At 35.4% G+C, this 71237-nt stretch overlaps 6 protein-coding genes across 10 annotated transcripts in view; 4 read left to right on the top strand and 2 right to left on the bottom strand.

Annotated features, from left to right (window-relative positions):
* Nucleotides 1-1119: 1119 nt before the first annotated feature.
* On the bottom strand, nucleotides 1120-2725 carry LOC127798946 (uncharacterized protein At5g64816-like). 2 transcript variants are annotated; one of them, XM_052332604.1, is made up of 3 exons: nucleotides 2485-2725; nucleotides 2317-2377; nucleotides 1120-1906 (listed from the first exon to the last, which is right to left on the bottom strand). In XM_052332604.1, the coding sequence occupies exon 3, from the start codon at nucleotides 1871-1873 to the stop codon at nucleotides 1490-1492; it is 384 nt and encodes a 127-aa protein (XP_052188564.1). In that variant the 5' UTR covers nucleotides 1874-1906; nucleotides 2317-2377; nucleotides 2485-2725; the 3' UTR covers nucleotides 1120-1489. The 2 variants fall into 2 exon arrangements, with proteins under 2 accessions (XP_052188564.1, XP_052188563.1); XM_052332603.1 differs by having other exon boundaries at nucleotides 1121-1910; nucleotides 2485-2721.
* A 1180-nt stretch (nucleotides 2726-3905) lies between these two features.
* Nucleotides 3906-16068, top strand: LOC127800760 (uncharacterized). 4 transcript variants are annotated; one of them, XM_052335557.1, is made up of 11 exons: nucleotides 3912-4094; nucleotides 9172-9343; nucleotides 9482-9573; nucleotides 12178-12220; nucleotides 12314-12370; nucleotides 12467-12521; nucleotides 13610-13674; nucleotides 13752-13910; nucleotides 14003-14179; nucleotides 15037-15210; nucleotides 15544-16068. In XM_052335557.1, the coding sequence occupies exons 2-11, from the start codon at nucleotides 9197-9199 to the stop codon at nucleotides 15643-15645; spliced, it is 1071 nt and encodes a 356-aa protein (XP_052191517.1). In that variant the 5' UTR covers nucleotides 3912-4094; nucleotides 9172-9196; the 3' UTR covers nucleotides 15646-16068. The 4 variants fall into 4 exon arrangements, with proteins under 4 accessions (XP_052191519.1, XP_052191518.1, XP_052191517.1 ...); XM_052335556.1 differs by having other exon boundaries at nucleotides 3913-4094; nucleotides 9167-9343; XM_052335559.1 differs by lacking the exons at nucleotides 15037-15210; nucleotides 15544-16068 and adding an exon at nucleotides 14573-15030 and having other exon boundaries at nucleotides 3906-4094; nucleotides 9167-9343.
* A 1845-nt stretch (nucleotides 16069-17913) lies between these two features.
* On the top strand, nucleotides 17914-18714 carry LOC127799681 (transcription factor bHLH106-like). Its single transcript, XM_052333903.1, has 2 exons — nucleotides 17914-18156; nucleotides 18253-18714. Exons 1-2 carry the CDS (start codon nucleotides 17914-17916, stop codon nucleotides 18712-18714), a joined length of 705 nt encoding a protein of 234 aa, XP_052189863.1.
* A 3974-nt stretch (nucleotides 18715-22688) lies between these two features.
* LOC127799995 (AP-4 complex subunit mu) lies at nucleotides 22689-36299 on the top strand. The gene is made up of 13 exons (XM_052334342.1): nucleotides 22689-22856; nucleotides 23590-23684; nucleotides 24146-24349; nucleotides 24872-24988; nucleotides 25100-25228; nucleotides 25793-25919; nucleotides 26309-26412; nucleotides 26510-26614; nucleotides 26700-26794; nucleotides 33781-33868; nucleotides 34011-34071; nucleotides 34178-34251; nucleotides 35960-36299. The coding sequence occupies exons 1-13, from the start codon at nucleotides 22799-22801 to the stop codon at nucleotides 36056-36058; spliced, it is 1356 nt and encodes a 451-aa protein (XP_052190302.1). The 5' UTR covers nucleotides 22689-22798; the 3' UTR covers nucleotides 36059-36299.
* Nucleotides 36300-49428: 13129 nt separating this feature from the next.
* Nucleotides 49429-53929, top strand: LOC127800752 (AT-hook motif nuclear-localized protein 17). Its single transcript, XM_052335543.1, has 2 exons — nucleotides 49429-50752; nucleotides 53614-53929. The coding sequence occupies exon 1, from the start codon at nucleotides 49858-49860 to the stop codon at nucleotides 50710-50712; it is 855 nt and encodes a 284-aa protein (XP_052191503.1). The 5' UTR covers nucleotides 49429-49857; the 3' UTR covers nucleotides 50713-50752; nucleotides 53614-53929.
* Nucleotides 53930-57649: 3720 nt separating this feature from the next.
* LOC127799375 (ubiquitin carboxyl-terminal hydrolase 16) overlaps nucleotides 57650-71237 on the bottom strand; it is a 19564-nt gene continuing 5976 nt past the window's right edge. The window contains exons 2-11 of the mRNA XM_052333362.1: nucleotides 69376-70783; nucleotides 69196-69284; nucleotides 68163-68248; nucleotides 67886-68048; nucleotides 67686-67803; nucleotides 67373-67530; nucleotides 60495-60579; nucleotides 60203-60415; nucleotides 58754-58815; nucleotides 57650-58670 (exon numbers count right to left, since the gene is read on the bottom strand). Of these exons, the coding sequence (XP_052189322.1) occupies nucleotides 57929-58670; nucleotides 58754-58815; nucleotides 60203-60415; nucleotides 60495-60579; nucleotides 67373-67530; nucleotides 67686-67803; nucleotides 67886-68048; nucleotides 68163-68248; nucleotides 69196-69284; nucleotides 69376-70783 (3124 nt within the window). The 3' untranslated portion in view covers nucleotides 57650-57928. The remainder of the gene's footprint in view (nucleotides 58671-58753; nucleotides 58816-60202; nucleotides 60416-60494; nucleotides 60580-67372; nucleotides 67531-67685; nucleotides 67804-67885; nucleotides 68049-68162; nucleotides 68249-69195; nucleotides 69285-69375; nucleotides 70784-71237) is intronic.

Below are 71237 nucleotides of genomic sequence, written 5' to 3' on the forward strand. Positions count from 1 at the left end.
TGGTGATTTGTAAAGATGCTTAGAAATGGAAGTAAGGTGATTGGGTGGTGATGGAAATACCTTGGTGGTGTTGAAATAGTAACCAAGAAAGCTCTGCCTAATACAGACGAGGGTGTTTATACCAATTGACGTAGCGACTTGCTAGATTTTGCTCTAACTTGCTTTCTCATAAAGGGAAAAGAGACACAATTCTTAAAGAGAAATACTAAGAATACTAATGTATTTTAATTCAAGATTGGATGCTTTACAAGTGCAACCAAATGAATTATTTATAGTTTACAATATGTATTAGAGACCACACATTTAAAAAACTACGAAATTAAGTACAACAACACAATTAGCAATAAACCCAATCAATACTTAACTAATGAAACATACACATAAGACAAACCTAACTTAATAATGTAAAAGTGAAAAAAAAAAAAAAAAAAAAACTACTTCAACAAGTTGAGCTTCATTTGGCCTTCTTTGGTTGATACTAATTTAGACTTGGCCTTTTTTAGTGTTTTTTAAAATATTTGGGCTGCATGCAAAAGTGAAAAAAAAAAAAAAGAACTTTCACAAATTAGGCTTCATTTGGTCTTCTTTGGTTAATACTAATTTGGACTTGGTCTTCTTTTTTCTTCGGTTTTTTAAAATATTTGGGCTGCACCAATGTGCCACAAAAGAGGTTACGCTACATACTTAAGACAATCTCATCTTTGTAACCAGACAAAAATAAAAAAAACAGATCAATTCTAGAGAGAAAATGGTGATAACCATTAAGACAAGCTCCTATCCTCATCAACTTCAACAAAAACTACGTACTTATAGCTACATATTCATACACATAAAAGATACAGATCAGAATGATGAGATTATCACCAACTGAATGGAACATTCTTGCTTGCAACACACCACCATCAAAATCAAATTTGAAGAGAAACACATTTTGGTTTCCCACCTGCAAAATGTGTGGTGGTTCAATTTCAATCCCACAAAGGTTTTGTACCAGATTTCAATATGGAACAAAATTCATGTTGATGAATGATGCAGTCGCATTCTTCCCAAAGCCAAAGAAAAAAGAAGATCCATCCAAAGTAGGAAAGCTACGAACCTGCCCCTCCTAATGTGAAGAGAAAATATTGAAACACAATTTGCTATTCGTTCAACCACTCTCATGGCTTTATCATGAACAACCACAGTACTGTTTACAATAAAGTTGTTACCAAAAAAAAGGCTCTCCTCAAAATCTTTGAGTGAATGAAATTTGTTTAGATACTTCATTGTCAGAAGTTGCCTAAAACCTCAGGAAAAGACATGATGATATTCTTCCCCAAACCAGAGAGAGATTCATTCAAGTAAAAAGCTTGGAACCCACAGCTCTGAGCTCTCTAATTGCAAATACAGAATAATGAAAGACAATGTGTAAGTCACTCAACCACTCTCACAGACATACCCATGGCACTGAATTATAGTAAAGGTGCCATAAAATGTAACTTTATATCTATCAAGACATGGCTGAAGAATTTGAGAGCCGAAGGCACTCATTCTGGCACCTTCTAAGACAAATATCATTCCAATTGGGCACTTGGTGTTGATTAACACAAACGGTTCGAGCACATGCATCAGCACAAGCATCAAGCTCAGAAACACCACATGCAGTAACACAGGTATCGGGAGTTGGTTCTTTAGAAAATGCACCAACCTTCTTGAGCATCCTCTTTGAAGTGCAAACCCGTTCACAAACAAAGATATCATCTGAGGCCTTCTCCCGCCCCCTTGCACTCTTCAGTCTCTGCTCCTCCACTCGCCTTTTCTTCATTCTCAGAGCCTGCCCTGCAATAACAGCCGGGACGGTTGCCCCCAACAAAGACCACCACCATTCCACCATCACCGTAATTGCTCAAGCTTCTGTTTCCCAATCCTTTCTAATATTCCCCAATTAGAAAAAAAAAAAACAAAAAACAAAATTACTGTAATAGCTACAAACAGGGCCGTGTGTCTGAGATTTTGGAGCCTTGAATCGAAATGTAAAAATGGACCCCTACATATAAATTTTATTTTATTTATAATAAAACATCAAAAAATAAATAAATATTCATATCATATCAAAAAATAAAATAAAAAATTTAACAATTTTAGCATGGACAGTTCAAATATTCAATCACAATTATCGCATCTCAGCCACAGTAATTCCTAACTAAATGAAGTAGTCAAATAACAATTAGCAAAAATCCTAAAGTCATAATTCCTAAACTCGTTATAGGTGTTAAATTAGCCAAAATAAAATAGAAATACACATTAAATAGAACATAATCAAATAAATTAACTTACCTCTAGTCTCTTGGTCTCCAGAGTATGAAGGGATGCCCACTGGCCAGTGGCCACTGCCTGCCTGCCAAGAACAAGAACACAACACCAAAGATTGAACCAAAAGATTTTTTTGTCACTGGTATTGAATTTGAACCCGAACAGAACACAACACCAAAGATTGAACCAAACCTCAAAAAATTGAACCAAAGTGTCCCAATGGCAATGCAGAGAGGCGAGCGATCCAGTAGCCACAGATGCGACCTCCCCAGCTACCGACCGAGAGGCGAGGGCGAGCCGCGAGCGAGAGGCGAGCGAGCGAGGCAAAGAGCGAGAGCGAGGGCGAGCCGCGAGTGAGAGCGAGAGGGCGAGCAAGCGAGAGGCGAGTGCGAGTGCGAGGGAGAGGGCGAGCCGCGAGTGCGAGGGAGAGAGAGAGCGAGCAAACGAGAGTCGAGGGCGAGGGAGAAGGGTTTGCAGAAGGCACTGATTGGGATTGGGGGTGGGCTTGGAAAAAATTTATGGGCCTGAGACAACTGCCTCTTGGGCCTCACTATAGGTCCGGCCCTGATACTACAAAAGCAGTAGATATATACAAATCCAATGACACATGTATGTATGTAGAAAAGCACGCAAATTCGTTGCAGGTTTGATATCATATAGATTCTCATGGACACGCCATTCAATAAATAGAAGTTTTAGGTGAATCATCTAAAATCCTGAACCATTGAAGAACATGCAGCTACTTTATCTGATGAACAACTAACCCAACCCCGTCTAAATGAGAAAAAACCTAGAATTTCAACTTTACATTAAAATTCCAGAATTTGCAGGAACAAGCTTCAAATTGATGGTGTACCAAGATTACAGAGTAGTGTAAATTCCATTGAAGTGCAAGAAAACTCATTCCATATGCGCATACATAATGTATTTATTTGAGATAAAAGATTCTAGGTTATAGAATGTAGACATTTAATCAAAAGAACACTCAATAATAATAATTCTCATCTAAAACATGACAGAAAGTGAGAGAGAATGGTTAGGGGATTTCACTTTGAAGAGATTAAATTTAGGATTTTTTTACTTAAAGAGAAAGTGAGTGAGCAAACTGACTACTCTAGCGTACATTAACACACTTTACTCTGCACAAGCAGTTTATGTTAATAAGTTTGTCGATATACTAGGATTCAAAGATCCAATGGTGATAATAATTTTCGGATCAATCTTTTTCATTTTGTGTGGCATTGAGATTTTAAAATATTTATTCTTTATTTTTATTTTCATTTAACACAATAAATTTAATGGTGACGATTTTAAGTTATTGAATGGTTAAAATTCGATCGAATCTTTTATTTTTTATTTTAGTTAAATTTCATAGCATGCAAATGCTAATTAATCAAAAATTATGTTATTTTAAAATTGACAAAAAAATAAAAATAAAAGTACAAAAAAATAAAAAAATCAGTTTTAATGTATAAAAATTGCTCTCGTAAATGGATCATAGGAATTTAGCGAAAGGGAAAAAAGGAAAAAGAAAAAAGGTGAAAGGAAAAGGACACGATCGATAGCTATTCTTATTCCCAAGTACACAAAGATCGCAACGTTGCGGGCATCGATGCAACGAGAGCCCAGAGCTAAAAAAGCTGTAACAAAAGCAGCTCCACTTTCAAACCCACAAAGCCTCCCTCTCACCGTAGCTTCTAGAAAGAGAAGGGGGGAGAGAGGGAGAGAGAGAGTGGGGGCGGGCGGGCTCTCCTCAAGCCGAAGCAACCCGTCCTTCTTTTTTCTTCCTGCTCCCTCTGCGTGTAAGTATTATGAATCTCAGTTTCAGTAGTTGGGTAGGAAGTCGATGCTAAATGTAAATGCTATTGCACCACTGAGTTTTTGTTTTGGTACTATTGTGATTTTGAATGAACTCGTTTTTTTGTGCTTTTTTTTTACTATTATTTCGGTCTGTCTCTTCGTTTGCTTCAATACTGTGTCTGACCAAGACATTTGAGAACACCAAATGTTTCCTAAGGTTTCTCTCTGGCTGTTTCGGACTTGTGAATTTATTTCGCAACAAGACCCATGTTTTTATTCGGTTCCTCTCTTTTAATAATCAAAGTATTGGAGCTTGTGATCCCGAGATAAGTTGGGAAAAAGTCTAGCTTGGGAAATAGTTTTGGAAGTAACTCGAAAGCGTTGGTCTGGTGGGAAGAGACTATACTGGCCTATTCCGTGACTGGGAGTCAAAATGTTTGACAGAATGTGGATATAAACTTTGATAGTCAGGAAAGGTAGGGTAAGGAGTAGAATGAGCATTATCATGGATAAGGCCTTAAAAGGATGGGGTAGTTAAAGGATAGGATTACTGCATCTAAAGTTTTTCTAGGGGAAAAGAGTATGAATGACATTGGCATGTAAGCATCATACGATTGGTTAGAGGTAAAGAAGAATTTTTTGGAATATTTAGAGGGATTGGTACAATAAGGACTTAGAGGAGAGAGGATATTTATAAGAGGTTACATAAATAGTCATGTGGGTAGAGAAGGAAATGAGTATAGAGATGTGCTGGAGGTTATGGTTATGGATTTGGAGAAAGAAATACTGAAGGTAAAGCCATTTTAGATTTTTCCATGGCGTATGAGTTTATCATAACCAACACTAGGTTTAAGAAACAGGCTGAATGATTGATTACATATGAACAATTACTTATTAACTCACCAAAGAGATTTCTTTCTTTTAAGACAAGAGAACTGCTTATGTTGTAAAGATTGTAAAGTTATACTGGGAGAATGTCTAACCTTAACATAGACTCATGGTTGTTAACGTCCATGTCAAAAGGCATAGGAGAAATAATGATAAAATGAGACCCAAGGATTAGATGGTGGGATTCAAAAAGTGGAAAACACTTTATTTTCAAGGAAGACGTTGTGTGGCCAAAGAGATCAGATTGTAGAAGGAGAGACTAACCAAATATGGATTGGAATGGCTACTGCTCTTTGAAATATTACAAAAGTGGTTTTAGGATAATCAAAGGGAAAAAAAGCCTCAAGTCAAAGAGAGTTTTGGTGGTGGAATTCCGAGGTACAAGAAGAAAATCAGAACTAAGAAAGCTTCCTACAAAATTTTACATAAATGCTGTAATGAAGAAAACCTAAAGAGGTATATTTTGGCCAAAAAGAAGCAAAGAAGGTAGTTAGGGAAGCAAAGTCCAAAGTTTATTAAAATTTATACCAATGACATGATACAAAAGATGAGAAAAGATATATATACATGTGTGTGTGTGTGTGTATAAACTAGTTACTAAAAGATAAGAGAAACAAAGGATTTGAGGCAAGTGATAGCATAAAAGAGGAAAACCAAAATGTACTTGTAAATGATAGGGCAATCAAGAGATGGAAGGAGTACATTTTGAAGTTATTTAACAAAGGTGGAGAAACAAGTGTTATGTTGGCACATCTTAGTAGCTCTGAAGAAGATAGGAATACATTTTCTATAAACATATGTGTGTTCAAATGAAATAAAACTAGCATTGAAAAACAGGAAGAATAGTAAAATAGTTGGACCAAATAATATTCTGATAGAACCATGGAAATGCATGGGAGAAGAGGTCATTTTTTTATTAATGAGATTTTTTTTAATACGATCTTTTAATTTTAAAAGGATTTTAGACAAGTGGAAGAAGAGCACTTTACTGCCTACTTATAATAAGAATAAAGGAGATGTTCAAAGTAATGGAAGTTATAAAGGAGCCAAATTAATGAGTCACACTATGCAAGGTAGTCACAAGTGAAAGGCACCCTTGAGGCTCTATGACATTATATTGCCTGAGGCACTTGGTGTCCAAAAAAGTGCTTGCTTGAATGAATCAATGTGCTAAATTGGGAAAAAAAAATAATAACCACGTTTAACATGAAAAAAGATAATCAAATAATGTTATAAGACTTAAAAAAGTACTCCCAAATACAAGTTTTTTCAATAATGTTGTGAGAAATAACTTTGGGATCTTGCAAAAAAGTGAATAATGTTCAAACATGCATTTCTGGGATTGTGCTGAAAAAATATCAGTCAGGCTGGATCTTTTTTCCTCATCTACTGAAGGGAACAAATTCAGAAGCAACTTGTTGTAAGATGTGTGGAACCCAATTAAGGTGGCTTGGTCATATGAGAAGATGATTAATAGAGGTTCCCATGAGGAGAGTGGATTGAATGGAACAAATCTGTTGCAAAAGAGGTAAAGAAAGACCAAGACAAATTTGGTGGGGACTCTTAGGTATGCTATGAGTTATAAGGGTCTTACAGAAGATAAAGTTATAAATAGAAATACTTGATGAACTAAAATTCATGTAGCTGACTCCACATAATGGATTAAGGCGTGATATGTTGTTATTTAGTTCGTGTGTGTGGTTTGTGTGGTATTGTACTTGTTTGTGAATTTATCCAGCTTACACCTGAAAGGTAGTGGCTAAAGGTTCTCATTGATACCAAAACAAAAAGAAGTTTATGAAATAACATTTTTTGATTTTTCTTTTTGTGTTAGATAGGACAATGTTATCTTGAACTCTGAAACCCTTGTTTTTGAGGGCTTAAGGCCACTATTAGTACGCCTCTTGAGATAGTATATAAAAAAGAAAGCGGTACTTTTAATAATTGAGTTTGATGTCTAGAGAAAGCATTGTCTGATTTTGGAGTACTGAGCTCATTTAGTGAGCAGCATTGTAGGCTTTAGGAAAGGCATTGTGTATTAGTTCACTCTTGTGCTCGATCGTTATATTTACTTGCAGTTAACTTCTTTTGATTTTCTATTACGCATATGATACTCCAATTATTATTAGTGAAAATTTGGCCTGCACTATGGTATTTACTTGCGTGGGAGTCAGCTGGCAAAATGGTTAGTGCTGCTGCCAGGCCTTGCTCCAGCAATTTCAAGGAACTGAAGTTTTTTGGGCATTTGTATGAAGAACTATACCTGGGTGTGTGGAAATACAAAAAGTTTCCAAGTTTTCCTGGTTGATAGGGGCGTGCATGGTCCGGTTTGGTTGGTTTTTAACATTTTTAGTACACCAAATCACTTGTGCGGTTTTTCTGTCAAACCAGACCGCATGGTCTGGTTTGGTGCGTGGAAACCGCCACGGTTTGCTCAAAACATCCAAAATATTAATTCACCCATTTTCATGATGCAGTTTTCACGGTTTCATAAATTGTTTCATCAACCATTTGGCCTATAAACCAAAATAAATAAAAGATTGTATATAACCAATCTTTTATTTATACAATCTATTTATACATAAACAGATTGTATATAAACAATCTGTATATACATTAATGCCAAAACAGATTGTTTATGATGTAACCAATCTGTCTATTTTGGTTATATACAAAGTAGACACTGTTTGTATACAATCTGGTTGTATATAATATGTCTATTTTGGTTCATGATGTAACCAATCTGTTTATGTATAAACAGATTGGTTATACAATCTGTTTTGGTTCATGTATATAAACATCATGAACAAAAATAAATTATTTCATAATTTTTTTATTATTACATTATACTTAGGCGGTTTGGTTTTGAACCGAACCGAGAAATCCTCAAACCGTGCGGTTTGCAGTTTGAGGATTTCTCAAACCGTGCCAGAGCGCCCCCCTCAAAAAACCGCGCGGTGCGGTGCAGTTTGGTTCGGTCGGTTTCCATGGTTTGCTGGTTTTTTTGAACACCCCTAGTGGTTGACCTTGTCTCTCTGCCTATACTCTGAAGTATATCTCCTTTTCTTGCTGCATGTGTTTGGGGCTCACTGTCATTCATTGTAGATGCTCACTGTCATTCATTGTAGATGGAACACTGTATTCACATTTAATTTATCACTACTCCAGAAATTATTTGAATAATAGTCACTTTTTTATTGGAAACTAAACCTAACTTCCAAGAGCAGATCAGTTAAAAGGTTCAGTGAGGGCAGTTGCCTCAACTTTTATTTTTCCTCTATAAGCATCAGTTTTGTTACTTGTTTATCCCATTTAGTTTCTATGATGGTGTAGTTGCTGATATGATTGATGAACATGGTGGATCTTTTTATGCAGAGGAGAGAGAATCTTTTTGATAAGCAAATATGTGAGAGTTTTATATTTACTGAAGTGTCAAAGTTAATCATCTTAAGTGTCATTTGGGAAGGAAGCAGGGCCCATGTATTGAGGAGCGTCCCTTGTATTTTAATTGAATTCATGGTAGAGTTGTGCATATAAACATCTAAGGAGAATTGGAAAGGCATTTGGACTTTATTGGAAGTGATTGTGCCAAGTTTATGATTTCTTGCTGCCACCTTTACAGTTAATGTGCTGCATCTTCAGTTTTTGTGATTGTAAATTATGTAATTCATAGAATGAGTTCATGCTTGCATCACTACCTGTTGTTTTGCAGATTGGTTGTACTTAGTTACTCATAATTCACTTATAATCATCTGTCCAATAGTCCAACCTTATGATGTCACATCTCTTTGATGCTAAAACAATAAAGACCATAAAACCTTCTCTCCTACCTACTGGATTCATTTTCTTTGTCACACCAGGATTCAATAGTTTTGTGGTAGATAGCAGCAATTCATCGGTTTGTAAATGTGAGTTTACACGTGAACTGTGAGAGAGAAAATGCGCATTGCTTAAGTTTAATTTTTTTATGCTTTGCCTTCATGCTCAGTTTTTTCTTTCTCCAAAACTTACCAGTGCCGATTGTCAATATTCACTCAACTATGGACTAAAACAACTCATTTTATTCTTCATTTTTTTTTATAAATAACATTAGCACATGTGAACATAAAATACAAATTTATGGTTTATTAAGAGGGCTGGACTAATGCATGCATGATTGGTCTAATTATATGTACCTCCTTGCCAGATTAGATCATTTGAAGTGGAAAGGTGAGCTATGAAAAGTACACACCTTTCTAGTAACGGAAGTAGTGCTGACAAAGGAGATGGGAGAGAAGCTGCAGTTAACCAATTAAGTGAGGAGGTTGTCTTGGGGGATCTAATATGGGTTAGGATCCATGGCTCCTCATGGTGGCCTGCACAGGTATAAGAAAAGATGCAACTATGGCTACATTTTTATGGTTTTCTTGATTTGGCAGTTGACACTCTATCCTTATTTTATGTTGTGAGGTTTTTTTTTTTCCCCCTTTCTAATTGTTGTCCTATTATATTTGTTTGATAGGTTGCTGATGATAATACTGTGAGTCAAAAGATTAAGCCCAGAGACAGATCAGCTGGTGATGTCCTTGTTCGACTATATGGAAGCTATAAATAGTCAGTGTTGTTCTTTCTCTGCATGCTTTTTGTCTCTGCCTGACTGTAATTTAGGGTTGAGAATGCTTTCAATTTTCATATTTTTGTTTTTAGTTTTTATTTTCAGGTTTTTGTGTAACATAAAACAAAAACTGAACATGCCATTTAATACCACCATCTGTTTTCAAAATTTTGAACACAAAAATTGAATATATGGTGATTAAACTTATTTCTCCACCTAGCGGGAGTAAGGCTTGTTGTCTTCTTGTTATTGTTTATTGGTGATTAAATATATGTCATAATTATCTTCATAGAATTATCAAAATTAATTTCCAATATAATAAAATAACTTTGAAATTTGGGTATGAAGTATATTATTAGTTAGGGAAAATTTCACAAGGCACCCCTGAGGGTTGTTTAAAAGGCACCAAGCACTCCTGTATTTTTGGAAATGGCATACACCTCCCTTGCTATTAATAGACAATATGAAATGACTATTTTGCCCTAGTATTTAAGATATTTTCTTCCTTTCTCTCTTTTCTCTGCCCTATCTTTCTCTCTCCTATCCCTCCCCTCCCCTCCTCCAATCTCTTTCTCCACTCTCTCTCACATTGTCGCTGGGCCATAGGCGATGTAATTTCTTCCCATCATGATGTCGTTGATGAGAGCAACATCTGCAAAATCGAACCTAGTGTTCGGTTTGCTAAGAAATAGAACATAGGGGGGGTTTTATTTCTCAGAAAATCAAATCCCATTGTTGAGAAATCGGACCCTTGTGTTTGATTGTTCTTCGATTTGCAGGGTTCTCTACAAATTGAGAGAGAAAGAGAGAGAGAGAGCCGGGGGGGGGGATTGCAAAGGTGAAGACCCATTGGTACTCATTGGTTGCAAAGTCTACTCTAGTGATAGGTTTGCTTCTCTCTCAACTCCAAGAACGACGGGCCTGCCTCTTGTAGTTGTGTCCTTCTATTTTTTATTTAATTATATTGGAGAGAGAGAGGAGTGGTATTTTGGGGATTTCTAAAAGATTAATAGTTGTCGCTCAACGGTAAGAGGGAAAATGTTGAACGGTAAATATGGTCAAGGGAGGTAGGTGACATTTATGAAAACACAGGTAGTGCCTTTTTTGTTAGCCTTAAGGGTTGGGTTGGCAATGGTTCGGTTTGGTTTCAGTTTTTGTCAAAACCATAACCAAACCAAACTTAAACTACTAAAATCAAAACCAAACCATTATCCATTGGTTTTAAAAATTAAAAACCATAACCAAATCAAACTTAAACTACTAAAACCAAAACCAAACCATTATCCATTGGTTTTAAAAATTAAAAACCATAACCAAACCATTCGGTTTCGGTTTTAACCATGGTTTTTTTAGTTTGATCCATACCAACAAGCAAAGACAAACTCTTGCAAATAGCATTCTTAAAAAAATTTGATAACTCCACAACAAACAAAGACAAACTTTAATGAAGTTATCTTCTTCTTGCATAAAGTTACAAATTAACTTCAAACTTCTTGGATAAAAAATCACATCTCCAAACCTACACATTCGGTTTTAAATAAATAAATATATATTATATATATGTATACTCGGTTCGGTTTTGGTTTGGATTTAGTGAAAACCATAACCAAACCATACCCATTGAAATTGGTTTTTCTCCAAACCAAACTATTACCCAGTCAAACGGTTTTTAACCGCATTGAGCGGTTCGGTTTCGGTTCGGTTCCCCACGATTTCGGTTGCAATTGCCATCAGAGGTGTTGTATGAAATTTATCCTATTAGTTATAATTTCAAAAGAACAAAATAATTAGTTATAACTAAAATAGAAAATTTTATAGTGAAAATTTTTAATTAAATACATATAACATTTAACAACAATGATAATAATCACTAGCCTTAATCTAAGTGGGATTGGCTGAATTTGAGTTCTTCAATCATATCTATCCATTGTAATTTATTCTATAGTGTCATTGTATTCCATGTTTTGTCATGTGTAACATTTACTTGATATTTTTCTCAAAACTAATTTTAAATATAATAAAATAATTTTAAAATTGGATATAAAATACATTATTAGTTATAATTTTTAACAATAATTAAGTACAATGCAAAAGATGGAGAAAGAGAAGCAACAGCAGAAAAAAAGAGAATAAAATATCTTCAAACATAATCAAAGAATTCTAGAATTGTGAAGAAAAAAGAGAGAGAACAGAGAAAGAAACAAAATAATAAAAATAATATCCAGTCTCAATCCCTCTTGGTGGGGTCAACTGCGTGGATTCTAGTTTTCTCATCAAGATGGGGCTAATCAAGACTCAAATTTATGAACAAGTTGCTCCCTCTTGGTGGGGTCAACTACATGGATTCTAGTTTTCTCGTCAAGATGGGGCTAATCAAGACTCAAATTTATGACCAGAAGTAGTGGAGCAAACCATGGTTTTTAGAACATATGAGCACAGCAAATTGGTGTCTTCATTTTCACTGCAAGTATTTTCAGAAACAAAAATATCCAACCAAATAGCATTTTTTATTTTTGTTTCAAAAATTTGAAAATGGAAGGATTTCAAACAGTCCTTAATTGTTCATTTTCTTTATTACCTTGACCAACTCTTCATTCCTGCAGCATGTATGTGGATTCAAGGACATATCAGTTAGAGTTTGAGAAGGTAAAATCTCTCTTCTTCGTAGAAATAACCAATGGACTTTCTTCACTCTTCCATTTTTTGTCCTTCATAACTTATCCTATAGTATGTAATCAGATACTCCAAAAACACAATGGCGAACAGATTGAAATACTTAAAAAAACACTAGGGCAGGTGATCTCTTATTCTCTTTTTGCCTCTATTTGGTCAATGAGTTTGGTGCTATTAACTGTAACTGGTAATGGCTTCAATACTTTGATATGGCTTCAGGATATTGTGCGTTCAAAATCTCACAGAGGAAAGAGGAAAGAATCCCAATTTGAAGGTCAGCTTTTTACTCATTTGGTCATGCCTGTATTGGCTATTAGCTCATATTAGAAATGAGCAACTCGAGTCTTCTTTTTTACCTTCCCCAATCATTAAGAAGCTACCCTATTCCTTCATATGAAGAAGGATTGGTGCTGCTGAATAGCATGTAGGTAATATCACCATAATACTCTTAGAATTTTTAAACTTTTCCACCATGGAGAACACTTTTCAAACCTGTGATCTCCTTAAGGCAGACTGCAGGCTTGGTTGAACTAAGCTAATAACAGTCCATTGTAACTTGAATTTAAGGAGTGGGAGGTAGTTGTACACATTATTCATGCACAGAAGAAGTTGCAGACCTTTTATTTATAGGATTGAAGTAAAGTTATAATAACATGATATAAGATTGAAAACAATCAAAGAAATATTTAATGAGATGATGCCAAAAGGTTTAAACAGCGTATGGACCTTTTTTCCCTGCAAGCTATGGGCCTGATTATTTATTCGTGAAGTTGAATAAAATTAAAATCTTTAGAATAGGAGCCTTGTTTGTGGACATGCAATTAAACGAAAAGGTTATGGACCTGTTTTTTTGCATTTCTTTTGGTTGTGTGGTCAGATCATCTCATCTATATTTTTGAATTTCTTTGCTTGCTTAACAGCCAGACTTCAGACTGCCTAAGCTCCTCAGAAGATATGTTTTATTTCTTTTGGTGGTGAGGTACTGGAAACGATAGGCACAAATGTTTTGTGATGGTATTTTGAGCTTCTAACAAGATAGGGTTTTGGAGAACAACCTTAGGATAGGCTGCCACAAGCATTTAAGTTATAGCTTCTTTTTATGATTTTGCAACTCATCTTTGATTGATGTTCGGCCTTGGACATAATAACAGGATACTTGCAAATCTGCCCATTCTGGGGGGCACATGATTTCTACTCTGTTCATATGTTGGAATTGTTGATTAAGTTCTAAAATTAAATGTCTGATTTTATTGTCTTTTAGTCTTCTGTTATGTTTGTTCTTGTTCTTCAGGATTATAATAAAAACTGATGCGTGAAATTTTTCATTTTGCTTTAAGAGTATCTTTAATATTTTCTTGGCAGGAAAAGTTAGAGTTGGTTCTCCTCGAGGTAAAAAAGCAAAGCAAAATATAACCAAAACAGTACAGGTAACAGAATACCCAAAAAAAATTTAGTTTGTGTACACTCTTCGCATATTGAAGGTGGCATGTAAACTCATTTTCAGAGTACTGGTGCCTTGGGAAATCACCCAGATGTAAAGGTTGTGGAAACTGGAATGCTTAGGGCTGATCGTGATGCTAGAAATTCTGTGTACATTGCTTCAGAAGATGTTGAAACAGGAGAACGTAGTCCCAAGAAGAATTTGATTGAGAGTGGAACTACTGTCAGTTGTTTGTTGCCCTACCTTTTCTGCAAATTTTTATGGACTCCAGATGTTTGGACATCCCTTGCTCATTGTTATAATGCATGTTGTAGTCTCGAACCTCTCATTCTCAAACAAGGATTTCTCAAAGAATCCTGGCTGCTGCCAATACCTCAGATGCAAAGGTGAATAATAGCAATTCACTTTCAGGAAAAACCAGGAAAGCAAAAAGTACAAAACAAACGACAGGTGAAAAGCAAAACAATGTTGACCTGCATAGTCCAAAATTTGTGAGTAGACTTCTTCCTTGTGCTAATTTCTATCACGGTCCTTAGCCTATGAAATTAAAGCGTTCCTTCACCCTGCATTTGGAAATAATAATTTTCAACAGAAAGGAAAAGGACAAGAAAATGAAAGAACTAATGTATATACATTTTCTTATGCATTAGTGGCTGTTAAGTTATGAAAAATAGTACTTATTTTCTGAGGAAAAAAACAGAAAATAGAAAATTGAAAATCTCTGTTTTTCAGGTTCATATTGATTTTTGAAAAAATTTACAGTTCTCTTCCCAAAAAAAGAAATGTTTTTCTCATGTTTTCAGCCTAACCAAAATCGATAATAGGTGCATGCCCTAGATCTGAACATATCATTATGATAATTGTGCATTGAACTTTTACACAAGGCAAGGATCTCTCCAAGAAGGAGAACCACTGGTGACTGGATGATGATTCAACTTTAGCAATGACCAAGGACATGAAAAGCAAAAGGCTAAGGGGAGGACAAAGTCAAAAGCAAAATGAAGACTTAGTGCACAAGAAAATTGAGCCATGTATTCACAGCTAGCTTTTCATACATAGCTAGCTTTTCATATCATGTATTCACAAAATTTTCCTTCTCTGCTAGACATCAATGTTTATGATTAAATTTGGTGTTTTGTAATGTGAGTTTTAAATTCCTCGTACTACACCGCAAATAACTGTGAATAAAAATTTACTTGCAGAAAAGGTTGTAAAGAAGCAAAAACAAAGCACTAAACCAATTGGAAGTGCAGAAAAATAGGACCCTAATGATGCAGAATTAATGATTACACTTGAACTCTTATTTGTATGTTTCTGTTATTCTAATTGTGTGTTGTCTTTGCCTAAGACAAGTATCTCTCCAAGGACAATTGCCGGTGGCTCACAACCAAAGATGAAGAATGGCAATTCAACTTCAGCAATAACCAATGACAAGAAAAGCAACCGGCAAAGGGGAGTACAAAGTGAAAGCAAAAACCAAAATCTTGTTCAGAAGAAAATTGAGCTGAACAGCCCAAGCTCTGTGAGTACATGACTAGCTTTTTGTATCATTTCTTCATGAAGCTTTTGCATCTGTGCCATTCACTGACTTTTGTGATTAAACTTGGTATTTCCATAATGATGTTTCAAATTCTGTGCAAGATGCTGCAAATAACTGTAACTGCAATTTGCTTACAGAAAAAAGTTATAGAAGAAGCAAAAGCAAACACTGTGCCCTTAGCAAAGCACTAAACCAAGTGGAGGTGCAAGAAAAAATAGACCTAATGACCTAGAATCAATGAGTTTGCATAGGCTTTTTTTTCCTCTCCTAGATAATCTGTATATTGATTTTACCAGTTCAAAATGCTGCTTTCAGGCAACAACTCCAGCTGGAAAATCCGAACAACTGACTGCAAGAAGAATAAAAGTTATGCAATGTCTTGGTTTGATTGCACCTTCTGGATCTCCTTTCCACTGATCTGGAGACATTTATTCGTGCTTGTCTCCCTGTTTTGAAGCCGAAGTTATTTTGTGCTAGTTTAAGGATGGAGTGGATATCGGCATATTGTTAGGATTGGAGTTCAGAACCTTGCTTCCTTTGCATGCCGATTTCAGGAATTGGATGGAAGTCTTGCACTGATGATGCAGCAAAAAGCGTGCCGAAGGAATAGCAGTTTTGAACTTTGAAATATAAACTTGGTTTTGTAATTCTAGGTTAATTCTGGTAGGTGCTTTCGTTTGTTAAACTGTATGAACAAGGATAGTATCTCCACCAAACAAAGATGCCTCAAAATGTTGAGGATTTGAGCTCTCTCCCCTTTCTGAGACTGTCCTTCACAAAGGCCCCATTTAGTGGATGACATCCTCAGTTCCTGTTTATACGTGGATCGGATCCTTGCCATGTGAGTTGGTTTGATCTTATTATTTGCTTTAGAAGAGTAAGCCACTCTTAATCCTGAGAACTTTTAGTGGATAATTTTAGTTCTACTACTAAAATTAAAATTAGCTTTTGGTTATAACTGCAATGAGGATTTGGTTATTAACAACTTTTTATGCCCTTAAAAAGTGGCGTTATCATGTATGAATATGAATGTATGATTTTAACTGTGGTATAGAAGATTTGAATCCTATTGTTGTCAGCACCCTTCGCTTTCAGCTGGGTTCTATGCTTCATTCATTCTAGACTTATTTTTCCATTTTCTATGCTTGAATATTCATATTTGTCAGGAACAACTATAATTACTTCTATATTTACTCCAAAAACACTATTCAGGTTCTTGTTTGGTTTGAGATCTGTAAGACGTTTTATTTATTATGCCCTTAACATTTTGTAGGATGTGAATTCTTTAGGCAGCTCCATTTGGGTTTGTTCTGAACTTGTTCACAAGTTGTCTTGCAGTAACGTATTGTTATGGTTTGTCTTCTCAGAAAAACGCACGTGTTCTTGTTACTTTCGGTATGCTCGTGGATGAATGAATCAACTTATTGAATTTTGAAATAAACGGCCAATTTAGCCCTCAGAACTTTTTTGTTTTGAGGGGGGGGATGTGCTCAAATTCGTCTTGGAACATTTCAGATGGCTTATTTCGGGATGAATTTGAGCTAAAAAGTTAGTACTTCAAGGTCAAAGTGAATCATTTCGAAAAACTTGCATACTAAAATCATAAAGTTGAAGCATAAATTTGACATTTCTTACCCCCTTAAATTTTTGTAGTGAATGAACTTATAATATAAAATTTGAGGTATTGATCACTGATCTTACCTGATGGGTTTTCGTGTGCTTGTTATTAGGCATTGGTGAAGGGCTTATGCCAACTGAAATCCGCTGATCTTTTCTTGTGTATGAATGAGCTTCCAAAGATGTTTAGATGTAATGCTTTTGGCTGCCTCTTTTAATACTTTATGTTGTCTGTGTTATCTCTTCTTCAAGTTCAAGACTGAAAACAGAAAGGAAAACGTCTGATGAAGTGCCCAAAGAGATGCAATTTGATATCTTTGCAAGAGACCGGGAAAAGTTGACAGAGCTGGACCTGGAAAGGGAAAGGGAAAAGTTGACAGAGCTGGGCCTGGGAATGGGAAAGGGGGGGGGGGGGGATGATTCCTAAGATTATGACAAACAAGGAAACATGAACGCCAAAAGGAGGGTAGCGGGCTCACGGTCGTATGTTTACTCTATTTCATCTTCAGGGATAAAGCAAATACCTCTAATAGTACTCTAACCTGTAAGTGGGTAGATTTTGAAACAAAGACGAGCAATATTAAAAGAAAAAAAAAAAGGAGAGAAAATCATATCGTTTTAGAATTTTATATAAGATTCTTTATTGAAATAATTTAGATATAATAATTTTGTAAGCGAAGGCTTTTAATAAATTATTATATATGCACGTGAAATTGTTGTTCTTTTTTTTTTTTTGGTCTATTCCTTGACCTTCTTTGTAAGAGATTACATCAAAATAATCATAAATAAAATACATAATATTGTCAAAATAGTTAGGTCAAAACATCTTGTCGTCGCCCAATAGATGATTATTTTATTCATAAAAATAATCATTCCAAGATTTCATTTTTAAGACAACTTATTGCCTCATGCAATGCATTCACTTCCCTTTGATTTCCATTAATGAAAATGTCATGATAATTTAATGATATATATAGGCATGACATGCGAACTATATTTTCACCCCTCTCATATATATATATATATATATCACTCTTCTTTGAATAAATTTCAAGAAGAAAAAAGCTAATGCTTCCATATCAGAACGATTCCTGGTGGGACAGCATCTCGAATCTGAAATCCAAGACCATGAAGACCCTGAAAATGGGTGATGGAGTTGCTGTTCCGATGGCAGCTCCTGCGACGTTACAGAAGCAGAAATCAGAAGCAGCATTGAAGAAACACGCCGTGGACGAGCGCCGCCGTCGCCGGCGCATCAACACCCATCTCAGAACTCTCCGACACCTCCTCTTCCCAACATCTTCCTCCAAAGTATGTATTTGTCAGTTTTATACTGTTTTCGTTTTTATATGATAATAATTTTTTAGATTTTAATTGAAAATGGTTTTCGAAACGTGGAATTTCTAGGTGGTGAAGGCAGCTGTGCTGAAGGAAGCGGTCCGTCGAGTGAAGGAGCTGAAGAAGATGGCGGAGGTGGAGGCGGGCGGAGAGTGGTGGCGCGGCGGCGGAGCCACCTGGTCGTTCATGTTCCCCGGCGAGAGCGACGAGGCGACGGTGAGTTACTACAAAGGTAGAGAAGGCAAGGCGGTGGTGAAAGCCACGGTTTGCTGCCAGGACAGGCCGGGGTTGAACCAGGACTTGAGCGAGGCGGTGCGGATGATCGGGGCAAGGGTTGTCGGGGCGGAGATGGCGACGGTCGGTGGCCGGACGAAGGCCGAGGTGGTGGTGCAGTGGCTGGACGGCGGCGGGGGGGAGGATGTTGGGTCACTGCGGCGGGCCTTGAAAGCGCTGGTGGAGAGCCGGGCTTTGGGCTACTCGGGTTTGGGCCTGGTGGTTAATGGCTATCCTGGTGCATGCAGTGGCAAATGATTTTAGTTTTTACCATGTAATATTTGATCATTAGGTTTTATATTAATTAATTGTACAAATCATAAAGAAATTATGATTTCAGCCCATAATCTCTCTAATTTACAAGATAACATGTTTAGATTCATATCACCACTAAATTATCATCGTAAGTGATTGTTAATTATATAACACTTTAGTAATAAAGGTAATTAGTGAATGATTTTTAATTAATCCTTTATATCCACCTACAGGGGTAAACATTATTTGGTTATTTTAAACTTTTAGATTAAAATGATTAATCTTCTTTAGTCAAATCCATTCTTTTTATTAATTTGGGTTTGCTTTTGTTTTGAAATTAAGAAAAAAAAAAAAGGTTTTTGGTTTGGTTTTAATAATAATAATATTTCAACTTTTAACCAATAAAACCAAGAGAAATTTTATTCACAGCGAGGGTTTTACTCTTCGTAACCTCTTTCTGTCAAAATTTTTTATCATTTTTCAAAAATCCTATTTTACCCTTTTATCACCCCACTATATCATTTTACTTCCCTCTTTACTCTACACAATCACTCCATCTCTCTTTCTCTCTCATTGTACCCATTTCTTTCTCTCTCACACCCATCTCTCCATCTCTCTCTCAATGAGCACACATACAAATATGTATATATATATACAAATACACACACAGAGATAATTTATTATAATAAAATAAAATTAAAAAATATAAATTTATAATTTTTTTAAAATATTTGTATTTTAAATAATTATAAATTTTTTAACTAATTTTAAATTTTAAATTATCGGGAGTTAAATTTTTGATATTCAAAAAAATTTAAAATTAGTTAATTTATCTTATTAAATTACTTAAAGATATATATACTTAAAATTAGTTATTCAATCAACTAATTTAATAAGATATATATCTTTAAAAATTAATTAAATTTATTTAAAGATATATGTATCTTTTTAAAAATAATTTATTAAATAAATTCAACTAATTTATTTTTAAAAAGAATTAACTAATTTAATTTATTTAAAGATAGATGTATCTTTTTAAAAGAACTAACTAATTTATTTATTAAATAAATTCAACTAATAAGATATATGTATCTTTTTAAAAAGAATTTATTTATTTATATTTTTTATTTTTTATTTTATTTTATTATAATAAAAAATTAATTAAAAAAAAAACAAAACTTTCTGAAAGACCAACTTTCAGGAAACAGTGGGTTCCCCGAAAGCTGGCTTTCGGGAAATATTTTTATTGTCAAGTTTTTTTTATTTAAAATTAGTTATTTTATTTTATTAAATTACTTAAAAATACATATACTTAAAATTAGTTATTCAATCAACTAATTTAATAAGATATATATCTTTAAAAATTAATTAAATTTATTTAAAGATATATGTATCTTTTTAAAAGAATTAACTAATTTATTTATTAAATAAATTCAACTAATAAGATATATGTATATTTTTAAAAAGAATTTATTTATTTATATTTTTTATTTTTTTATTTTATTTTATTATAATAAAAAATTAATTTAAAAAAAAAACTTCCCCAAAAGCCAATTTTAAGGAAACAGTGGGTTCCCCGAAAACTGGCTTTCGGGAAATATTTTGATTGTCAAGTTTTTTATTTATTTAAAATTAGTTATTTTATTTTATTAAATTACTTAAAAATACATATACTTAAAATTAGTTATTCAATCAACTAATTTAATAAGATATATATCTTTAAAAATTAATTAAATTTATTTAAAGATATATGTATCTTTTTAAAAATAATTTATTAAATAAATTCAAATAATTTATTTTTAAAAAAAATTAACTAATTTAATTTATTTAAAGATGGATGTATTTTTTTAAAAGAATTAACTAATTTATTTATTAAATAAATTCAACTAATAAGATATATGTATCTTTATAAAAAGAATTTATTTATTTATATTTTTTATTTTATTTTATTATAATAAAAAATTAATGAAAAAAAAAAAACTTTCCCAAAAGCCAACTTTCGAGAAACAGTGGGTTCCCCGAAAGCTGGCTTACGGAAAACATTTTGATTGTCAAATTTTTTTTAATTAAAATTAGTTATTTTATTTTATTAAATTACTTAAAAATACATATACTTAAAATTAGTTATTCAATCAACTATTTTAATAAGTTATATATCTTTAAAAATTAATTGAATTTATTTAAAGATATATGTATCTTTTTAAAAATAATTTATTAAATAAATTCAACTAATTTATTTTAAAAAAAAAATAACTAATTTAATTTATTTAAAGATCTATGTATCTTTTTAAAAGAATTAACTAATTTATTTATTAAATAAATTCAACTAATAAGATATATATATCTTTTAAAAAGATTTTATTTATTTGTATTTTTTATTTTATTTTATTATAATAAAATTTTAATTAAAATAAAAAAAAAAAACTTTCCCAAAAGTTAAGGTCGAGAACGCTGGGTTCTCTGAAAGCTGGGGGTCGGGGAACGTTGGGTTCTCCGAAAGCTCGCTTTCGGGGGAGTTCCCCACCCCCAGGTTTTGGGGAACGCTGGGTTCCCCAAAAGCTGGAGGTTGGGGCACGCTGGTTCCCCAAAAGTTAGCTTTCGCGGAAGTTTTTTTTTATTTTAATTATTTTTTTATTATAATAAATAAAATAAAAAATATAAATAAATAAATTCTTTTTAAAAATACATATATCTTATTAGTTAAATTTATTTAATAAATAAATTAGTTAATTCTTTTAAAAAGATACATCCATCTTTAAATAAATTAAATTAGTTATTTTTTTTAAAAATAAATTAGTTAAATTTATTTAATAAATTATTTTTAAAAAGATACATATATCTTTAAATAAATTTAATTAATTTTTAAAGATATATATCTTATTAAATTAGTTGATTGAATAACTAATTTTAAGTATATGTATTTTTAAGTAATTTAATAAAATAAAATAACTAATTTTAAATAAACAAAAACTTGACAATCAAAATATTCCCCAAAAACCAACTTTCGGGGAACAGTGAAGTTGGCTTTTGGGAAGTTTTTTTTTAATTAATTTTTTATTATAATAAAATAAAATAAAAAATATAAATAAATAAATTCTTTTTAAAAAGATACATATATTTTTAAATAAATTCAACTAATTTTTAAAGATATATATCTTATTAAATTAGTTGATTGAATAACTAATTTTAAGTATATGTATCTTTAAGTAATTTAATAAGATAAATTAACTAATTTTAAATTTTTTTGAGTATCAAAAATTTAACTCACGATAATTTAAAATTTAAAATTAGTTAAAAAATTTATAATTAGTTAATTTATAATTATTTAAAATACAAATATTTAAAAATAATTTATTTACTTATATTTTTTTAATTTTATTTTATTATAATAAATTATCTCTGTGTGTGTGTTTGTATATATATATACATATTTGTGTGTGTGTTCATTGGGAAAGAGAGATGGAGAGATGGGTGTGAGAGAGAAAGAAATGGATATAATAAGAGAGAAAGAGAGATAGAGTGACTGTGCAGAGTAAAAAAGGAAGGAAGATGATATGATAGGGTGATAGAAGGGTAAAATAGGATTTTTGAAAAATGATAAAAAAAATTTGACAGAAAAAGGCTGCGAAGAGTAAAACCCTTGCTGTGAATAGAATTTTCCTAAAACCAATTGACCAAATATATGTTTATTTTAAAAATACCACTATGTTTTTAGGTTATTTACAAAATTGACACAAAAATAAATCTAAATCGATGTCTATGATAGTCAATATATTTAGTAAATAAAATGTCTTAAATCTCATTATTTTAAATAAAAAATTAATTATTTTAATTAATTTTGATGTTATTTCGATTCAATTCATTGCGAAATTACTACTTCCCGAAGCAGGTTGCAAATATATAGTCTCGTGGAAAGAAAGGGAATAAGTGAAAATAGCTGAATTTAAACGGGTCTGGACATAAATTTCCAAAGATGGAATAGCACAAATTGTGTTGTGGAAAACCAGAAGGCCACTCGAAACGGAGAGGTGAAATCGATCATATCGGAGGTTTTGCAGCGAGGCGAAGCAGGAGACTGAAGCTAGGCATGATCTCGCAGTTCTTCGTCCTGTCGCAGAGAGGCGACAACATTGTCTTCCGCGATTGTAAGTTTGGCAAACTTAACATATGCAGAAGGATACCAAATGAGTTTGGATTCTACTGTTTTGCCGTACACCTATGCTCCTTTTGTCAGATTCAGATCGTGGCTTTACATTTGATCTTACTGATCCGAACCTATGTCGTTGCCGATTTCAATCTGAATAGCTGTCAATTACATTGTTTAATACACTTTCTCTAGATGAGCAATCGGAAAGATGTTTTTTAGGTTGAAATTGAGGTTCAGGGAACTAGGATTAAGCTTTTTTTTTTCTTTTTTCTTTCCAAATTGGTGCTCCATTAAGATCGAAGTTCAATTTCATATAATCACGAGAAAGAACCTGTTTACTAGGAAGGCCTTCGAAAGTCGTCAATTGAAAAGATTGGCTGCACATCTGAACAATAATAACCGTGGCACGTTTTTTTAGTATCAAATGACCTGTTTATTAGCTAATTTTTGACACTGGAGGTTTGTAGTGTTCTGGGCATATTTTCCGGTTCAAATTCCAAACTTTCTTCTATTTGTGTTGTGGAAGTACAAATTCTTGTGATTTTCCTCGTCCCTTGCTGTATTGCATAACTGAGTTGGAGTCTATATCTCTGCACTTTTTACCAAACGATGGTGTTTTTTCCCCCCCAAGTATGAGGATGATTCAATCTGCAGCAGAAAGAAACTGTTTCTTTCTTTATCATTTACTATGACGACTCATATATATTATTTGCATTATTGTTTTGTTGCAGACCGTGGTGATGTACAAAAAGGAAGTGCAGAGATATTTTTCCGCAAAGTGAAGTTCTGGAAGGAGGATGGGGGAGAGGAGGCTCCACCTGTCTTTGTATGTATTTCTTTTTTCTTTTAGACAGTGCAAGGTCTTGTTTTATATTCTATTGTAACAAGCTCTATCTATCTTATACATAGTTTGTTGGTCTATTTTTCATTTTGGTGTCTCATTTCTGACCTAGAATATTTGCATAAACCTATAACTTACTAAACAAAGAATAAGCTAATTTATCTAACTTAATTTTGTCTTCATCCGAGAGTTGGTTATTACTTGTTAGTGGCTTGTTATATTATGACCAAGTATATTATAAATTGCAATATCATTTTGAAATTTTTAAGTTCACAAATATATTTCCCATGGTTGTTGATCATAAGAATCTACTATATTTCCCCCCTTTTCTTTCTCTTATATATCATTCATCATTTGTGGATATGTGTCCTTTATTACCTATGGATTATTGTAACTCAATTGAAGGAGCCCTAATGGTATCATATGTTTTTCTCCATTCCCAATAGAATGTGGATGGTGTGAACTACTTCCATGTGAAGGTTGTTGGATTGCTGTTTGTTGCAACCACAAGAGCCAATGTATCCCCGTCGTTTCTGTTGGAACTTCTACAGAGGATTGCTCGTGTCATCAAAGATTACCTTGGTGTCCTCAATGAAGATTCACTACGGAAAAATTTTGTACTTGTGTATGAGTTACTTGATGAAGTTATTGTAAGTATTATATGTTGATATGTGCATCTTTGCTAAATGACTGTTTCCTAGGCTTCCTAAGTGCGAAGGCCGTCTTTTGTTGCAAGTTGATCATCCTAGAAATCATAAATAGAAGTGGACATGCTTTCATATGTGTTACTTGTATTGCCTTTTCATTAAACTTAGCTCTGCCACTTTTTTCCTGCCATCAAACACAAGAAGCTATCCATTACTGTGCTTCAAGTGGCCATTCCATTTGGGGGATATTTCAATCTATTTCAAAGTTCCTAGGATGATTGGTTAGTTTATTTGGAGGCTTGGAGCTTTGCACTAAAATCAACTGTCAGATACACACCACTTATGACATTCATGGTGTGCCTGGTTTCTTTCTGCTTAGAAGACTTTCACAAATAAAGTTTTGGAAAATGAAATCCCAATGAGCTTGGCAACTATTCTGCATTATTCTAGTAATTTACTGACAATAGTCCTTTCTAGTAAGCTGAACCCGTGAGCTTAAATTTGATTTACTTATCTTGCTACCAGGATTTTGGTTATGTGCTAACGACATCCACAGAAGTTTTGAAGTCCTATGTATTTAATGAGCCAATTGTGGTTGAAGCTGCACGCTTGCCAACCCTTGGCCCTGCTGGCATCTTTATGGTATCATGTTTATTTAACTAATCTCATTATACATAAATAGGATAAGATGGTGTTGCTTTCTAATTTCTTCCTTGCAAATATGTTATGATTGACTTTTCAACTTGAATGCAGCAAGGGAACAAAAGAATGCCAGGAACAGCTGTCACGAAATCTGTCGTAGCAAACGAGCCTGGGGGTCGGAAGAGGGAGGAAATTTTTGTAGATATAATTGAGAAAATAAGCATTACGTTCAGCTCTAGTGTGGGTATTCGTCCCTTTAAGTTACTCAAACTTGTGATAATCTTTATCTAGGTATTGCGACATTTTCGTGTTGATTAAGAAATTAGCCAAAACTGTGCTTAGACTGTATTTTAAAACTTTTATAAAGATTACAAGGGCATACCAGTTAATGAGTGTCCCCACTTATGTGAGGGTTGGGGGAGGGTCGTAATGGTACATGACCTTCCCTTTACTTTTTTGTGAAGAGATTATTTCTACAACTTGAACCCATCACCTTATAGGCGCAAAGGAGCAACCTTACTATTGCTACCAAGGCTCGCTTTCTTTTATATATTGGTAAATAACATAACATTTATATGTAGACTTCATCATCAAAAAGTTAGTAGCTACTTGAAACTGGATGCAGACTTTTGATTGTCTTGTCAATTTTTCTTCTGGGTGTACAATGATATACTTCACTATCTTGCTTGTGATTGACAAATGTGTCTTGGATTGACTCCGATCTATGAACTATGGAGATTTTTCTTTCTTGTTCCTCTTAACATTTCCATTAAAAGATATCATTTAATGAAATGATACACACAGGGATATATACTGACTTCTGAGATTGATGGCACCATTCAAATGAAGAGTTATCTCACTGGCAATCCAGAAATCCGGTTAGCCCTCAATGAGGAGTTGAGCATAGGAAGAGGCGGGAGATCAATCTATGGTATGGATAATTTTCTGAAAATTGATGTATTGTTTTGTAGTGCATTTATATCATCATTCAAAATAGGAATGCAAGGATTAGCACTAAAGTTCAAAATCTAAGCCCTTTCCATATTTTGGGTTAATAAATTTGATTTGATTGACTTATCAATTTTTTTTCTTTTCTTGGACTACTATCATGTTTAACTCAATATTTCTTTTTTCTGTCTTAACACAAACTCTGCATTTTAAGTTTGTTCAAGTAAGATTATATTTATCCTTTATTCTTGTGTTAGTGTTTGCATCAGAGACGTGTCAGGCTGTGTTTTGGCCATAGTGCTCTTTGTGGTGTTTGTCAATTTTGAGTTAATGTCTTTCATCACCTTAATAAATTTCTGTTTTCTGAAACAGATTATAGTGGTTCCTCTGGATCTGGAGCAGTGATTTTAGATGATTGCAATTTCCATGAATCTGTACATCTTGATAGCTTTGATATGGACAGAACTCTGACTTTGGTGAGAGATACTAAATGCAACTTTGAAAAGGGTATTTTAGGATGTGCCTGTTTAAGGAGAAACTAAAATGGACACCTCATCTTGCCAATATTTTCAGGTGCCACCAGATGGTGAATTTCCTGTCATGAATTACCGTATTACTCAGGAATTCCGGCCTCCTTTTCATATCAATGCATTGATTGAAGAAGCTGGACCACTTAAGGTTAATCTTTACTTGTGTAATTAAAATCAGAAGGCATAGTGGCAATCTTCAGTATAATTAACTCATTTGGCTCCCACTGTTTAAGGGTGAAGTGATTATTAAAGTGCGTGCTGAATTTGCCTCAAGCATCACAGCAAACACTATTGTAGTGCAGATGCCAGTACCAATGTATACCTCCAGGTATTGCTCATTGCTGTTAATACTTCTTTCTGGTAAGTTCAGAGAGATTTCTTTTTAACAACTTTTATTATGTTATCTTGATACATGTTAATGGATGATGTTTCATTGAAAAGTGTTTTGACACTAAGCCAGTAAGAAGAATTAGATATCATTCTAGTGCATCATTTTAGTGACGAAATATTATGAATCTAGAAAAAAGAAGTCAAAGTTCTTCGAATATGAAATACTCTTTTAACTCTTCAATGTAGATTACAACCCTTAAAGTAATATGACAAGGTGGAATCTTTCCAAAATAAAACATAAGAAAATAGAAAAATTGAGTTAGAGATCAATTCTAGATTTTGGAAGTTAATAGAAGGATAAAAAATAGCCAAATTTGGAGGTTTTAGGAAAAAAATTCCTAAACAAGAATGATACTAGAAGTAGCGGATTTCCAATTTTCCAATTTCAGGACGAGATAATGAAATGTGGCTGAAATCCATTGTGTATCACTAGTAAATCAGCAGCTACTTTTTTCTAGTTTATCTAGGATTGACCTATGAAATTTTAACCCATTCTGGGCTAGTTTGATAGATAACCATTTTAACCACTAGAGTCAATTTTGACCTTGGTTGGCTTTGCCTCAATCCTAATCTTTCCAAGATTCATTTTTGTTGTGAATCAAGGCTGTGATTATGTGTGTGATTGATCAAATATTCTGTAGATTTAAAAGTTGTAATTAAAATATAATCATTTCTATATTATTGTAAATAGAAGATTACTCAATTAGGAGATTTGTTTCCATAGTTAGGTAGACATTCTATGTGTATATATGTATTTTCCAGTTCAATGAGAAAGAAAGCTATATTTTCCCACATGGTATCAAAGCCTAAGAAACCCTAGGACTCTTATTTTTGAGCCTTCATTGTCAGCTATCCTTTTGTTGCTACAGACAACCTATCACCAGCAACCTTCATTGTTGCCTAGCCTTACCCGCTACTACAACCATCACAAGCAGCATTCATTGCTGCAAAAGTACGTTATTTCTCATTCTTCTCTTGGCCCTTCCCATTAACCGGAGATGTTAGCCACCACTGATGAAGCTAGTTCCCATGATACAAGGGAAACACTAGAACCCATGCTGCTTCAGCCATTGAGAGAACTGCAACAAATCAATGCTGCCTATTAGTTGGATGGAAGGAATTATCTTAAATGGTCCCAATTGATTCGAACCATTTTGAAAGGGAAAGGGAAGATTAACCATATTATAGGAACCGGATTAAAGAAGGGAGATTCAACCTGTGGCATGGGATGAAGAAGATTCCATGATCATTGCATGGCTGTGGAGTTCCATGGCTCCCGAAATCAGTGATACCTGCATGTTTTTGTCAACAACAAAGGAGGTTTGGGAGTCTATCCAACAAACCTACTCGAAGGTGAAGGATGCAGCCCAGATCTACGAGTTGAAGACCAAAATAGCTGCAGCAAAGCAAGATAGCAGAACTGCCACCAAGCATGCCAATTTCCTAAAGGGACTATGGCAAGAAATGGATCACTATAGGGTAATTGAGATGAACAATGATGATGCAACCACCTTGAAAGCCTTTATAGACAAAGATCGCGCCTACGATTTTCTTATAGGCCTAAATGTGGAGTATGATCAAGTGAGGGTTTAAATCCTAGCCAAAGATGATTTACCTTCACTTAACGAAATGATTTCAATTATTATAGCTGAGGAAAGCAGGAGGGGTGTCATGTTGGACCCCAAACCAGTTGAGCCTCAACAACGTTGGCTAAAGGAGGTGAAAATCATGGGTTTAAGAAGGACCAACTGCTTGGAGAAAATGGAAAAACAGGTCTCAAATTCATGGGTAATGACAATCATGAAAATATATGGTGTACTTTCTACAAGAAACCACGACATACTAAAGAGATATGTTGGAAGCTACATGGAAAGCCACCAAGCAAGGAATGGGGAAATAGAGGTGGACAATCTCAGCATAGGAGCCGGGGGCAAGTTAATATAGCAACTCCACAGGAGGAAAAACAGTCCCATGAACCAAAAGAATTCAACATGGAGAAGATTGAAAGGTTGCGATACTTTTTAAGTACCCTTGAGGCACCATCCTCTTTAGGTACATGCTCACTACAACAATTTAGTAAACTCTCAATTTCACATGCTTTAAATGACTTTGATACATCCTTTAAAGACTCATGGATTATTGACTCCAGAACCACAAACCAACTCCTTCCTCGCAGTTTTTTCTCTCATACTCACCCTGTTCTAGCAATCGGAAAATTGCTATAGCTGATGGTTCTTTAATTCACAATAGTTGGAATAGGAGAGATCAAAATCAGCCCTTCCTTGACCCTCTAAAATGTCTTTCATGTGCCTAAACTGTACACCAACCTAATCTCTGTATCCAAGCTATCCCGTGACACTAATTGCATAGTGTTTTTTCTTCTTTCTTACTATTGGTTTCAGGACAAGGACTTGGGACTGTTGATTGGACATGCTAAGGAATGGGATGGCTTATGTCATCTTGAGAAATTTGAGAAATTACTTGTTGATAGGTGGAAGCAACCTTTAACATGTCTTTCAGAACCAAAAATACCCCTTAAGGACATTGTTTGGCTACATCGTTACGGGCTGGGACATGCTACTCTTAAAATCTTGTTCCCTTTGTTGTTTCAAAACCTTGATATTAGAGAGTTTCATTGTGATGTCTACGAGTTTGTTAACCATAGACGTGTTGTTTTTTCAATTAGTAATCACAGATGTCTTACTCTTTTTGAATTGATTCATAGTGATATCTGGATCCATCAACCATTTCAAATGTTTCTGGGGCACATTGGTTTGTTTCGTTCATTGATGATTGTACAAGGATTACATGGGTGTTTCTTCTTAAATCTAAATATGATGTGAGTGATATTCTTTCCAATTTTTTTTCTATGATCCACAATCAATTTGGGACACAAATCAAATGGTTTTGGTCAGACAATGCAAATGATTATTTCAACTAAACCCTTTCCCACTATTTCCTTCAACGAGGAGTTATTCACGAATTCTCATGTGTTTCTACCCCTCAACATAATGGGATTCTAGAACGAAAGAACAATCATCTCCTAGATACTACTCGGGGCATTGTTGTTTCACAAAAATGTGCCTAAACAATTTTGGGGAAAATCTGTCCTCACAGCGACTCATGTCATAAATCGATTACCTTCTCGAGTGTTACATTTTTAAACTCCAATGGCAATCTTATCCCACTTATATCCTACTCTTCCTACCACAAATCAGCTTAGTCCTAAAGTATTCAGTGTGTTTCATTTGTTCATGTCCACAGCCCTTATCAGGGAAAGTTGGATCCTAGAGCTCTTAAGTGTGTCTTTGTGGGCTATTCTTCTACACAAAAAGGGTAAAAATGCTATCATCCTTTGACTAAATTTTTTTTGGTTTATGCAGATGTTACATTTGTTAAAACTGAACTCTATTTTACTCACCTTTCTCTTCAGAGGGAGACCTCAAGTCTGGAAGATAAGGATGAGCCGTTGTTTCCTAACTTTCTACCGCCAGCTCCAACTCCTAAATATACTTGAACAACCTGCATTTGAACCTTTCCTTGACCTACTACCCGAACCTACATTTGACTCTACCTTACAAGCTCATGAACCTAAATCCTCCCTCCACCCTATTCCCCAAATTGTGTGGAGGAGACCGCCATTGACAAACAGTTGCTCCAGATTTACTTAGGAAGAAATAATCCATAACCTGAACCAAGACTGCTCCTATCATCAATTCCAATGTTTGGAAATGAGGTAACATCTATTGACTCACCTTTCAATGTTGATTCCATGGCTAATATTGACCTTCCTATAGCACTAAGGAAAGGAATTAGAGAGTGCACAAAACATCCTTAATATCCACTCTCTCACTTTGTATCCCTTAAAAGATGCTCTCCATCCCATAAAAGTTTTCTTACAAACATACACACAACATCCATTCCTATCACATTATCAGAGGCTTTAAACTATGAAAATTGGAAGAATGCTATGAATCTTGAAATGTAGGCTCTTGAAAGGAATAATACATGGGAGATTGTGGATTTACTAAAAGGGAAGAAACATGTTGGGTGCGAATGGGTCTTCACAATTAAGTATAAATAAGATGGGACACTTGAAAGATACAAGGCTAGCCTGGTAGCTAAAGGCTATACCCAAACATATGGAATAGATTACCAAGAAATCTTTGTCCCGGTAGCCAAAATGAACACAGTGAGAATTCTCTCATCCCTAGTAGTTAACTTTGATTGGCCTTTGTTACAGTTTGATGTGAAGAATGCTTTCTTGCACGGAGACTTTGAGGAGGAAATTTTTATGGACATACCCCCAAGATTCAACAAAAACAAACTTGAGACTAAGGTTTGTAGACTCAAGAAGGCACTATATGGCCTAAAACAGTCACCTAGAGCTTAGTTCAGGAGATTTTCCAAAGTAATGCAAGCCATGGGTTACAAATTGAGTCAATGGGACCACACTCTATTCATAAAACAATCAAGTTCCGATTTTTTCATAACTCTTATTGTTTATGTTGATGACATTATAGTGATAGGAAATGATGAAAATGAGAGGCAGAACTTGAGCAGATGTTTGGCTGAGGAGTTTGAAATTAAGGAATTTGAAGTATTTCCTAGGTATTGAAGTGGCACGGTCTAGACAAGGGATATTTATATCCCAACACAAGTATGTCTTGATCTTTTACGAGACACAGGAAAATGACTTGCAAACCATCTAGCATTCCAATTGACCCTAATCACAAATTTGGTGAAGCTAAGGGAGATAGAGACATAGACAAAGAGGCATATCAAAAGTTGGTCGCCAGGCTAATTTACCTCTCACACACTACCGGATATAGCCTATGCCGTGAGTATAGTGAGTCAATTCATGCATAAACCCAAGGAACTTCACATGAAAACAGTTTACAGAATCTTATATTACCTCAAGGGTACTCTAGGAAAGGGAATTCTGTTCAAAAAGGAGGGCAAACTCACTTTAGAGGCCTACACTGATGCAGATTATGCAAGCTCAGTGATTGATAGAAGATCTACCTCGAGATATTGTACTTTCTTAGGTGGAAATTTGGTTACTTAGACAATTTGTTGTGGCATAATCAAGTGCAGAATTAGAATTTCGAGTAATGGTACAGGGGATATGTGAACTATTATGGTTAAAGATTATTCTAGAAGATTTAAGACTCAAGTGGGAAGATCCTATGAAGCTCTATTGTGACAATAAGTTTGCCATTAGCATTGCACACAATCCTGTGTAACATGACTGGACAAAATACATTGAGGTGGATCAACATTTTATTAAAGAAAAATTGGACAGTGATCTTATCTGCACGCCTTATATATCAAGCGAATTACAACTAGCTGATGTTCTAACTAAGAGACTCATTAGTCAGGTCTTTCACAAGCTTACAAGCTGGGAATGAACAATGTTTATTCACTAAGTTGAGAGGGAGTGTCGTGAATCAAAGCTGTGATTATGTGTGTGATTGGTCAAATATTCTGTAGATTTAAAAGTTGTAATTAGGATAATAATCATATCTATATTACCGTACATAGAAGATTATTCAATTAGAAGATTTGTTTCTATAGTTAGGTAGACATTCTATGTGTATATATGTATTTTTCAGTTCAATGAGAAAGTAAGCCATATTTTTCCACAATCTTGTTGGTGTCCTACATCAGTATTAGCCATGTTGCATAGAACATGAGTAAATGCACCATACTTTTGAAAGTATGTAAAGATGACTTCGCTAAATTTTGTTATCTGAGGAGGCCCCCTTTTTTTTTTTTTTGCCCCCTTTGGCCTACTTTTTGGATGAGTTCTCCTCTGTGATGCTCAGATTTTCAGGTCTACAGGTTTTTCCCCCCTGTACAGGGTTGGTTCATTCCCTGTTGTCTTTTGTTAACATTTTGCTTATAAAAAAAAAAGTAGTTGTCCAAGATTCTGAGTGGAAGAATTTTTATGATACAAGCATATATTCAATGTACCTACCTGATAGTAAATTATTTTGAATGCGCGGACAAGAATGATAGATGGGCATAATATCTGAAGATCTTTAGCACACCTGTTCTACCAATAGCAGTGTTGAAAAAACCAGTATCTGGTCTGCCAGTCGATCTGATCCACCAGGAAAAACTGGCTGGGTTTTAGCCAACTTGGGTGGTTGAACTAGTGATTGGGTGACCCAAACCGGTTGGACTGCTACCTTCCTTACCACCTGCATACCAGAAACATTTGGCAAAAATCAGGGAAAGCCCCTCCCCTTTACCTCAACCTGGTTGGTCCATTGCACAAGCAGAGGGGGAGGGAGATAGCTAAAAAGTAAAATAGCACTGTGATTTTATTATTTTTAACAATAGAGATATGAAGATAAATTAAGAAATAAATTTGTGAATGATAAGTGTTTTAATTATTATATATATATTTATTTATTTGATAAAAATATATTCCAGTTCAACCCTAGTCCGATCATTGACTCTTGACCTTTCCCTTACCAGTTTGGTATCCCAGTCCTATTTTCTGAACATTGGTTAATAACGTAAACAAATCATTGGAGATGGGGCAACATCATAGAATTTTGCATACACACCATAGCATACATGCACAAATAAAAGGTGGTGAAGCAGAAATATCATTCATAATCTTGATGTCCATATTGAAACAAATATTACTTGTTTAAGGAAAATGGTCAATATTGCATCAAAGAAGAAAAAAGGCTTGTGTTGGATCTAAGAGAAAAAAAGTTTATGTTGGACCAAAGAATAAAAAATGGTTCAAGTATTCTCTTGAGCCTTGAGAATTGATTTGATATTGGGTTGAGTTTTCTCCAGTTTACTTTTTGTTCTTGTTCTTGGTTCCACATCACCCTTCCATAGCCAACATAATGCTTTCCTAATTTTTTATTTTTGCTCATCTTCTCTCCACTATCATACCAGAGTTAGTTTTGAGTTGGAACCTGGTGCAGTTGGACAAATGACTGATTTTAAGGAGTCAAATAAGAGACTTGAATGGAGTATAAAAAAGGTAGGTTCCTTTTCAATTGTTTCCTGGTTTTGCTCTTATAAATACATGCAAAGTCAAGATGTGAAAAATCTTTCCGATTTGTGCAGTTGTAATTTATTTATATGGCCTTCAAGCAATAACTCTTTTGTACAACACACAACAGATTGTTGGTGGATCTGAACATACACTGCGTGCAAAGCTGACATTTTCACAGGAATCACATGGTATGGTTTTCTCAATACATCATTACCATATTGAAAAATAAATTTACTGCTGAAAGTTGTGCGAATCTATTTGCCAACAGACTTGAACAAATTTTATGTTAAATAGGAAACATCACAAAGGAAGCTGGACCTGTGAGCATGACCTTTACAATACCAATGTATAACACCTCAAGGCTTCAGGTAAAGCTACTTCCTCGTTTAGCTGGGTAACATTCCTTCTCCTTTCTTATTGGCAAATCAGTCAGACCAGTTTGGTACTTTAAGGTCCACTTGCAAATGCAATGGACCTTACTGACTCCATTTCAATGCCATTCTGATGTTCACTTCTGGCAAAACAATCAAGAGGATTAGGATTTCCCCATCCTTTGTTAAATCTGTGGAGAATATGAACATTAGGGGCTATTTAGTTGTAGAAAATGATTTCCAGTTTTCAATCTCCAATTTTCTATAAAATCTCTACTTTTCATTTTCTATAGAAAATTTGAAAAATGTGTTCAAATGCTAGAAATACAGAAAAATAATTTCCAATCTAGAAAATTGGAACATATGTTCAAAAGAGGGAGAGATGTTTTAATTTCTTTTGTACTAACTTGTGTTAGAGAAGTAGATGGAGATAATTTGGGGAAAAATTGTTGAAAAATCACCTTTTCCAAGTCTCCAAATTAATAAGTAAAACTTAGAAAACTCATTTTAGGTGTCTTCCAAGTAGACTTCAATTTTGGAAAATTGTGTCTTCCAAATCTCCATTTTTTTTTTTTTTTTGGGGGGGGTGGGGGGGGGATTTGTATTCAAGTTCTCTAATTTTTCATTTCTGTGAAGTAGTTTTCCAGAAAACTAGGATTATTTTCCATAACTAAACAACCCCTTACATTTCCTACAAAAATTGCTGAGAAACAATACATTAACAAATTAGTTCTGGAGCATGTTGATATTAGTATGTGCGTGAAATGTACTTTTAGTGAAGTTTTTCAGCCAAAAAAAAAAATTGTAGTGACATGATAATTATGTAATGAACTGTCATAAAATGGCAAAGGAATGACTGGTAGACAAATTCTGAATATTCATACATCTCAGTTATTGAAAACTAGAAGTGTAAAACTTTGGGAGGATAATTTATCTTTGGGTAAATTACACTCAACACCCTTGAGGTTTGATTAAAAGGTAGACACTCATGATATTTGAGAAATGATAAATACCTTCCCGATATAATTCGAAGTACACTTTCTCCCTACTGTTACTTCACAGATGTTAAAAAGTTTAATATGATGAAAATACCCTCACATTTTCTTCCCTTCCCTCTTTTCTCGTATGAAGAACTAGCTAGAATCGGGCTGTTTCTTGTATGACGAACCAAATAGAGACAGAGATTGAAAAATTGCTAGATTCTAGTCAGTCTGCTAAATAAAGGACGAGGATAAAGGGTGGGGAGAGAAAATGCGAAGTTATTTTTGTCACATTAACAATTATAGGAGAGAACATGCAGCTAGAGTTGTAAAGTCAAGAGATGTCATTGTCGTTTCTCATATGTCGGGTGTCTTTGTCCTTTTGCTTGGGTGCAAAAGGTGAAATCCCTCACCTTAAGGGCTCCCCACACATTACCCCACGCACATGGGAGAGGTTAATCACAGTACACGACAGCGCACCAGGTAGGAGGCACAGTGCATAGTGCCCACAAGGAGCCACCCCCACAGGAGGGTGAAACTCTTACACTGCGGCTGTCATAACTCAAACCTGCATCATTTGGTGCAATCTGTTACCTAAGAACCAACTGTGTTACGCCCATGGGGCAATCTTTGTCCTTTTGCTGAACTGCAGGAGAGTTGAGTGTAGTTTACACTTTATCTTTATTTGATTGACTGCCAAGTTACTCTTTGTCCTATTGATGCAGGTGAAGTACTTGCAGATCGCAAAGAAATCTAATACATACAATCCATATCGGTGGGTGAGATATGTTACACAAGCGAATTCTTATGTTGCTCGTATATGATAGAAGGGATTCATTGTCGTCGTTCCATTTTGTTTGTCACCTTTTCTTTCCCTCAACTCAAATTTGTGGTGGTTGTGCTAAATTTCATAGATGTACCCTAGACCTAGAGAAACTGCATATATCTTCATGGTCGTTTATGTTCAAGTTTTCTTTGCAAAAGAATAAATGGTTAAGATTCTCGTAATGAATTTAATCCATACGTTTTGCTGTTTGTATTTATATATCAAACACTTTTTCAGAAGCTTTCATAGGTTAAAGACATTTCAGGTTATATTTGACTCGCGGTATTTAACAAGTTTTGAACCTGTATTAGGAACCTCTCTGTTGCTGCTGACATCCATGTATATATATTCACGTATTATGTAGTTATTGTGAAACTTTGTAATTAGACCGAGAAAAGTCTTAATTGATTACAAAAGAATGTGTACAACATCCTCTTTTAAGGAGAGGATTATTAGGAAAAAATGAAGAAAATAATTGACAGAATCCTACCATTATTAACTTTCTATATTTACATAAAACACCGATCCTAGAATATTCTAGGATCAAAGATTATATCAGCATAATTTCAGCACTCCCCTCAAGTTGGTTTATAGATGTCTTCCATAGTCAACTTGCTAATAAGTTTATCAAATTGCTTCTTGTGTAGACTCTTAGTGAGAACATCAACAATTTATTCAGTTGTTGGAAGGTATGGCATACATATTATTCCAGCATCAATCTTCTCTTTGATGAAATGTTTGTCCACTTCTATATGTTTTGTACGATCATGCAATATTGGATTATGAGTCATAGAGATGACAACCTTGTTGTCACAATAAACTTTTATAAGTACTGAATGAGAAAACTTCAACTCTTCAAATATTCGTTTGATCCACATTCCCTCACAAATTTTATGGGTAACAGTTCTAAACTCTGCTTCTACACTACTTCTAGCCACCACATTTTATTTTTTTGCTGCACCAGGTGACTAGGTTTCCCCCATCAAAAGAATAGTAGCTCGAATTAGATCTCTTATCATCAATACTTCCTTCCTAATCTGCATCAATGTAGATCTCAACTTGCAAATGACCATGTTTCTTGAACATTAACCCTTTGTCAGGTGTCTCTTTAAGATATCTCAGAATTTTGTAGACCACCTCGAAATGCTCTGCCTGGTGAGTGCATAAATTGGCTTGCCATGCTAATTGCAAAAGCAATATCAGGCCGCATATGAAACAAGTAGATTAACTTGTCCACAAGTCTCTGATATTGTTCCATGTTCTTTACTTCTTCAGCTTTAGCAGTTTGTAGTTTCACATTAGGCTCAATAGGAGTATTCGACACCTTGTAATCGAGTAAACCTGTTTCTCCAAGAAGATCAAGTATATATATTTTCTCTAATTGACAAAAATACCTTCTTTGAATCTTGCAAACTCCATTCCAAGAAAATATTTTAGAATTCCCAAGTCCTTAATTTGGATCTCCTTCGCAAGTTTCTTCTTAAGGGCTACTAACTCTATTTCATCATCACCAATTAAAATAATGTCTTCAACATAAACAATCAAAATTGTAATTTTACCATCTTTTGAGTGTTTATAAAATATAGTGTGATATGTCTGACTTTGAAGGAAGCCATAACTAGTAACTGCATTTCCAAAGCGTTCAAACCATGCTCTCGGTGACTGTTTGAGACTGTACATGAATTTTTTCAGTCTACATACTTTGTCGCTCCCAAATTTCTTTTCGAACCCCAGAGACAAACTCATGAAGACCTCTTCTTCAAGATTATAATTAAGAAACACATTTTTGACATCACGTTGATGTAGATGTCAATCTGAATTTACTACAAGAGACAATAGGACTCTGATAGAGTTTATTTTAGCAACATGAACAAAGGTCTCCTGATAATCAATTCCATAAGTTTTGGTGAAACCTTTAGCCACCAATCTGGCTTTGTACTTATCAGTGTTCCCATCAGCCTTAACTTTATTGTAAACACTCATTTACACGTTACTATTTTCTTGCCTTTGGGCAGGTAGATTATCTCCCAAATGCCACTTCGTCTTAGAGCATTCATCTCCTCTATGACTGCTAATTTTCAATTCGGATCATTCAAAGCTTCCTGTATATTCCTTAGAACAAACAAGTGTGAAATCCTAGATGTGAAAGCTTTATGATTTTTTGATAGTATGTGATAAGAGAGATATTTAGCAATATGATGTTTAGTGCAACTTCTAACATCTTTTCTAATTGCTATAGGAACATCAAGATCAGGAATAGTAGGAGAATAATTGATAATAGTTGAAGAATCAACCGAGGAACTATTGGGTACAATAGAAGGAAGTAAACTAGACATTGAAATGAGATTTCTTGAACTTACAGTGCCATTGCTCGGGTTTTCAAATTGATTTTGTGCAGAGTTGGCATTTAAGTCTTTGTTCCTTTGATGAAATCTCTACCTAGTATAAACCTGAAGTTCAAAATTCAGATCGTGATAATCGGTTTGTAGTACTTCTTCTCCTGCACAAGAAACTCCTTCACTTGGCACCAAAGAACCAAAATATCCAAAGTGACCATTATCAAAAATATGTGGTTCTTGAGTAAGATAAATTGCATTTGGAAGTGGGATAGAAACATTCTAAAAATTTTCTTCAACTTCATGTGTCTTTCCCTAAAGAGAATTTTGGGTAAAATATGGTTGTTTTTCAAAAATTGAAACATCCATATTGAGATGGATTTTTTTTTTTTGGTGTGAGGATCATAACACTTATAGCCTTTTTTATGTGAGGCATGACAAAAAAAAACACATTTGACAGTCATAAGATCAAGTTTGAAACGAAATTGATTAGGAATATGAACATACACAGTACACTTAAAAACTTTGATAGAAAGATCCGAATGTAACCGTGTGTTGAGAAAGACTTCTTTTAGACACTCAAGAGGTGTTTTGTACTTTAACACTTTAGTGGGCATCCTGTTTATCAAATAGGATACCATCAAAATAACTTCACCCCTATAAATATTTTGGAATATGTATAGAAAATATTATGGCATGTGCAACTTTGAGTAAATGCCTGTTTTTACGTTCAGCAATGACATTCTGTCGAGGAGTATTCTGAAAAATAGATGTATGGTGAATACCTTTTGCTTTCAAAAAATCCCTCAAGTGCTCGTTAAAATACTCAGTGCCATTATCAGAGTGTAAAATACAAATTTTGGTTTGAAATTGATTTTCATGTAAAAAATTTTGAATAAGTATTCTACTTCAAATTTGTTGTGCATCAAATAAATCCAACATAGATGTGTATGATCATCAATAAAGGTAACATACCACCGTTTGCCAGAGAGAGTAGAAATTTTAGATGAACCCCCAAACATTACTATGAATTATATAAACATGTTTGGATGCTTGGTAGGGTTTTGGTATATATGTAGAACGATGATTTTTTGCCAAGATGCAACTGTCACATTGAAAAAGTGAATAATTCATTCACTTAAACAATTCGGGAAATAAACGTTTCAAATAGGCAAAACTATGATGCCCCAGTCTAAGATGCCATAGCATAATTGTGTCTGGAACAAGAATTGAACTAGTACTACTAAAGCCCTGAGCTTTTTTATTATCAACAGAGATATCATCAAAGTAGTAAAGACCTTCAATCATCCTAGCACACCCAATCGTCGTCCCCAAAGTCTAGTCCTAAAATTCACAATGAAAGTCAAAGAAATTAGCATGACAGTTAGAATTTTTGCATAGTTTATTAAGACAAAAGATTGTAAGTTAAGTTAGGAACATGAAAGACACAAGTGAGATTAATATTTTTAGTTAGTTTAATAAGTCATTTGCCTGCAATAGGTGAAAAACTACCATCGACGATTCTGATTTTTTCATTTTCAGAGCAAGGAGTATAGGTATTAAAGAAATGAGAAGAACTAGTTATATGATCGAAGGCTTCAGAATCTATAACCCATGGAGAGAAATGAAGATAAGAAATGGCATTAGGTTTTCTACATGTGTGTGCCAAGGAAACACTAGGAATATCAGATGAGGAATTAGATTTTAATAGTTGCAAAAGTTGATCAGTTTGCTCTTTGTTGAAGGGATCGGTATCAATCCCATTGGTAGTAGGGACCCCACGGTGGTTTTTTTCTCCTTGCTTACTGCTATTCTAATTGGTAGGTTTGCCATGAATTTTTCAACAAGTCTCACGAGTATGACGTGACTTGTTGCAATGGTTACACCAGACCCGAGGTCCCTTATTGCTTTTACGTTGGTAATTTGTAGTCTTGTAGGCAGTAGCATTAGTAATTAAGGCAGAATTTTCAAGCGACTCACTAGTGATCTTTTTTTTAGCATGACACTCCATCAGCTTTCTTCTCTTTTAACTTCGACAAACACGTTACCAATAAGAGGAAGGGGAGATCGACCAATGATTCTTCCTCGCACTTCATCGAACTCAATATTAAGACCAGCAAGAAACTTGTAAATACGATTGTCTTCAACTAGTTTCTGTGGTGGTTGCAATCATCTGTAGATTTTCACTTATATGTGTTGAAGAGATCAAGATCTTACCACAATCGCTTTAAAGAATGGAAGTACTTAGTGAGAATCATCCCTTTGTCGAACCTCTCCCAGTTTTAGAGTCAATTCAAAAACTTGAGATTAGTTCTCCAGGTCAGAGTATATCTGATTTATATTATCTCACAATTCCTTTGTAATAGGATAGCACATATAATTGGAGCTGATATCTTCATCCATGGAGTTGACCAGTCGTCATTACCATGGAGTTTTCAACATTCCAAATGGAATGGGATGGGTCATCTGCTACAGGTTTCTTCTTGTTCCCGAAAAGATAGCCAATTTTCCCTTGCCCACGAATATACATTCGGATTGATTGAGACCAGCAAAAAGAATTATCACCATTTAAGCGGATAGTGATGATTTGGACAGAATGGATTGGCTGGGTTGCTAGCATTTTTGTTGGGACAACAGTGGCAGGGTGTGCAGTGGTTCCAAAAGTAAATTCAGACATGGCTGAGGAAGAAGAATCTGGTTGACAAAACCAGAGAAGTGGCTGTTGGTGTAATGGCGACAGCGACCCTGGGAGGTGGCGGCCAGCGGTGTTTGGGGATGGTGCCGGTGGATCTGAGATCAGAAATACAGTCCGATACAGCAGCAAGCAAGCCCATGATGCCTCCGTCGATGACGGTGGTAGTTCCAGCAACTGTCTCCGACGAATGTTCGTCTTCCTCAGTCGATGACAATATCTAGCCTCCAACTTCTGCAGAGAGACGATGGCCGATCGAGAGGCAGAGGTGGCCAACAGATCTTGGGTCAATGGTTGGAATTGATGGGCAGCCTAGGGTTTCACAGTGAACGGCTGTGATTTAATTCCTAAATCACTACTTTGATACCAACTTAGAAATTAGATCCAAAAAAATCTTAATTGATTACAAAAGAATGTGTACAATATCCTCTTTAATGAGAGGATTATTAGCAAAAAAAAGGAAGAAAATAATTGACATCCTACCATTATTAACTTTCTATATTGACAACATCCTATCATTATTAACTTTCTATATTTACATAAAATACTGATCTTAGAATATTTTAAGATCAAGATTAGATCAGCATAAGATCAGCATAATTCCAACAGTGAATTAATCGGAACTAGTCGTCATGTGGGTATTTTCTTGAGGTAACGGTGAGTAGGTGAAGTTCTGTTTGACTTTCTGTCAAGTTTTATGCATATAATTTCAACTGTTTAATAATTGTTGTTAGTGGATGAGTAGTTCACCTAACAAATCCAAGCCCTTATTGATCAACCATGCTTCGTAGTCATCCGTTCAACCTGCCCTAATTGCCACAACACCCCCTCTCCCCTTTTCTCTCCCCGCGGGCATCCTAAACCTAAGCCCAAATTGCCTTATATTCCTGCCCATCCTAAAGACCTTCCCACCCCTTGGCTCTCCCCAGTCCCACCTCACCCCACCAGTCTTTGAAACAGTTATTTCCTTGGCTAGCATCATTCTATATTCTTCCAGCACCAATGGAGCATCATAGTGTAGTTTATATACTAAATGTAGCATATCTGTTTCTGTATTCTAGTATCCTATTATGGTGGTGGTTGCTTTTCATGATGAGGTTCGTAAGTTTGAACCAGGTTTGTGAGATAGTTGCCTGTATAAATATCTGTATTTATATGCCGGGTCCATCGTCCATGTTAAATCATTTCCTTTTCGGGATTACCTCCCTCAATTATGAGATCGCTCGTGACCTATTTTACCAAGCTCCTAATTATGAGTGGCTTGGAATTTAGTGGAATACGGTTCGGTACAATTACAATAATATAATGGTTTTGATGCTCCTAATGTTGCGTTGCATGATTGTTCCATGTTATAAAGGTTATTACAATGTCAGTTGTCCTATTAAATATGATATGACACTTAGGTGTCTTGTTGAAGAGCCATCCCCGCTCTTGGCAAATATCAGCTAGCTAAAGGAAGACAAAAAGGAGAGGAAAATAGAGAACACGTGGATAAGTAAGAGCCTATATAATAATTTTCTTTGTTTTATTTACCCTTTTGGCTTTTATGGGTTCCATTTTGGAGTCCTGGAATTAAAGATTATTATTATATAATAATTTTAGAGTATAATACTTGATTAAACATAATGATTGATTTTTACTACATGTGGTAACGAAGCCTTAATCTAAATTTATATAATTTTTGGCTAAGCATATGTTATTTGTCCATCATGTTGAAGTATCGCTACCAAAGCTCTAGCATATCTATGTTTCATTAAGAGGTCAGATTATTTAGAGATCAGATAGTAGGATATTTATATTTGGCTAAAGATATACCCAACTTCCTTACCTTTTATCATTTAATCATTTTGCCTCTTAAATTTGAAAGAGGACCTATTGGTCCCGTCAACTTTCAAATTTATACCTAGTAGACACTTGAGGCACCGCTTGAGTTACATACGCGATTGAGGTGCATGCAACATCATCTTCTTCTTCCTCTTTCCTAGTCTTTCTCATCATCGACGACCTTCTACCTTTCAACTGACCTTGGTCCCTCTTTTCTCCTTGTCAACCAACCCCTGGTCTCGCCTTCCTCTATTGGTGGTCGCTGTCTCTTTCTCGCTCTCATTGTCTTTCTATTAGTGGTCGCCAGCGACATGGGAGGCGTTGATCCAACCCCTGGTCTTTCTCTCTCTTTCTCTGTCGATGGTCGCCAACGACGTGGGAGGTGTTGATCGGGGTCAAATGGTCGTCGATAATAGCGACTGGGAAGGCAACGACGTGAGATGAGTCGATCGGCTTGGGATTTGTCAATCGAGGTAGGGGGTTGACAGCATGGGAGGCAAGCGGTCGGTCTCTTGCTCGCCTTCCTCATACTAGTGGTCAGCGGGGAGGCCGACATTAGCAGCTGATGTTCGTCGCGGTCATCTTTCGACGTCTTCTACAATGTCTTATGACGTCAATTGGGGTTGTTGGTAGAGGTTGTTGCACCTTTCTCGTCGTCTTCCAGCAACTGTTGCCACGTTATCCACCGTCGGCCTTCTTCTTTTCTTGTAGCAGCGAGACACATGGCATGTTTTCATTGGCTTGGTCAATGTGGGGCCCACATCAGACTGCTCGTGTAAGACACGCGCAACATTAAGGTATGTATTTATTATAAAATTGGTAATTTAAGGACATAATCGTTTTAAAATTGAAAATTGAGTAGGTTAATAAATTTTTTTCAAGTTTAAGGGGGGGGGGGGGGGGGGGGGGTTAAAATGGTTAAATAGTAAAAGGTGATGGGGCTGCTTATAACTTTAGCATTATATTTGGACTTCACTGGATGCATTGATGCTAAAGATCTGTGTTTAGCAATTTGTTCCTAGTAGGTGGAAAAACAAAATAAAAATATCATTATTGCATCTATTGTATTGTGGACTGAACTTGCCTCATATTTTGAGGCGCCACAGTTTGCAGATAGCGGATCAGGGCTTTGGGATTCTCATTTTAATGGCAAGCACTTGAGAATTTATTGCGATAATACACAATTGTATTTTTTTTTTTTTTATAAAAAAACAATGAATGCTTATAGGAACCTAATTTGTGTAAATTCTTTAACCAAAAATAAAAATAAAAATATTGGAGTAATCAAAGAATAGACCTACATGACGATAATGGGGTGGGTGGGTGGGTGGTGGGTGTTTGTAGATTGTAATATATGATATTTTAAGTTTTTATGGGATTGCTTTGTGTTGGTGTTTTACTTTATTCGATTCTCTCAAAGTCTCTCGCCCATCTTCTTGTACTTATTTTCCTTTCTTTCTTTCCTATTTGGGACAGAGAGAGAGAGAGAGAGAGAGATGAGAGATTCTTGGAAAAAAGAAGCCAACCACTCCTTTTTTTTAACTTTTTCTGCCTTTTGGTTTTTAACCATGGTGGGTAAAAAAAAAAAACCATTCTTGCTAGAAAGAGGCTAAGAAAATTTGTGGGAGAATCCGCTTGCTTGCTTGGCAAAGGGAACTTTCTGACTTCATCTCTCAGCTACCTAAAGGCTCAACCTTGTTGCACAAGTAGGAATCCAACAACAAACAAGGCTATATAGCCTAGCCTTAGCTTAGATTGGCCATCACAAATATATGCTTCTTTCTGCAGCCCCCCTACTCTACTCTACTCTACTCTACTATACATACATATGTATGGTATTTTAATTCAAATTTGCAGCTTCTGAGTTCAATTCGTGGCTAAGTGAAGTAGGGGTTCCCACATTTCTTTTATTCAACTGGTCGGCGTGTTTAATCGGTCGACTCTAGATTCATCTTACACTATTTGGACTGCGATTGAAAAGTAAAAAAAAAATTAATAAATTAAAGGGAGGATTGGATTCGATCTTCATTGGTCCAAGTTATTTTCTTTTTTGTTTTTAATATGAATTTTTTTCTTTTATAAAAAATGTATATATATATATATATCATATTATATGTTAGATGAAGAATTTAAAGTTTAGTCTTGGAGTGGAGTGGAGCGGACAGAAATGAAATTTTCTTGAATCCCGAATCAAGGTGCTCTGGAGCTAGACTGGACTGGAGTGACTTATATCTCAATTCAATCTAGTTTTGTGGTCTAGACTAGATTGGTACGTATTAGAATAGTACCCTTATATATTAATTAATATATTTTGTGTTTGTTAAGTAATGTATTTTTTTTTTAACCTTAATTGGATAGTGGAGGTTTATTGAATATTGATATTTATTCAATTTATTTATTTGTAAATAAATAAATAAAATGTGTTTGTAATTGTAAAATGAAGAAGATAAAAGAATTAGAAGTTAAAAGTCTGAATAAGATTAAGAAATACAAAGGTGGTTACGTATGTTTGAATAAGCACGGGCCCAGGCCAGGCTTGGCTTGCCTTTTTTTTCATTTTATTGAGTTGACTGTAGAAAGAAGTAATTAGTATATTCAGTTGTCGTTTAAATCAAAATTTTTAGTTAAGAGATGCTTCTTCAGATCGGCATAGCATTAGCATAGGATTGGCTCAGCTCAGCTCAAAAAATTAATTTACGTTTGTAACAACTAACAAGAACCTTCAACTATATATTGAAATTACAGATAATTAAGCCATATGAAGGATATGAGATATCTCCATATGAAGCCATAATTGACTGTCATATATTGGAGAAAAGCAAAACGCCATCCAATCCAATCCAATCCAATCCAATCCATAATAATAACAAAAAATTATACTACTAGTAGTAGTCTCTTATATACTAGTAGAGTAGTAGCAGCATCTCTTTGTGTGTGTGTGTGTGTGTGTGTGTAGTACCTCTCTTTTCGGATAATGATAAAAAAAAAAAAAAATGTTACCAAATTAACAACCATATTATTTATCATATGATATAAAACATCAACATGTATCTTATTTTGGCAAGACTTTTCTGCAAAAGAGACATGAAACTGTGATTTATATATTTTCTAACACATGACTGTGAGGAGAGGAGAAACTGTGATTTATATATTTTCTAACACATGACTGAGAGGAGAGGAGAGGAAGAAGTCCAAGGCATGGAATGGAATAGACCCATCTGGAATCATATTTTTACGGTGTGTGCCGGTGGCTACGCCCCTTCCACAAGCTGTTTCTTTTTGTCAAATTCTTTGTCTCCAGAACCAACCTACAAACCTGCCCAAGTTCCCGATCTCTCTTTGTATTGTATATATATATATATATATAGAGAGAGAGAGAGAGAGAGAGAGAGAGAGAGAGAGAGAGAGAGAGAGAGAGGTGCAGACCACTAAAAGTGCTGTCCAAATGAAATGATGAACTCCGAGGACTTGAGAGAGCGGGGGGGATTTAATTATTTATTCCAATTCCCATTTGAATGGTCTATTCTGTACGTACAATACTACAAGAGCATAGTTGCTTAATTTGGACACTATATATATATATATATTTTGATGAGAGTCAATTGTGGCTGCTGGGTACTCCTCTGTTCTTATTCCTATTCCTACTCTATTCTTTTCTTTTTATTCGTACAATCTTTTATTCTTCTTCTAATGGCAATGGGGGCGCATCGCATGTTAAGCTACAATTCCACCTACAAATTTCCTCCATTTAATTTTATCTTTTATTTTATAATATATACTTTGAATTTTGAAGCCTTTTATTTTTATTTTTATTTTTATTTTTTACTTACTTAGAATATCTTAGTTTCGCCTAACTAATCCTTAGGGGCAGGTGATTTTCTCCTCTTAATGCATTCTTCAGGTAAATTTAAATACGGACATAATCTATACACATCTAGAATTAAATATTTAGTGTAATTTATATAAGATTTAAATTTTTTAATAAATTTTTGCACTAATTCAAACTCTAAAATAATGAAAACGCATTCTCTTTGCTGTTTTTAAAAATATATTTTTGAAAATTAAAAAAAATTTGTAAAGAAAACTCAAAACAACAAAAAGTTATTTTGAGTGTTTTCATTCAAAATAAAATCAAAACTCAAAACATATTTATTTATTTATTTATTCATACTTTATTATTGTAATGGAAAAAAATATTATAAAATTTATTAACTTTTATATTTTTTTAATAATATATTAACATTAAATATTTATAATTTACTTAATAATCAAATTTATTGAATAAAATATCATTAAAAAAATATTTTCAAAATTTTTAAGAGAACGCGTTTTCTAATTTTCTATTTTAAAAAATAGTTTTTCAAAATGATAAAGAGAATGGGTTTTTAATTTTTTAAAAATAAAATATTAAAATAGAAAATTAAAAATAAATTTAAAATTTAAAATTAAAAATTAAAAAATAAAGACAACGTACCTAAATATTTTATCACTATACCATGTTTGTGGGGGTGGGATTTGAAGGCTGCTTATTTCATCAATCTATCTAGCTCTAAAAACGCAACGAGAGCAGCAGCAGCAGCAAATATTTACAACTAGATCTATTTTTAGTGACATCTTGGTATTTTCATTTCCATAATAATTGCTCTTTTAGGAATCCTTTGATAGAATTTTTTTACCCACCCCCCAAAATAGCTTATTTTTGTTTATATATATATGTTTTCAAGTTCCTTAAATTAACCTAATTTATTTATATTAATTAATATATGATTCAATACTTAATTAAATTATATTAATTAACATAATTTTAATTTTAATTAGTTATATAATACAGTATTGTAATATTAATTATAATATGTAATAAAATATAACTTTTATAATATAATATTGAAATTAGAATGAAACTAAATTTAGAATTAGAAGAGGAGAGCCTAATTAATGAATAATAATAATAATAAATGGAGCAATATAATAGATAATGATATAAATAAATATATATATATATTCAGTGAATTGGATTGCATGGACCACTCACCGTCAGGGTCATGCCATACGACGAGGACGACGTCGTTCATTAAATTCTATCAGATTACGATATGCAGATAAGCTCAGGCCCCACGGCACATACCTTCTTCCATTTCTATCACTTGCGAAAATGAAGTCTGTTTGTTTGGCCAGAAAGGGAAAAAGAAAATGATATCTAGTAGTTTGTTTGGGCAGTGGGCTTAAAGATCCCTCCCTCCCTCCCTCCCTCCCTCCCTCCTTAGATTCTATTCTCTCTCTCTCTATATATATATATATATGTGTTTGTGAATTTATTTTATTTAATACATACTTAAATAATATTATTTGAAATATAAACTAATAATTAATTTAAGTCCCCAACTTTGGATGTAAAGTATGAAAAGGAAAGCAGGCATGGGATGGGGCCATATGTCTGTCTGTCAAAGGAAATTAACACGTAGATGTGGATCGATCCCTTCCTTGACCTCTAAGCATTATTAATAATATTAATATTACGTCCTCAATTTATATCATCCTCTCAAATGAATTGAATTGTATTGTATTGTATTTGAATTGAGATAAGCCATCAGTCAATCAAACCATATATAGTACTATATATATATCTTACTGTTCATCAACTATATATATATATATATACGTCCCAAATTCACAAATACAGAAGAGGGTGGGTGGGTGGGTGGCTATCTATATCCCAAATCACCTTGTTTCTGTATCAAAGTACAATTTGGCCTTCTTGCAATGCCTAACTTAAATTTAATTTTTCAAGTTATATAGTTGGCAGCAAGTGACGCATACACAGTGTCATTCATTCCACATTAATCATTGACAACAACAACAACAATGAATTGAATAGAATGAGTGATAGCAATACAATTCTTTTTAATTAATATTTTTGATTTTGATTCTACCCATTAAGTTAAACCCCCAAAGAAGAGGATCCATATTGTTTGGATATGACGATAAAAATTGTCACTCTCCTTGCATCCAATCCATCCCCAATACACACCATAATCCTCTTTTATTTTTAACTAAATAATATTTGCAATTCATTACCTTTACTCTTTCTTTCGTATCACAGTAATCCTAGAATGCAAAATTATTATAATTATAAATTTAAATAAAATTGAATGATAATATGGTATATTAGAAATAATAATAATAATAATAATACAATTAGAATTAGGGGAAAAAATTATATATATATATACGTATTGATTAAGGGTAATGGATGGAATTTGAGAATAGGCAGCAGTTGAAGGTTGGAAAAGTTGAGGAGAGTGGTCAAAGGCCGTAAGCCGAGTTTGAATTTTACAAGGAGAAGAAGAAGAACAGGCAGTAGGCAGTAGCTGCTGATGGATAGATGTAGATGATGGGATCGGATTGAGACTATAACCAGTAGTAGTAGTAGTGGTGGTAGTCACCCATGACATAATTCAACACCCTCCTCCCATCTGTAGTATCTATAGATATATATATATATATACAGAGAGAGAGAGAAGAGAAGAGAGAGAGAGAGACATCCCCCATAACCCAAAAAAATGAATATCAAAGGGTCACTGTCATTTGTCAATCCACTAGCTTCTTCTTAGAACCCTACAGACTACACCCCCCCCCCTCTCTCTCTCTCTCCTTGAACCCTACAGACTAGACCCCTCTCTCTCTCTCTCTCTCTCTCTAATTTGCTTCAAAAACTTAGACAAAAGCAAGGCGGTGAAAGGGTTGAGCTCACCAAATCTACTGTTTTCACACCCCTTTCCTTTTCTCTCCCTCTCTCTCTCTCTCTCCCTCTCTCTCTCTAAGAAGCTTTACTTGGTTTCAAAGGCCAACCATTTGGCCATTTCTCTCTCTCTCTCTCTCTCTCTCCTGTACGCCCAAATCACATATAAAAATAGCTGAGGAAAAAATAATAGAAAAGAAGAAGAGATGAAAGGGGAATATGTAGAAGAAAAGGATCATCAATCCAACATGTTCGCGAAGCTTCACGAACCCCACAAATTCGAGCAGCAGCAACCTCCGCCGCCGCAGCTCCATCCCCACCACTTCCAGCTCATCCACCCCTCCGACGACGATAACGGCGGGGGTGCTACCACCTCCAAGAAAGACCCTCCCACCAGCGATGGCGCCAGCATCGAGGTCGTCCGTCGCCCGCGCGGCCGCCCCCCGGGCTCCAAGAACAAGCCCAAGCCCCCCATTATCATCACCCGCGACACCGAGCCGTCGATGAGCCCCTATGTCCTCGAGCTCCCCGGCGGCGTCGACGTGGTCGAGGCCATCACGCGATTCTCCCGGAAAAGGAACATGGGTCTCTGCGTTCTCACTGGCTCCGGCACCGTCGCCAACGTCACGCTCAAGCAGCCCACCACGACGCCCGGCGCCACCGTCACATTCCACGGCCGCTTCGACATTCTCTCCCTCTCGGCCACCATTTTCCCGACCGCGATGACGCCGCCGGTGTCGAGCGGGTTCACGATCTCGCTGGCCGGGCCGCAGGGCCAGGTCGTTGGCGGCGCGGTGGCTGGCGGGCTCCTTGCTGCCGGGACGGTGTACGTGGTAGCGACGTCGTTCAACAACCCGTCTTATCACCGGCTGCCGCTGGAAGAGGAGGTGCGGAACTCGGGATCGGAGGGGCAGTCTCCCCAGACGGTGTCCGGTGGCGGAGAGGGGAGGCAGCCGCCGCCGACGGCGGACTCGTGCGGAATGTCAATGTACAGCTGCCACCTCCCTAATTCGGACGTGATTTGGGCTCCCACTCCTCGACAACCACCTCCACACTACTAATCACTCACCGATCAGTTTGGTTCTTCTTCTAGTTAAGGCGGTACTGTGAAAAATCCCTCAAAAGTTTAATTCTTGTTTAATTAGTACTTCATTAATATCCTTACCTTTATAAAATTCTCATCTTTAATCTCGATGTGGTTGTCTTTTGTGTAAACCTTCTTTATTAGTTGATTAGTGGAAGACCTAAACACAAATCCAGTTGCTTGCTTTTATTCTATCATAATCATTCATGGATGACGACGATACATACATGATTAATCTTTTATGTTTTTGAATGAATTTGCTATTTGCATGGGTTGTTTAGATTTGATGGTGGTGGTTTGGTTAGTGGGATTGTGGACAAGAAAGTAATTTGGAAGAAAAGGGGGGCGGGGGGGTTGAATTCGGATTACAGTAGTTATTCTGGGGGCTGGTGAAGCCTTGGAGTTTGAGACCCTGAAGCAGCAGCAGCCAGCTGATGAATTCTGATAATTATCTGGTCTGCTTTTGCTGGCACAACTGGCGGAAGATAACGCTTTGATGGCGATGACTGATTCGACTGATTGATTTTCCCATCCATCCATCTTTAGCTTCTTGGGGTTGAGAAGATAAAAGCGTGTTGCAGTAGGGAACGTGACTTGGGCTGCCGCTTGTGCTTGCCAGTTCCTTTCGGTGCATCCAAACAGACAGATGAGAGAGAGAGAGAGAGAGAGAGATTGAATTTTGCTTTATCCGATAGATGATGAATGGAAGCTCTCAGAAACCCAACTTTATTTGGATCTCTCTTTCTCGCTGATCTAAACCTGGACTCTTGCTTGTCTCTTTCGGCGTTTCTTTTTCTTTGCTGAGGTAAAAAACGAATGGAAAGTATGAAAGAAGGAAAAAGAAAATTGTAGAGAAGAAAGAAAAAGGAAACACAAAACTGTTTTGAGATAAGCTTGCTCATATCTGTAGGTTTGAAGAAATCAAAACCCATTTCTCTTCACTTTTAGGTGATTTTGAGGTTCATCTATTGAGTGTGATGGGTTTCTAAATCTTCTTGAGACTTCTAAGTTTGGCATAAGTGGTCGGTCCCAATGAAAGATATTACGGTAGAGTCAGAATCATCCCCTAGCTTATCTAGGATTTTGAACAATCCTGCTTCAGCTGGTTATATATGCATGATGATGCTAATTCAAGTGTTTCTGGGAAAACTCTAGTGGGTAGCTTTGGTGGGTGAGCCGGGGGGACCTTGAGATTGACTCTGCCCGCTCTAGTTGCTCTCCCATTTAGGTTTATATATTATATGGTCACTTGTCGGGGCGATATAAGATTCAAGTGATAAAAAAAAGATTAATAATGCTATCATGCACGGAAATTTAGCAGGTACTGTTACCATAAAATGGCGTCTTAAGTCCAATTTTGCAAATCTCAGAAGAGTTCTTAGGGCGCATTATTGCTTAATTTTATGACTGAATTATGCCTAACTTTGTGGGTGAAATAAGGAAAGTTCGGGAGGGGATTATTAATTAAACAATGCATTGTGTCCTCTCTGGGACATTCAACCTTACGCTTTTGTCAAAGTAGAAGAAAAAAATCAAACATAATAGCAACTTCACAAATCGGTTTGGAAAAACTATTTTTGGAGAATTGTTCTAAAAATATCATAAATAAATATTTTCAACAATTAAAAAATATTTTATTAGTCCCAAAAATCATCGTCAAAATAAGGCAACAAAAGAGCCCTATATTTCCTTATTTTAGCTGTGGCGTGTAGCCTTTGTGATGGTAGAGTGGTGCAAAGTCAACGTAAGAGAGAATAAAAGCATTAGCAGCTTTGATCCATGCCTGATCTATTCTTTTGTTTTCCCATATATTTCACTGTATTAGCTGTTGTTCGATGTTAAAAGAACAGTCACCCGGCGGAGAAAAACATCCTCCTTTTTGGCTAAGTGGCCATTTAGATAAATTCAAAATATAACTATCAATTGGTCACATATATAGTTCTATATATGTCTTTCAAATATCTAGCACTTGGTTCTTTGCCACAAATGCTAGAATTCAGGATCTTCTGGGGCCATCTCTGCAACATAAGCTGTCCCTCCATGGTACTGCTAGGTTCTTCCGTGGCATTGAAAATGGACAGCTAAAAATAAAGGGCTTTAGGAGATTTGATTTTGAACTCTCTCTCTCTCTCTCTCTCTCTCTCTATATATATATATATATATATATTGAACTGTTGTCTATAGCAAGCCTTAATCTAGTTAATCATTCCTATGAAAACCCTAGAAGAGGAAGATTAATTGTCCGCGGAAAATTTAAGGGTCTAGTTTTTTTTTTTGGAATTTACCTTTGCTGGTAGTAGCTTGGAGAATCAGTAATTCTGAGTTTGAGACTCGGTTAAAATGCAATATTATGGTCTAGAAACTAGCTAGGAAATATTATATTATTATATATAGATAGAATAAGTAAATGGCGTGTTTGAATCTCCATCCATATTTGAGTTGAAATGAAATGAATGGGAAAATGAGTTTTTCCATCCCCTTGGAAAAGCTTGATTGTTTTCTCTAATAAGCGGTATACAGATGGGAAGCATGAAATGAAATTTCTGTAAGCGGTAAAAGCTTTTGATTATTTTCTTCATAGAGCCCCCTTTGTTGACTCTTTGCATTAATGCCAATTCTATGATGTTGCTGCTGCGCATGATAATTATCAAAATTCCACAATCTTCGCCCCTGCAATTAATTCAAATCTAATCATGAAGGGTTGCAACATCGGAAAGATTCCGATGAGAAGTAAGTTAATTTGCTCCTAACTTAAAGCCGGGGAATGGGTTTTGGTTGTAGCTTTCCAAGAACAGTTAATGGATCGGTGTCTGGTTCATGTCATATCACCACATAAAGCTACATTGCAACAAACTCACATTTTTTTTTCTTTTTGCAGTGCCACTAGAAGAACTTGCTCTCTCTCCAAGCATTGGAATAAATGAAATTTGGGGGCATTGATTAATGCTTGAGATGACACGGTTGTGACAGATCCGGTTTCTGCTTCATGATCTTCTTCTTCTTCTTCTTCTTCTTCTTCTTCTATTTGGGTCTCTTCGTTGATGTCCAAAATTTGAAAGAGAGGTTAGTTTTCTTAAGTTCAAAGGCACCCCTCCTTGCCCACTGAATTATGCCCTAGAAATGTAATAATATGCTGTAGTGTAGATCCACATGTCCATGGGACAATCATTTTGGTTTCTGATGAAGTTATATTTGGCTCATTATTATTATTATTATATATTAGATCTAAATATATATATATATATATATACGCAGCCACAATTATTAGTACTAATTAAGTAAGAAGAAGATTAATTGCAAGCTTTTTCTAGTGTAATGGACCGTCAGTAATCCATTAGCTAGGGTTCTAATGTTAAAAAGGGTTTGATCATCATGAACTGATGGGCACAAACATATGTCGGGAAACTGCTCTAATAGAATCACACTCCTTAATTACCCAACTCATCTTATATATATATATATATATGGAATATAGCAATTGTTAATTAACCTCCTCGTGTAGCTACTTCTTAATTAGGATCCGATCCGTATTTGATATCCTATGTTTGTTATTATTTCAACTTTGTTTGGCTTATTTGGTTGGTTTGAGTCTCATATATATATATATATATATATATACTAATCCAAGTCTTCATTCAATCAAATATGCCCACAAAAAAAAAAAAAAAGGATCTTTTTGGGTGCAGTTAATGAAGATTATCATCTAATGTTAAATTAAATTAATCTCTTATGGAAGTATCTATAACTTGATGTTAATTTGTTGGATCGTATTAAATATGGATGGATGGATGGATGTTACCAAGTTGTAAGTACTGGTGGTTGGAAGACATGCAATTAAGCCACGTGCGAGCAGCCTTTGTTGAATGCTAACCCCCCCCTCCTTCTTACCTTACCTTATAAATTCCAAATTCTTTCTTGCCTTTGAATCAAATCCAACCGCACAAACACATGCTTCTTTTTTTTTTTTTTTTTCAACTATATATATATATATGTAATATATACATATAATTAAAGGGTGGCCTTTGTTAAACATTTATATTTAAATATTAAAAAATAAAATATTCCAAATTAAGAAGCATGATTGGACGATGTTTTGCTTTGGCAATCTATTTTAGTGCAACTGTAAAATTATTATTGTTATTATTATTAGTTAAAAAATATTTTAAAAGTACGGTATATTTGTCACCAAATAATAAGAATGTGTGGGAGTTAAAAATAAAATTTAATAAATGTATATTAGTTGAAAATAAAATAAAATATATTTATTTATTACACATTAATCACAATAAATAATATTTTCTATTAATGTAATGGCAATGCTGATTATTACTCTAAGAACAATTATTATTAAGATGCAATCAATCAATGTACTTGCAAAGTATTTGCAGCAAGTTCCCCACTAAAATCTATGTTGCACAGAAATATTTTATTGGTGTCGTTTTCCTATTTTCGAAACGTTTTGAAAATATTTTTTATTTTCGTTTCGGACCCTATTTATACCTATTTTTTTAGAAAAACGTTCGTTTTCACTTTTCTATTTCCTATCGAAAATGTTTCACGTTTCTGTTTCCGTGCAACATAGATTAAAACTGTTTTAGAATTAAAAATAAGATATAATAATAAATATATTTTTTTTATCTGAAAAGAAAGTACATTTAACCATTACCCATAATAATAATAATAATATAATTATGAAATGAATGTGACACTAAATAATATATCAAACTTCTCACTATATAAGATGCATGGATAAATAATAACACTTGAGTCATCCTAATAAATGCAATGAACAATCTTTTGTAATTACTCAAGTTAGCCATGAGATTTCTATTCAAGAGATTGAGCAAGTTAGTTTTTATAAGAATTCTTCTGTAGAGTCAGACAGATTGACAGACAAGTTTATAGAATAGGAGTTAAAAGATTAAAATATTCTTACCCACATTGTATTGAAAAAAGTGCAATGTAACGTGAGTGATGGTATTTTAGTTTTTTAGTCTCCATTCTGTAAGTTTGTCTGTCAATTTATCTAATTTTCAAGAATTTTTTATCTTTAGAGTTATCATCATTAATTTATTCATTCTTTAAACTCAATTAATAATGACAAAAAAAAACACGTACACTTGCTACCTAGCTTGCATCCTAATGATAAAGGTCAAAACTTAATTTTTGTACGTGTTAAATCATGCACATAAATATATGTTACCTTATTGTCAACCAAATTTGTTAATGTAAAATATAAAGAAAGAAATTGGTGGGATGAATTCAGCAGTGATTATGTATTTACTAATCAAGATTGACATTTTTTTTCTTTTAATTTTAATTACATTTAAAATAAACCCACTAAAAATAAGAATCCAAAATTAATTAATGCAGATACTTAAGAAATTGGGGTCATATGACAAAGAAATTAAAGGAGGGATGGATGGATGGATGGGAAGACGCAGATGCGGTGGATGGATGGTTGGTAGGGACCGCTTTCCAACGGCTTTTACTTTTGCCGGCGGCCGGTTTCCTCCCATGCTCTCACAATTGCTTTGCCTTTTTCTTTCTCTTTCTCTTTCTCTGCCGCGTTCTCTGGTTTCTTATCTTCCATCTTCAACGCTGAATAAATCCATTTATATATATGTATTCATAAAGATGGATTTATTATATATATATATATATTTATGTTTCAACCACCCGATTTTTACGATACTTAAAAAAGACATTGCTCTTATGTGAAAAATATTTTATAGAACATGATGATGTATAGTAAGAAAAATTATACTTATTATAAATAATACCGTGTTTGTATAAAATATATTTTTTATATTTATTCAAAACACCTTTAAATAAATACGATAGAAATTCCCATGGGGGTGTCTATGCCCAGCCAGCCAGCCACCACACCAACCATGCAAATTGCACCCAAGGTAATCATCGTGATGAGCAGTTTCAACCATGGTGTGCCCGAGACCACCACCAAGTGAAGTGGCAAGTGCACCATCAATTGGACTTTTTACATGCCATCCATCCATCCATCCATCCATCTCTTAAGGCTCTCTTCTTTATAATCTAATGTGTGTGGAGGGAGTATATTCAACTAGCTAGATACAATTATCAACTCAAATTCAGATTCAGAGCCAGGCCAATATCCGCCCCTTCCACGGTCCAAATCAATTTTGTATTTAGTTATCTATTAAGAAGCTGGTGGTATAACTGGCTTTTTATAATACCCCCCCCCAGGATAGCCAAACAGAGTAGGGGACGAGGGTCTATATATATATATATATATGCCAACAGGTGGGGGGCTCTGACAGCGCCTCTATCGCTGATGACATTCACAGGATGCACAGCGGCAACACATTACAAGCGCAGTCAGTCAACAGAGACAACAGGAAAATTCATATGGGACACTGCTTGTTTCTTCTACTGTACAAAAGCTTGATGTATAATACAAATGATGTATTGCATAAAGATTTTGAAGCCCTTAAATACCATACAAATTCCCAGAAATTCTAGAGTTCCTGAGCACATTACCCCCACCGTACAGTATCTATGGTACTGTAAAAGGACCCGATAAAGTAACCTTCGTAACAGAAAAGATGAAAAACAACAATTAAAGTAGAAAAATTGTTATTGATACACCATGATTTACATCTTAGGTTAATAAAATAATTAATATATTTAAACTATTCTTCACATAACAGTAAAGCACTTGATTAAAACACCCCTCACTCAATAAAGTAAAACGAAAAAAATATTTATCATTTATAATACGTTATGTAACTCAAAGTGTGACATACCATCTATTAAAGTAAGGTTATTTCAATGCAACTTTTGAGTTTTTTTTTTTTTTTTAATTTTTAAGAGGGTTCTAAGGGTCCAAGTTCCCCCCGCCCCCGACTGTACATTGGATTACTCAAATACTGGAATTTCTCATTATGTATATTTATATTTATTATACGATGACTTTATAAAAAGGGAGGGAGAGTCCCGCAAAAATGGTGGCTAATTCCTCCAGACAAAAAAAAAAAAAAATTAAGCCCCATAACAACCAACAGCACGGCAGGCACCAGTCTTCCACTACTACAACAATTACATACAGCAGCATCCCCCCTCTTAACTCTCCCCCCTAATTCTATTTCAACTCTTCATTATTCCCCCCATCCTCTCCAACTCCAAAACAAAAAAGACATTTAAATAAAAAGGCTTTAATCTGCTGCTTCTGTTCTTTCCCTCGTTGATCTTCTGAGAGATACAACAGATTTCTTGCTCCCGAGAAGGTTAGACCATCCTAATCTGTTTGAGTCAGTCTCCCTACAGCTACCACTACTGCTACTACCGCTACTTTTTCCTACATTTCTACACTGTTTACTTCTTGTCGAGATGGGATCCCCACTGCTGCTTCTGCCTGCTCCCGTCCAGAAACCATTCCCATCATCTCTGTCTAATTCCGCTTTTGGAGCAGCTTGGAAGCCACTGGTCTCCGCGTATCCTGAGGAGTACCTGTCTGAGTCAGCAAGGGGTGAATGCCTTGAGTACAAGGGAGAGGACGAGGAAGAGGAAGATGAGGAAGAGAAGTCGGAGTCTGATGACATCTTCCATGAGCTGTTCCAATTCCTTTCTGAATCTCCAAAAATGTGGTCAAAGTAGTCATCTGTACTGGTAGAATCCCTGTTGCTGCTCTCGGTACTGCAGGAACATCCCTCAGAGAAGATGGACGAAGAATTGTCACTCGAGCAGTCCTCGTCTAAACTTTTCTGGATAGGCTGGAAACTCCTGTGATTTGGATACAAGCATTCAATCTCCGCATGACCATTTAAAGAATCAGCCGCAGAAGCATCCCAAGGATCTGTTGAGTGAGATCTTGATTTAGAGGGAAGATTTTTGGGTTTTCTCGAGTCCCGGGGTACCAATGAATTCCTTATCAATCTTGGAGCACGAGGAGAGCATCTACAAAATTATGATTAGTTAGCCATCCAACCAGCCAGATACCAAAGCCTCAATCTCAGAGAAGAGAAAGAGAAATATGTTACCTGGCATACAGAAGTATGTACGCCCTTTTTGTTAAGACGGTTTCAAGATCCACCGGCTTGACCTGCCCAACCATAACAAGCATCAGATCAGGAGAGACAAGAGACATGGATACATACATTAGAGGAAGGTACAGTCCAGACTGCCGGCCTAACAGCCAGCTTCAATGTCAACTGGTAAAATCACGTCTCCATGGTGTTACATGATGTTATAAGAATATCTAGAAAAGTAGTATCAAAAGCTAATCATCAAGGGTACGTATCAAATTCATCCGAGACACCCATCTGATTGGCAATTGACGATGAGCAATAATTCTAAAATAATCTAAGCATCAATAGGATAAGCATAAAGATGCAGATGATATGAACACAGATATGCATTGGATAATTAAAGGAAAAAAAAACAAAGGATACAAATGCCATGCCAATCCTATAAAAAGAAAATTGTATTGTGCACTTTCCAATTGGCAGTATTCAAGAATATAATAACCAAACAGAAATTTAGAAATATGGAAAAATATCGCTTAGTCCAATATAGAAACCATAAGATCTATAATAATATACATACACTACCACCTAGGAAGCATGGATACCTCATTTTGGGCATTACAATTTTCCATCAAGCATCAGACACGACTACTTGTCAGGCACCTCCTTAAATACATGAGAAACATTATTTCTTGTTTTAGATACATTTAGGACACAATATGGACATAGTATCCTCGGGTTGGGCTGGGCAGGGTACAGTGGATGTGCCCTAAAAGCATGAGAGATTCTAATATCGGATCGGTGATGGTCTTTTAATATTTTCAGTGCCGTTGGGTTATTATTGACACGAATACCACTAATAAAAATATTACTCTTTTGTTGTATCCTTGCCATATTTTTATCCATTTTTATTTATTTATTTTTAGATTATCATATCTAAAGTTCATACTTATGTCAGTATCGTTGCTTGTTTTAATTGATAATTCAACATAAATATAGAATTAAATCCATGATGAAGATGATAACAATTATATAAATCTCATTGAACATTGAAAAAATAGCTATATTTGCTAGAATTGTAATTAAGCTTAATTGTATTTTCATTGTATATCCAAAAAGTATGCTATTTGTAAATTTTATCTAGAAAAAGTTATAGAAACTTTATTAAAAAACCTCTGACAATGTCTGTCATGCATTTAACTATAGACATAAATGTCCAAAAAAGAAAATAATCATAAAAAAAGTGCACACCATTTTGGCAAATCTAGCACTCATGCATCTCAATGTGTCCCATGAGAAGGAAGAGTGAATCAAGGAACCCAAGCATCATGGCTTAGAAAAGAACATAAAAAAAGCAAAAACTCAGATACAATTAAGCCTGAAATGCAAAAGCATAGCTCATAGAAGTAAATCACTCTAAGAAAACATGCTAGATAGTCTAATTGGTAGAGAATAAGAACATACCGTACTGTCATCAAACTTGAACCATTTGTTCTGGATGTTCTTAGCATAGCATACATAGTGACCAGAAAAAGTAGCATTCATGACATCCAAGTGAACTACAACCCCATAAAGCTTGTATATAGGTGATTTGTCACTAGTCCCACTCATATATGGGGCCAAATCCAGAATCTCCGGGAACCGAATAGACTTATTGAGCTTTCCAAATTTACCAGACTATAAAATACACACAAAGTAAGTAATAGAACTAAAAAACACAAATAACAGTAAATTATCCTCCTTGGAAACAGGTTACCTGAAACCGCTTTAATGCAATAGTAAGAACATTAGGAGCCTCCAATACCTTCAACTTCTTTTTGGCTCTCTCGTAGGATCTGCATCTGTTAATATAATTATAATACACAATTCAGTACAATTTCTCTAAATTTTGAACATCACAGAAAAATATAAACCCCTACAAATTCTAACTCAAAAACTAAAAGAACTTATTAGTCTTTTAAGTTGTCAAGTTGGCACTAGGTTCCCAAACTTGAGAGCATGTCCTAGTGATGGAGGACATTGCTACAGCACAGCGTCTAAAGATATATAACAGGCATCCTAAAATTAATTCTAAGGTTCAAGCATTGATATTGGAAGTTTTAGATGAAGAATGAAAATATCAGTTTTAGATGAAGAATGACCCTCTTGGGAGTTTTGTTAGGCTTAGTTTTGATGTTTGATGCATTGGAGTATTTTAGTTATTCTACATCCTAGGGTCTTTTGTTAACTCTATTTATAGTGTTTAGATTTTATCAGTTTCAGTTTTGTTTAGTTTCCAAATAGGAAAAAAGATTTTCCTAATCCTAATAGGAATAGCATTACTAGAGCTCTATAAATATCACTGTGATCTCTCTTTCAGTGAGCGGAGCAGTTTGCTACAATTTTCTCAAAGAATGTCGTAGAAATATTTTATTTATAGAGTATATTTTAGGGATTTTCTTTTTTCCTTGTTTATCCTTTCTTTCATGTTGTTCTCTTCCCCTATAAAACCAAAAGGGAATCCATGTCTCAATTTGAGATAGAAAATAGAGAACATTTTTCTCCATCTCCATCATGGTATCATAGCGTGGAAGTCACGTTCACACCATCAAACCCTAGGCAATCGCCATTCAACCCCGTTTGCTGTCAAGATCTGAGGTCGCAGTGGCCCAACGCAACTCATCAGATCCAACTACACCCAGCAGCTCGTCGATCAAGGAATTCTCAGATCTGCAAGCCACAGCGACGGCACCGGCTTAACTCGAGTGAAGGGCGGTCTTGCTTTGTGGTTGTCGGCCTTCTACGACCATTGCTCATCGTCGCTTGGTCTTCTTGGTCTTGCACGGCTGCCAGCCATCGTTCTCCGACGACGCCTTGGTCTGGGTCTTCCATGGCTGTCACTTCGCTCTCACCCACCAGTCTTCTGCCGCCTTCTCTTGCAACCGCCAGTCTTCAGCAGTCGTCTCTGGCAGCCATCAATCTTCAGCAACCCTCATCGTTGGTCTTCCTCGTGACCACTGCCTTCAGTGCCTGTTCCCCACGGCCGCGCTCGCCGTCATAGTTGGCGGCCATCACCTACTTCTGACGTGACCAGGTTCGCCGTCAGCTTCGCTGCCATTGCCACCGTTGTTGATTGGGTCTCTCCATTGTTGCAGGCCACAGTTTCAGCAAACCCAAATCTAGTTCAGATCCAACCCAGCTACAACCGGCTTAAAAGGTGAACCTAGCCAACTCGGATTAAAAGGTGAAAGATGGTCGGATCTGCAATGTGCAATCACACACTTGTCAACAGATCATCGGTCCCTACCACCACCATGTCGGATGTTCCCTCCACATTTAGTTCCTTCAACAAAGAGCAGTTCAATCAACTCGACATTGTTACTGTCCAATTCGTTACCTAGTACACCTAATGATTCTTTGGCACATTCAGGTAAAACTTCTTTAGCCCTGTCGAGTTCCTTAAAATTTGCTCCATGGATCATTGATTCAGGGGCATCTAATAACATGACCAGTTTGTTCAATCTTTTCAATACATATACTCCGTGTTCAAATAGTGAAAAAGTACAGATAGCAGATGACAGTTTTTCTTCTATTGCTGGCAAATGCCTCATTAAAATCTCTGAAAGTATTGATCTTCAATTAGTATTTCATGTTCCTAAACTTACTTGTAATCTTTTGTCTGTCAGTAAGCTCTCAAAAGATTCTAACTATTGTCGCATTACCTTCTTTGATTCTTATTGCCTATTTTAGGACCAGAATTCGGGAAAGACAATTGGCAATGCTAGAGAGATAAACGGATTTTACTACTTCAATGAGGATTTCTTCGGTAATAAAAAAGCTCACGGATTAAGTGGTAATAGTTCAATTTCTATTTCTGATCCAATAATGCAATGGCATCTCAGGCTAGGCCATCCTAATTTTCCTTATTTAAGACATTTATTTCCTCAATTGTTGAAAGGAGTGGATTGTTCTAAGTTTCAATGTGAAAGCTGTCATTTGTCTAAAGATCATCGTATTAAATTTGTTTCCAAACCTTACAATTCTTCAAAACCATTTTATTTGATTCATAATGATATTTGGGGACCCTCAAAGGTAAACACTTTATCTAGCAAAAGATGATTTGTAACTTTTATCGATGATCATGCTAGACTATGTTGGGTTTACTTGCTTACCAAGAAATCCTAAGTGACCAATAGTTTTCAAAGATTTCTTTCACATGATCGAAGCCCAATTTCAAACAAAAATTTGTATTCTTCAATCTGATAATGAAATAGAGTACTTCAATAAATGTTTAGGGGATTTTTTGAAAGAGAAAAGTATTTTTCATCAATCAACAAGTCATGAAACTCCTCAGCATGACGGTATAGCTGAACAAAAAAATAGACATTTACTTTGAAGTAACTAGGGCTATTATGTCTTCTATGAATGTCCCAAAATACATCTAAGTAAATGTTGTTTTAACTGCTTGCTATCTAATCAATAAAATGCCCACTCAAGTCTTAAACTTTGACACCTTTAAATTCTCTAAAAAAGACTTTTCCTATATGTCAGTTGTTCTCTAAACTACCTTTAAAAAATTTTGGATGCACTTGTTTTGTTTACATTCCACAAATTTTTCGATCCAAATTGGATCCAACGGCTAAAAAATGTATTTTTGTTGGTTATGCTCCAAAAAAAAAGGGTACAAGTGCTTTAATCCTTTAACAAAGAAAACTCACATAAGCATGGATGTGTCTTTCATAGAGAATCAACCCTATTTTACCAAAAATCATCTTCAAGGGAGAATAAAAATAATGTAGAAGAAGATAATTTTTTGAAAAATTATAATAATTTAGAAGAAGAAATTTTTTGAAACTTTTTGAACCTCTTCCAAACATGTTTGATATGATGAACACTCCACTCCGTTTTGATAAACAATCCAAGAAAACTGGTGCTCAAAACAATAAAGAATAAGATGCGTCTAGTTCACAAGTGCCAAGCATAATGGAGTCGAAACTAAGGGGAGAATTACTACAAACGGATCAAAGCAATCCGAAACCTGAGCTTCAGTTTTATACTAGAAGAAAACCTCAAAGAAATGCTATTGATCCGAATGTCCCTCTAGTAATTGAACAGTTGGCATCCTCAAATGATGGCTGGCCTTCCACTCAGGGCAACTCTAAACTTACTCTTTCAAATTCTCCCTCATTTGATTTGTCTGATCTTGATGTCCCCATTGCCACTAGAAAATGAGTAAGATCTTGTACATCATCCTATTGCCAAATACCTAATATACCAAAAACTGTCCAATAATCACAAGGCATTTTTTTCAAATATTTCTAACTTGCATGTTCCAAGAACTATTCAGGATGCCTTAGGTGATCCAGATTGGAAGTTAGCAGTAAATGAGGAGATGAATGCTCTTGAAAAGAAAGGAAGTTAGGAACTTGGGAGATTCTGGAGCTAACAAAAAGTAAGAGAACTGTAGATTGTAAATGGGTATTCACTGTAAAATGTAAGGCAAATGGGAGAATAGAGAAGTACAAGACAAGACTTGTTGCCAAGGGGTTCATCCAAACTTATGGTATTGACTATCAGGAAACCTTCGCTTCGAATGCAAAGATAAACTCAATTCGAGTACTCCTTTCTCTAGTAGTGAATTCCAGTTGGCCTCTACACTAGCTTGATGTAAAGAATGTCTTCCTAAATGGCGATTTGGAGGAAGAAGTGTATATGGACCTCCCACCTAGATTTGAGAAAAGCCTCGATACCAACAGGTATGCAGTTTAAAAAAATCCTTTTTATGATCTGAAATAATCTCCAAGAGCGTGGTTTGAAAGGTTTGGAGAGGCGATAAAAGACTATGGTTATACTCAGAGCCAAGCGGACCACACAATGTTCTTCAAGCACTCTGGTGACGGTAAAAACTATTTTAACTGTCTATGTGGATGATATAATAATGACTCAAGGGGAAACTAGCACATGAGTTTGAGAGCAAGGACTTGGGACACCTAAAGTATTTCCTCGGGATGGAGTTTGCAAGATCTTAGAGGGAAACTTTGTCAACCAACGTAAGTATATCCTGGATTTACTCATTGAAATAGGAACGCTCAGGTGTAAGATAGTTGAAACTCCCATCAAACCTAATTTGAAGCTACAACCTATCGAAGCCAAAGATGTGGTAGAAAGGGAGAAATATCAAAGGCTTGTGGGCAAACTCATCTATTTGTCCTACACTCAACCTGATATAGCATTTGCAATAAGTGTAGTAAGCCAATTTATGACCTCACCAAGTTTTATAGCATTTTGAAGTTGTCTACAGAATTCTAAGGTACCTAAAGGGAACTCCTGGAAAGTGTTTACTCTTCAAAAAACGTGGACATCTTCACATAAAGGCTTATACAAACGTAGACTAGGCAGACAGTGTTATTGATAGAAGATCTATATCGAGATATTGCATCTTTGTGGGAGGTAATCTTGTCACTTGGAGGAGCAAGAAACAAAAGATGGTGGCCAAAAGTAGTGCTAAAGTTGAATTTCGTTCAGTTGCCTGTGAGATTTGTGAGGTCATGTGGATAAAGAAACTTCTAGAGGACTTAAAGGTCTCCGCTCCCTTACCAGCTAAGGGTTACTGTGATAATAAAATTCCGATTTTCATTGCCCATAATCCAATACTCCATGACAAAACTAAGCATATAGAGGTGGATAAACACTTTATTAAGGAGAAAATTGATAATAGGGTAATTTGTATGTCCTACATTCCAATAGTTGATCAAGTCGTCGATGTTTTTACAAAGGGGTTGCACAAAAATTAGTTTGAAAAATTAGTGAGCAAACTTGCCATGGAAGATATCTTCAAACCAGCTTGAGGGGGAGTATAGAAATATTTTATTTATAGAGTATATTTTAGGCATTTTCTTTTTTCCTTGTTTATCCTTTCTTTCATGTTGTTCTCTTGCCCTATAAAACCAAAGGGGAATCCATGCATCAATTTGAGATAGAAAATAGAGAACATTTTTCTCCATCTCCATCACATGTTATGCACTCTTTGAATTTTGTGATGCAATTCTAACCCTGGGTGTGATACCTACAAACCCTAGGTATGTTGCCTAGGTGCTATTTCCTGGTCTCTTCCCTAATCTTTCTTTTTTGTTTTTTTTTTTTTTTTGCCGGGGGGGGGGCCGGCAGCGCTGTATCTCTTCCCTAATCTTTCAGTTTCATATTACTAATCTGTCCTTACATCACCCAGGTCCAATGCCTCAACCCAACAAAGGCGATTCCAGGCCACGTCATGCCTTCCAAGAAATTAATGCCAGTATTCCACTAGAAAATGTCAGAGTTATCCACCAGTAGGAATTTTTCAGAAGCCAAAGAATGATTGAAAGAAAACAAACTGCAGATCACAATGAGTTTTCAGCAAGACCAGCAACATTATGCTGTTGAAATTTTGTCCATTTCTTTCTTACAAGAAAATATGAAGCTAATGCATCTTAGCCATTTTGATAATAACAAATTAAACTGCATACAAGGTACTCCACAAGTAATAATTCAAATTTTTCATAATACACATTCAAATTATCATGACAGATAAGATGCAGACTCTGGGATGAACTTGGTATCGTGTAGCAATCCAAATGATGCACAATCTTGAAAATGATAAACAATGATGAATTTCTAACTGGATTAGATCTCTTATTGTAGTTAAAAGTTAAAACATCCAACATCATGGAAAGCAAGTTAGATTAGTATATTTCAACACAGAAAGCCCTTATTTTAATGTGCAACCTTCCGACTAGCAAGCAGCCAAATACTACACACGTTATGGCTCAATGAATTGAACTATGATCCATAAAGATTTAAAGTTCTGCAATTGGCTGAAAGAGTAGTTTAGCCTCCCATAACTTGAGGCCAAGTCCTATGAGGCTTTTGGTGGCAGGGAGGGAGGGCGACCATGACCCTTGGTCACCACAAGTAAGTTGCCAAGTTGAGTTTTCTGTTCCTCTCTTTTCATTTTTATTTTTAGGGTTGGGAGAATTTGAATGATCATTGTTGAATAGCTAACCACCATAATCTAAAAGTTTAAGTTGTCATTTAACTTTATTTTTTATATTATTATTTTACTCTCGACACATCCCCACATGTGGCCAAGCTTCACTGCATTACTAGCCCAACCATATGCAACAATTTAAATATTGGGTTCACAGCAAGCTTTGAACTCAAGGCCTTTGTCTGCACTAATAACTAACCACCATCTCATCTAAAAGTTTAAGCTATGAGATCTCTGTTTAACTTTATCTTTTATATTGTTATTGTACTCTTGACAATCATAAAATTTTCTTCCTAAGAAAATAAAATAAATAAAGAGGTATTAGGCTTCTCTGGTGCTGGACGATGCATTCAACAGAGACATGATCAAAATCATTCCTGTTACAACAAAATATAACTCTCCACTTGGGTTCAATAAGAATTGGGGAGAGGGGGGAGGGGGAATCCAATAGTGTGCTGAGAAAGTAATACTTGTTCAAACCAGCCACAATTGGCATTATTTGATAAAACAACATATCAAGCCTTTTAACCCCACTATGTGGGGTTGACTAAATTGGTATCAATTGATAATCACAGAAAAGGTTTATTTTAAAGGTTGTAAGAATGAAACAAATTAACAAACCAACCAACCTGCTGCATTTGTACTTGTTTTCACCATCCAGAATCTCAGTGCCAGTAAACCGTCGAAGAGCCTCTTCTAGAGTTCCAATATCTCCTTCTATTTCAACAGTGAGATCCATCATCCTTTCATGCTGCTCAGATTTGCCTCCACACTTCATGCACTTTATCTGTGGAGCAGGTTTATTGAATTCCATGTGCATTTCATATCCCACATAAAAAAGAATTCATAACTTGCCAACTAAAGCTCCATAGAACTGTTGTGTGTGTATGTGTGTGAGGGAGAGAGAGAGAGATGTGAAGCAAACATTAGATCATAGGCTACCTTTGATCGAAGATAGCCACCAAATGTAAGGCCCACAAGAGTTGTTTCTTCTCTCGAAGAGCTTGCATTTACTCCAGATTCCTTGAGACAAACAGATTGCATTGCGTCAATAGCATACCTGTCAATTTCACTCATTAATGATATAGACATTGGAGTTGAGCATATCTAATTGCACTCCACATGCCCAAAAGTGAACTTGCCTTAGAAATTCATGAGCATCTTCTTCTCTCCAATTACCAAGTTGACTGCCAATGTTTCGAATCTGGGATAACATCGCAACTGGAGAGAGTGATAAAGTCCCACCCTTTGCCTTCAGCATTAAACTTTCAAATTCACAGGTGAAGCACCATTCTTTCCGTGCACCTTATGTTGAAGAAAAGGTAAAGCAAGTTAATACCATAGGGAAAGCAAAATTCATGCCACTTCAAAATTGTATAGATAAGAGTCCTGCAAAACAGAACATGATCAGAAACATACAAGCTTTAGAATGAAGCCCTTCAAGAAGATAAGCAGTTAGAGGCGGTGTCCTAGCCAAGCACTGGAGCGCAGCATTTGCATAACAGCTGCATGAGGATAAAAGGAAATACAAGCATATAAGAGAAAATTAAGAGAGTGGAATAGATTGTGTTCATGTACAACAACAATATAAGTAACAAATATGTTCCATACATAAATCTAAACAATCAAAGCTGATATATCAAGCTAGTTACCACTCCTCTTTGCTGACAGACAAGATAAGGCAGAAGATAAATGATAATCATATTCATACCTGGATAATGCAATGCACTGGCAAATGCTTCATCAAGGATAAATGGTCAGCATAAAAACTCAGAAATAGAAATGTGTTCTCAGATGATCGGAGAAAATGATACAATAATTAAACATAGGTGCTCGTGCATTTTGCATGATTCTGTGCATTTCTCAGGTGTAGTTACAATAACTGCATAAGCTATTAATGATTGAGTTACAGCTTTTAAAAGTTTTGTTCGATATGACTAGTCTGAGAAAAGCAAATTTCACACTCCAGTTATTTTCAGAATCTGATAGCCAGACAAATGTTTCTAGTCCTGAATTGAAACAATAAAACAAGATTAATGCACTCAATAAACCAGGAAATGACAGAATGCGGAGAGTTTTCGATGTGACATCACAAACTACGTCCACAGAAAACAGATGAGAAATTATAGCATAAAAGTTCATGATGATGTGCTTTCAGCAAATACATGTACAGACAAAATAGTAAGATTCTTTCATAATTACAAACACAATAATCAGTTTTTATCTGATTCAGTAAATTTAACATGGAAGATATAAAGGTACCATGTTAAAACTAATCTTTTTAACAAAAACACGGGCATGCAACAGTGGAAATAACAAATAAAATAGGAGCTGCGAGCTGCAGGTCCTTCAGAACAGGAAAAATCTCATTAAGCAAGTATATAATAATTCATTGGAAGTGTGGAGAATTTAGCAGATTGCTTTCCCAGGATGAGGGAAAGCAATAATTTACCTGTTTCCACAATTTGCCAAGCCAAATGGTCGGAGTTCAATCTTGTTCCAATTGTAAAGCTTGACAAATAGATCATACGAAAACAGACCCTGTAAAACAAAAGAAATTCAATCCGGTGTATCACAATGGAAAACATATAAAGTGGGATACACAAATAGCATAACAAGATTCTAGTTAGACCTTATTACTGTATTTTCCAGCAATTTCACTTCCAACCCCAGGTTGGCAGTTCCTAGGTGATTTAGATGCTTTGTGCTGGTCAACAACTTTCTGCATTGATGTCTTCAAGCCATTTCTACCATTTTGTAGATAACTTGTATGCTGAGATGCACCAGCAACTGCATGATCACTATCAAACCCCTGAAGTGAATGTCTCCTGGTGCTAGATGGAAGATGAGCAACAGAAGCATTAGAAGATGAAGATCCACCCTCTTTAGTTCCAAATGAATGCAAGGTAGTGCTTGTGCTGTTAACCCCATTTGGCCATTCAGACCGCGAAGTACTGATTTTTGAAGCGTGTGTACTAATTAAAGGCCCATCAAGTTTTGCACCTTGCAATGAAGTATTGCTTGTGTCATTAATGACACTATTTGATCTTCCAGGGCTCAAGGACTGCTTGCTACTGATTTTTGAAGTAGAGGTACTAGTTGAAGGCCTTCCAGCACTTGAACTAGACCTAGATGTGGAATGTCTAAGTTCACTGAAATTAGGTAGAGTTGAATCACTGCTAGCACAAGCATCCAAATTATCAGACTTTTCAGTGCCCAATGATAGTAAACTCCTGCCCTTCAAAGAACTTTCACTTAATCCTTCGGATAAAAATGCCCTATCAATAGGCTTCTTCATCCCCAAAGTAGTTGCATGAGCATCATCTGATATGACTCTTTTGGTAGTATTGCTATCAGAATTGAAGGGAGAATTTTGAGAAGATTGAGAATTGTTCATGCCAGTTTCTCCCGTGACATTGGAACCGTACTGATCAGAATTATCAACAGCATCAAGTTTGGGCCTAGTGGAGTTGATGGTTCCTTCCCAAAAACCAGAGGAGGGGGTAGAAGGTTCAGAAAATGAAGACCCATTGGAGCCATCAGCGCTCCAACCCGAAGAACTTGTTGAGCCACAATGAGTATCGCAATTGGCACCATTGGGTTTGATCTGATTTAACTTTCCTGAACTAGAAAGGTCATCTACAGAATTGACCAAAATAGTGCAATTTGAAGATGTAACATTTGGTGCCACAATGTTTTCATGTTTATCGGGTAAGATATTAGTGGATTGATGTCCATCTGACCTTTTAATTTCACATGAACTTGAAGGCATCCCTTTCTCATCAGCAACACGCTTGAGTTCAATGTTGTGATTCCCATGAAGAACCTCAGAAGAGCAATCTGACTCTACACCTGCAGAGTCCTTGGAGAAATTTTGAATTGGTTCAGCACAATGCCTCCCCTCAATCTCAAAGCTGTCTTTTTGTTTGAACACCTTTATGGAATCATCTCCCTCATCATTGCTAAAGTGAGTAGCAGTAAAAGGATGGCATTCTTCCTTGTGGCCTTGTCTCCAGTGTATAATTTGACACTTACCGGAGCTGAGACAGTGAAGTGATCATATGAATAACAAAGGTATAAGAACTCCAAACATGCAGGGGGAAAAGAAAATAAAAATGGAAAGCTTGTGACAGGAAAAACATTTACTGGTAATAAATATTGGAATATGAACACAAAAAGGAGAATTCTACTGCATATCTAAGCCTATACATCTTCAATTCACATTCGCCAGTCAGATTCAAATGCTAGAAAGTTTGTTTATAATAGAAGCTAATTAAGACAGAAAATTCACCAATATTTACCAATCAATTGTATAATAGATATTGAGACTCGTCTAGAAATATATCATTTTGCCTGAGGAATATATTTGATCAATCAATTGTAGGTCTTTAATGGTGGTTCTTTTCATAAACAAAACCTGAATTTGATCAAATCAACCCTTCTATCCAAGAAGCATCTGAACAAGAAAATCACAAGTCAGCAGTACCTGGACTG

Source organism: Diospyros lotus, chromosome 4 (genome assembly GCF_014633365.1).
Source record: "Diospyros lotus cultivar Yz01 chromosome 4, ASM1463336v1, whole genome shotgun sequence".
Classification (NCBI taxonomy): Eukaryota; Viridiplantae; Streptophyta; class Magnoliopsida; order Ericales; family Ebenaceae; genus Diospyros; species Diospyros lotus.

Bases quoted from the DNA above. Each gene is read 5' to 3' on its own strand.
- LOC127798946 (XM_052332604.1), bottom strand. From the start codon at position 1,873: ATGGTGGAATGGTGGTGGTCTTTGTTGGGGGCAACCGTCCCGGCTGTT.
- LOC127800760 (XM_052335557.1), top strand. From the start codon at position 9,197: ATGAAAAGTACACACCTTTCTAGTAACGGAAGTAGTGCTGACAAAGGA. The intron at 12,522-13,609 runs GTCAGCTTTTTA...TTTTCTTGGCAG, and splicing joins GAAAGAATCCCAATTTGAAG to GAAAAGTTAGAGTTGGTTCT. The intron at 14,180-15,036 runs GTGAGTAGACTT...TCTTTGCCTAAG, and splicing joins ACCTGCATAGTCCAAAATTT to ACAAGTATCTCTCCAAGGAC.
- LOC127799681 (XM_052333903.1), top strand. From the start codon at position 17,914: ATGCTTCCATATCAGAACGATTCCTGGTGGGACAGCATCTCGAATCTG. The intron at 18,157-18,252 runs GTATGTATTTGT...TGGAATTTCTAG, and splicing joins TCCCAACATCTTCCTCCAAA to GTGGTGAAGGCAGCTGTGCT.
- LOC127799995 (XM_052334342.1), top strand. From the start codon at position 22,799: ATGATCTCGCAGTTCTTCGTCCTGTCGCAGAGAGGCGACAACATTGTC. The intron at 24,350-24,871 runs GTAAGTATTATA...TCTTGCTACCAG, and splicing joins AGTTACTTGATGAAGTTATT to GATTTTGGTTATGTGCTAAC. The intron at 26,615-26,699 runs GTTAATCTTTAC...CCACTGTTTAAG, and splicing joins AAGAAGCTGGACCACTTAAG to GGTGAAGTGATTATTAAAGT.
- LOC127800752 (XM_052335543.1), top strand. From the start codon at position 49,858: ATGAAAGGGGAATATGTAGAAGAAAAGGATCATCAATCCAACATGTTC.